We start from the raw sequence: 72,089 nt of genomic DNA, 5'->3' as shown, positions 1-72,089 counted from the left end.
AAGTTGTTCCCTTGAATCAAAAATGGTAGTGTCAACCTTAATGGACACCTCTAATTCCAATATTTCTTTAGGGAGTTCCTCACTCAGCCTTTTGGCCTTGTTAATAATGAGGATGAGCCAGTCCCGGGTCCACTTATTGGCAATATAACTCCAATCGACCCGGAACCTTTTATCCTCAAGAAAGATTTTCGGCTCAAGACGTACTGGTGCTGCCCCTGCCCGTAAATATTCAGTCATAAGCGCGGCATGAAGTGCAACCCTAATCGGGCATTTCTTAAGGTTACTCAACTTATCCCACTCCTCTCGGACTGTTGTAGTGCCAATCAAGGGAGCATCGGGCTTCCCATCGTCTCGGGGATTAGTTCCCTCCTTGAACCCCATCCCCGGTATTGCGATTTCTTTTTAAATCTACTGGTACAGAAGGCATCTACCTATATCAGAGACACCAAACACCTCCTCAACCTCATAAAAGATCAGGGCTTTGACCCCACTTCACAACTCCTAGTTGGGCTAGATATTGAGAGCCGCAACACTAGTCTACCACAAGACGTCACCCTACAAGTCGTCCACAACATACTGATGGAGACCCAGTGGGAGTACACAACTCCCAGAGATTTCATCCTAAAATGTGCCGCCCTGGCACTAAAGGAGAATTGCTTCCAGTTTGAAGGTGAATTCTACCTCAGACTAATGGTACATCGATGTTCAGCGTCTTTGCCCCCAGTGTGGCTCTACGTCTATCATTTTGAACAAATACACATACAGCTGCCAATCCCCACACCCATAACATCAAGTTATGGCATCGGTATATCGACGACATTCTTATGATTTGGTCTGGCTCGCAAGAAACCCTGTCTGCTTTCCTCATCTGGCTCAATGACCGGGACTCCTACTTACGGTTAACCAGCACAGCCAGTTCAACCAGCATTGCATTCCTGGACCTCACCATTGAAGCAGAGGCAGGCATGCTTAAAACCACGACATACTATAAACCGACTGCCAGGAACTCACTGTTACAATTCAACAGTTTCCACCCTCGGGCACTTAGGGAGAATCTCCCCTTTGGCCAATTCCTCCGAATACGAAGAAATTGTAGCAAGACATCAGACGCCCAGAACAATCGATACACTTGGCTATGAAACTACGGGAGCGGGGATACTCCGACAAAATTGTCCAGACTACCAAAAATCGGGCCTGCAACCAGAACAGAGAGGCTCTCCTAGAGGACAACATATGGGAGGATGCCACTGCCCCCTTAACATGTGTTACTACCTACAATGGGGCCTCCAACAAGGAGTCCAAAATAATACGGAAAAATTGGCGGATCCTGAACTCTGGAACAAGGAACTGGGTCCTTTCCTGGGATTTTGTTTTCACACCGTAGACAAGGTCAAACAGCAATGTCCCTTGTTATTTTTTCTGGTCAGGCCTTAGCACCTAGACAAAACACACAAATGCAGCTGTTGTTTAGGAATGTGTACCATGTCATATAGCTATGCACAAAATAGGTAACAAGACACTTCAAGAGGGATCTTTCCAGGGAAGAGATCGTGACATCACCTGAGTTGTAGAACTTTCACCTGTGCATGCTAAGGTACAGGGTCTGCGGCCAACATCCAGAGATCTGATTTATTATCACTTTGCTTCTGTAGGAGGGGGGTGGGGTAGGCTACCCTGTCTTAAATAATGACAGTTCCGTTCATGACTTATGGACTACTATGCTGACCGTATTTGTGTTGGGCGTCTTCGTACTTAGTGTATCACGTATGCTGCATTCTAGAGCACAATATTTAAAATGAACATTTTAAACTTTTCGTGTCTCTGTCAGATCTTATTGTGGACTAGTATGAGTGTGAGACCGAAAGGGTGTGTCCTGCAACTGCGATTCCTGAGAGGGTTGGGAGTGTTGTGTTCTGGGGAGTCTAATCACTTGTACCTCTGTAAGTGAGTAGGAGGGCAAGTGAGACACTATAGCTAGTCGGTCCGAGGCTCATGGGTGCTCAGGTGGTAGGATGACTCAGTCCCTGCCTACTAAGGTTCTACAATTCTAAGCATAGTTCTTTGACTCCGCAGAAACCCTACAACAATCTGTGACTGAACATTTCATCTGCAAAAGTCCCTTTCAGTATCCTATTTTTGTTCATCATTGATCTATCATCTGGACATAACAAAGGAAATTTGATAAACATTTTTGGGTATGTGTATACATTCCTGTCTTTTTCCCCCAAAAATGTATGTCTAACAATTTTGTTTTAAAAGAATAAAACAGACTAAAATAAATTAAAAAGTATTTTTGATTTAAATCATATTTATGATATGTTCGTTAGCTAAAATGTAGCCATTTATTCTGATGTTTCTAGTCATATTGGGTCACATGCTCACTATTGTTTGTCTATAACGCCAACTCACCAATGTGACGGTTAGAAAATCCACTGTATCATAAGTGCGTTTTATGCTCTGTCACCTGTAACTGGGCTGCTGTTACATCATTCATAATAGCGAAGGAGCATGACACCTGCCACAAATATAAATTGTGGTCTGTTTGGTACATCTGTCCCTTATAACATCACAAAAAACCCATGTATATTTATTGTGTAGGCAGGCATATGTCTGCTGAAAACAGTCCTTTACGAGTGATCAAATTCTGGTGGGATCTTGTTTTTTTACAAATCAACATACATAATACATCATACACCTTGCCCAAATCTTACGCCTTCATGAACTCGTCTTGTGTGTTTGCATCTTAATGTTGATGCCATATTTTGTTGCTGTAACAAAAATGGTTATTTAACATATTAAACTCAAACAAGTACTTACCCCCTTGATGCTGCTGTTGGGCTCTCAATTGCCTATCAAGCTGGGGACAGGCCACTACAAGTATGAAGGCCATTGACTGAGTTAGGGTGCAGCACACGCGCTTCCTATGTTGGGAGAATTAGCTGAGCTGGACTTCAGCTGACTTTTCGGTCTAGTGGTTCGTAGGTTCTCCCACCTCTTTCTGCAATGGAGGCTGCGCCACTTGTAGACCCCCAGGTTCCGCACCTTCTTGGCGATGGCCTTTAAATAATAAAAAAGTAAAATTGGGGAGGGGGGACTTTGTTTGTCTGTATTGATGTAACACAATTTGGAGAAACCAATCACAAGCATTTGTAAAATGTAACACCACCATATTTTCAGTGTAATTTTTTTAAATTTATTAATATCAAACTTCACTTAAATCACTACACTTACCTCAGAAACTAAAACATTGTAGCCTGTGATTCTTATAAAGAAACAAGTTAGCTAGAATTGAGTGTTCTGTATAATTATGTAATAATAAAAATTTATGTATTTAGAAAACTAGATGAAATGTATATTTAAATTTAAAAATATGTTTGCAAACATTAACAATATTTTATTTTGGTTAGATGCAGACATATGAACCCAAGAGTTATTTATATGATTTGGGCCACCTACAACAGGTGGTTGGAGCAAATGATGGCACACCTATTGCCTTAGTGCCACCACACACCACAGAACAAGTCTACCACAATCGAAAGCTTCCATTCAATCAATGTGCAAGTTGTCTACTTACCAGATTTATACATCACATTTGTCTGTGCGCATTTTACAGGATCAACCCATGATACCTTTGTACTATGGAACAGCAGCATACCCCTACAAATGTCACAACTTGGACCTGAGAGGGCCGAGCTTGTTGGTAAGTACAATGTGTCAATATATTGTTTGATTAATCTCAAGTTGCATGATCTGAAATACTGTTTAATTTTTTGGCTAAGAGTATTTTTTTCATATAGGAGATTCTGGTTATCCTAACCATCCATGGTTGTTAGCACCGCTGAGGAATCCAACAATGCCAAGGGAAGATGCTTCAAAAAGGCCCATGGAGGAACACAGAGGCCAGTGGAGCGGGTTTTTGGTTTCCTAAAGGCCAGATTTTGATGTCTAGATAAGACTCGTGGAGCCCTCCTCTACTCACCTGATACGGTATGCCAAATCACCATGGCCTGCTGTATGTTGCAAAATGTAGCCATGTGACGGAACATCCCCATACATCATAGAGAATGAAGACCATGACAAGCCACCAGGTGGGGATGTTGAAATTTCAAGTGAAGATGATACTGGTGAAGAGGAAGGAATTGACTTAAGTCAAGATGTAATTGACAACTTCTTCACATGAGTGTGAGTATATATTTACAGTTTTGGAAAATAAATGTTACACCAACTTTTAATCTTATGAGAATGAAATTTTATGCTGGACATTTTTTAGAAAGGGCTAGTTAAGGAAATTCCTGGCAAAGATGTTTGTTGATCAAAGTTTTGACACTTTGACTACTGTGCTCATTTACATTTTTTATCTTCGATTGCTCTTAGAAAATGTGTCCTCAAAATGGTACATTTGTTATGTGCAAATTTTGGAATGTAATCAACGTATTTCTTTTTTAAAAATGTTGTTTTAGGTTCTTTCACGATGTCATCTTCATTTTGACATTTCAACGTTCTGACATTTGCAGGCTTTTGCTGCTGTTGCAAAGCACAACAGGACATGAGTTCACCCTTTGAAAGAGACACGCACACTTTGGATGTACATATTTGGTACGAAGACAACTTGCAAGGTAATTGAATGGAGGTTATTAAGATTGCATTGGACCTGTTTTCTGTTGAGTGTTGCCACCAAGGCATTATGTGCTTCTTAACCTCATGTTGTAAGACACCCAAAGCTTACAAATCTGTCTTCACAAAGGCTAAATTCACATTTTGTGTTAACTGTATATAGCTGTTGATGTGCCTCATCATTGAAGGGAGAACTTCGTGTAGCACATCACTTAAAGTGGTTTGTGAAATTCCACCAGATGCTCCAACAGTGTATTGGAATGATCCTGTGGCCACTAGAGGAAGTACTGCCATTATTTTCACTAATTATGTTATTGATGTGTATTTCCTATTGTGAGGCTGAAGAGTAGGCTCCGGCTGATGACATCCATCAATCAGAGTATGCCTATTTGATCTAAAAAAACATTCTTATCTCCTGTTCTTCCATGGTGGCAAGGTCTGAAACTGTCAAATAAAACATGGCATGAATATTTGGGCTTATTCATAGGTTTTAAAGTGTTAATAAATAATTATGAAACATTTCTTTATTACAATTAAGTCATAACTGTTTTTGATTTGTGTATTTTGTTATTTCATATCTACTTGCTAAGGAAGTAAAACAATTACCTACATGGTATTTATTTATGAATAAACAATCTTTTTATATTTAAGCTTTTCAAAATGTATAATGGGAGTAAACACAGTTAATAAATAGAGAAAAAGACACAACGCTAGTCTTTGACTTTATTATTTTTTATTTTATTCTACAAAACCAAATAAACTAAAACAGGATGAAAAAAAAGCAAACACAAATTTGCATTATCAATCATGGCGAATGAAAATATTTTTGAAAAGGCATATTTTTTTAATGCCAATGTCCAAAATACAACTGGCAACAGAAAGGTAAATGTGTCCAGAAAATAGTCCACAGAGGGAATGGTCCAGGTAGATCAGATGGACCAGGCAACACCTCATTAACAAGACCTGCAGGAGTGTAGTCCTCACTGAAGGCTTGTTCTCCGTCTGGCAAGGCGGTATCCTCAGTGTCCACGTACTCTGGATGTTGGACCTATTATTAAATAATGACAAATACACAAAATACACATTTTTCTAGTTTGGATTATACATCAAAATATGTTGAAGCTATAATATGAAACAACCTAAAAGTAAAAAGCTTAAGATTATGATGATTGTACCTTGCAGTGGTATGATAATAGGCTACCGAAACAGTTTAAATGACACACAAAACTACTTCAAAACAACAGGTGAAAAGATGTCCGGAAATGCAAAAAGATGATTAGAAAGTATACATAAAATATACCATCCATTTCACGCAACACAGTAGAGAGGCAAAATGTTTAATAAACCATTCCAAGGCCTAGCAGCTAATATTCTGACATTTACATAACTTAGAAGGATATATAGCATTAGTCATCCTATGAACTTTGCAGAGTACATTTTCACAGAAATAACCACATATATTCAGCATGCCAAATTACATACGTTAACATTTTGAGTAAATAGACTTTGATTTGTGAAACAAATTAAATCAAGTTCATCAAACCAAAACCATTATGAAACATAGCATGAAATAGAAATTGATAGATACCTGACACTGACATATGTGGAAATGTGTTAGGAAAGAGAGTATGAACCAGACCTCATTGCAATATTATTTTGAGAAGACAAAAACAAGGCACCATAGTAGTTGTAGTCATTTCAATTAAACATTAACACTTGCAAATTTGTAAGTTAAACATACCTAGTGAAATTATGCTGTAAAAAAGAACAAAGATTTACAATTTTTAAAACATATATGCAATCCGTTATTTGGTGTAAAAACACTTATTGCAACATTACATCATGTGAAATGTTATGGAGATTGAGACTTGTGATCTTGTTAACTACAAAATACAAACCACGACCACAAGAGAATTGATAAAAATACATATATGTTTGCATGTTTCCAAAAGGTGAACAACACATTAGCAAAGCTAAATATAAATTCAAAATGAGATTTAAGTTTAGTGACGCATTCAAAAGAGTAACTTCCCAGTCTCCACTCAACTAGGGGTTCCTGTCAGGCCTGCAAGATGTAGGCTGTACAAGACATTCTCCTACCAGGGAAAAGGTTGTAGGGGGGCTGGGAGAACCACCACCAGTCCTCTGGTCCCGCAGGTGACACTTGGAGGCCAGGAAATGCACAATCTCCACAGGTCTTTGCACCCCTTCTTAATTTCCTCCCGTGTGCACAGGTTGTTTGCTACAATATTCACTCTGTCAACTATTCTGGTCCACATTTGCCTTTTCTGATGGTTGTATTTTGTACTTGGGCTCCAAACAATTGTGGCTCTACTCTAAAAATTTCAACCACCATGACTGACAATTCTCCCTCTGTAAAATAGGGATTTCTCCTCCCTGCCATTAACAATAAACATAAATTAAACAAATGCTATAACCCACAAAAATATGAATAAAGGAATAAATAAGGGACAAGAAACATAGAAAGCTACGAATTAGACCTTGAAAATGTTGTGGTGAAGTGGAATGGCAAAGGATCATGGTCTGAAATGGAGTGTGTCTTATAGTGTGGTATGCAGGTGAAGACATTTAGCCAAAATGCATAAGGTGTGTGATGCTAGCATCAATCCAAAGCCACAGGAATAGTCCAATGTTGGATGTTTCCCGCAACTGTATCACTCCATCTGCAACACACGCTAGAATAACACCAGCACAACTGTGAAATCTAAATAGGCTCTGCACAATCCCGCCACCCTGACGGCGATAAAGTAATGTTAGCCAGCAAAAGGGTCCGCAGCGTTGACAGTGATGAACAGTTTACGTGACAGATAACACTTTTCCCACAAATGGCGGTTCACCCAGCACACATTAAATACAGCAGACGCGAGTCCGTCAGCTTGATGGAGTACTTGTAAATTCTGCCATGCGGGATAGACAGAAGCTTAGACGAGGACAATTTGACCACTGACTTCACAAAGAAAGAAAAAAACTCAGTTCAGACTTTGTAAAAGATGGCATAGTAGCACTTGGTGACACAAACATTGTAGTGGGGTGTTTTTTAGTGTGTTTACAAGCAGGAGAAGATTTTGAAGAAGTCATTGCCACCAACTCTGTGGGTGTAAGTGTTTGTGCCCTAGTGGCAGGCTAGGCAGATCCACAGGCCAACATTAAAGAGGTTTCAGAGGACTGAATGAATACACATACTAGAGATTTATAAAGAATGTGATTATCCAGAAGGGTGCTATGATGCTATAGGTATGGGTGATATAGAAAATTAACCAAGGCAGAAGTGGGGAAACATAATTAAGGGAAAAGGTACACTGAGGGTGCATTCTTTGGGAAATGACAGGTTTTTAAAGACTTGTAAAAGGAAAGGCAGTCTTCACAGTGTCTTAGATCAGGGAGAAGAGCGTTTCAATGGTTAACGGCTGTATGAGAAAAGGGCACCTCTCTTATCTGAGCAATGAAAAATGAAGGAATTTTCAGCTGTTTAACTGAGGCAGTTCAACATGCATGTGTCAGGGTGTGGTCAGTGCTTAATTTAAGGCCTGGACCCTTCTCAGGAGGACACTGCAGCTTGCAACACTCATTGCCCCTGCCAGCGCTGCCAGTACCAACACAACTACTAACAATCACACTCCTACAGGTGTGACAACTTCGACTATTACAGGCCACCCAAAGCAATAAGTAAGATCTGGGGGGCAGGTATCATTGAGATCATGTAGTAGACTGTCAAAAGTGACAGTGATGAGAATTAAGTGCTGATACCTAACACCGATGAAAAACAATAGCTCCAATTAAGCACTGGGTGTGGTGCACACACTTGGGCTGAAAATAAACAGGACCAGATTCATGAAAGGCCTGGTAGTCAAAACAGTGAGTTCAAAATTACTCGCTTACAGATGGGAAGACAAGTAAAGAATCACACGTAAGGAGAGATATGGAGGTGAGGAGAAAGACTAAAAGCATGTCATACTGATGCATGCTAAATGCGAGTGAGCTGGGAGACCAAGTAGGAAGACCTCATTAGAGAGCTGCATTAATCTAGCTGGCTGTGAATGATGACCTGCACCACTATACAGTGAGCAGCAGAAGGAATACATATAATACCTTTTCCCATCAGTCTGGTTTGCAGAAAACTACAGGAAGTTTTCTTTATCCGTGATTTGAGAGAAAGGTTTTAGTAATAATAGATGCCCAGTGTGTGTATCATAATAATACCGGAGTAGGTACTGGACCAAGATGAGGAGGATACCATTAGTTTGAGATAAAAGCTTGTTATTCCAGCTGACCCCCAAGATTTCAGTTTTGTTGGCATTACGTTTCAAAGAGCAACCACAAGGCATGTTGGTGCTCATTTAGCGAGATTTCTGTTTTTTTGGCAGCAGAATCAGAACGATACGCTGATGATTTTCTTCAGGCGAAAGCCAGTTATCTGACATAATCTTTTAATTTCTTTGCCAAAACAATTATGAAAGATGTTCCTTTCCTTCAGATCATGCTCCAGTTGCAGGCAATCAATGCAATGAGTGTGAGGGTAATCAATATAGATCTTAAATCCATAAAAATGGATTTTTGGGGGAAATAGAGCAGGGGTATACAAAATTCATGTTTTTTTAAGCGTAATTATATGACATTGCAGAAAAGTATGCAAAATCACATGTCATTTTATGAAAAGCAAAATTTCTATAAAAAAAAATTGTGCAAAAACACAAATGCTGCAAACAGCAGTGCTTGTGTTTTGGCACTTTGCATTGTTCTTGTAAGCTTACAATATATGTTTCTAATAGCAGTTCGTAATTACGCGATGTGGCTAATAGAGCAATATCAGGAATTTTGCATGACAAGGTGATGCAAAATCCCTGAAATTAGATGAGATTACTCATAGAATAGAGTGCGTCAACCTTGAAGTTATCTTCCTGGGTTCAATCTACTCACGAACAAAGGGTTTACAGCATAATCCCCTCTTTAAAAAAGAGGGTAAGATGTCTCTAAAGAAAATAACATGCTGAAAAATGGCTGAAAGCTAAAGTTTTAGAGTTAGAGCTCCATAGGATTCTCTTACACTTGGAATGCATTAGAAAATAGGAACTGTGGAGGTTGTGAGTGGAACTTTGCTCTCCGTCATTCTGCTTGTCTGGCAGGATCCATGGTCACATAATCTAATGGATGAAATGAAATCAGAATTTGTAGAGCATTTAATTGCCTGGAGACGTCTCGGCGCTGCACCAACTTAAGGAAATATCTAAAAGCAGTGAAAGGGTTTGAAATAATGAATAAATATATTGACTGAAAAGCCATGTTTTCAGACCTCTTCTGAAGGAAAGCAGTCCTGTCATATTCTTGAGGTTGGGGGTAAGAGTGTTCCAGAGGTTGGAGGCACAGGTAACAAAGCTGCCTCCCCATTTTGATCTTCTACCTTGAGGGAAAACTACATGGCATGCAGAGGATGCACGTAAAACCTGGGGGGGAGTTTACCAGCGGAAGCTTTATTTCAAGTAGCCGGGTCAGACTCATGTAAGGCTTTGAAAGCAATACAGAGTGCATTAAAGTCAATGTGTTTCTTCATGGGAAGTCAGTGTAGTTTGATCATGGCTTGTGAAGCAGATTGATGTTTGGCAATCCCCAATAATAAATGGGCCGCCATGTTCTGCACAACCTGCAGCTTGTTTAAAAGTTTTTTCTGCACATAAATGGAAAAGCATGGTAGTAGTTGAGTTTGGACAGCAGGAGGACCATGGTTTTCTGCATCACTTGTCGGATGAATGGAAAGACTTTCCTCAGTAGTTTCAAGGTAAAATGGGAGGAGGATGTGGTGGCATTGATCTGACTTTCAAATGATAGGTTGCTGTCAAATAAGAACCCTACGTTTTTGACTTTTTAGACCGGAGTGGGTACATTGCCAAGCTCCTGTAGCCACCAAGTCGGAGACCAGAATGACGTATTATTTCTAAACAGCAGTATAGGATAGATTGGGTACATTTATATGACACTACTGTTTAAACCATTAATTACCAAGCATCTAACCTTGAAGACTAGGCTTAATTCAAGCATGAAGAAGCTAGTGCTAGAGAAGGTAGAGTTACAGAATGCTCAGTCCTGTGAGAGGTTAGGTAGAGTTACTTTAGCCTCTTTGCACTGTGAGATGGGACCAAATACACAGTATTCCCTACCTTGTGACTGTTATCACCCAAGTTAGCTTTCAAAAACGAATACAATGTTCACAGGAAATAAAGGATAAGGAACAGCTAAATGAGTTTTCTATAATCATAATGAATGCACTTTCACCAGAAACAATTGCCAATTATTTTAAAATTCCACATAGGAGATAAGTGTAAAAGGAGAAATAAGACGTAATTTTCTAGTTACAGTTTTTTGGGGTGTGGGGGAGAACAAGTAATGTTAGGTATTGCAACTTATTTTCAAACAATATTTCAGAAGACTTATTCACAAGTGTTAGAATGGACCAGGAAATGTTTTCAATTCTATAGCCTAGTGGGGAAGTCAGATAGGTACCTTCACCGGATGTGATGTATATAGGTGCAGCCTTACACCTGTGACATCAGAACACTTTATTCTTCTTGATCACCAGGTGCTAAGACAAACAAAAATAACAGAACAAATAAAACACAGGACTCTCAGAGAGAGAGAGAGAAAAATGAGGGTGTTGGTCTACACATAGTAGTATACATCAGAAACACCTTTACAAGAACTGATTAATTTAGGGCCTGATTTAGAGCTGGTGGACAGGTTACTCTGCCACAAAAATGACGGGTATACTATCTGCCATATTATAAGTGCCATTGGCTATAATGCACATGTAATACAGCAGGATAGCCATAAATTTTATAACCATCAGACCCTTTATCTTCTAATGCATACTTCTTGCCACCCATCCTTCCTCTACTCAGTAGCACAGCTATCAATATCCACAATAAGTAAAAGGTCTGAGGAAAAAGGGCCAACATGATACAGTGTATTGTACTTGACACATGTTGGATTTAGCAGAGTGGAAGTAGTCATTCTACTGCTTGACAAATGAGATCCAATTCCTTCCAGAAGGTCTATCTTCCTAAAACACACAGAAGAGTTGAATGAAAAGTTGTTTTCTTTAGTAGTGGACTTATGTATGCCTCTTTTGTGTCTTCTGGAAAAACTCCTGATAGGGAGTTGTTAAGGTTTCTGACTGAGATTGCTGCTAATGTTGCTAGAACAATGTTCTTGGAGACCTGTGAGTGACAAGGGTCTGAGGGGCAGCCAAATGGTCTAGCAGCTCTCACAAGTTCCACAAATTCGACCATTGACAATTCTTTGGAAGATAGCAGAAGTGCCATTACCCTTCCAATGGACCTGTTTATTGGAAAAGGGTTGATGCAGGTAGTATGCTTGTGTAAGTAAGTATGCATCCAGAATATCTGCTTTGGCTATGACGTGGGTTAGCTGTTTATTACAAAAGCCCTAAGATTTTCTTGGATGCCTTCTGGTGTGCAGAATTCTTATAGTATTTTAAAAAGTTCTTTATTGGGGAATTTTGCTTTGGAGATTGTTCTGGGCAGTAGTAGTTTTTAGCTTTTTGGTTAGTGACATACATTCTATTATGTCTTTGTAAATATAATTGTCTTGTGGGTTGTGACATTTGTCACAGGTATGTTGAAGCATTACTATTTGTTGTTTTAGCTTATTTATTTCTGCATTCACTAAAGGAACACTTTTTCTTTTGCCCTGTTTTGATGTTTTTGTGTGGAACCAGAGTATCAAAAGCTGTATGGAGCTATCCATCCAGTGTCTCTATTGAGTTTATTGAGTCCATATCATTGTTAGAGGTAAGCACTGTAGCAACATCCTTAATGTTCAGCTTCTTCCAAGGTCCGTTTGTGATTGCAGGTAAGTTTAGTATGCCTGACGTTTTCAGGAGAATCTTGTGTTGGAAGACAATCATGTGATAATATGACCATTAGATTGGAATAATCCTTTGAGACTAATGCTGGGTTTCTGAAGATCACATTTAAGATATGTCCTGCAATGTGGATGGAGTTGGGGATGAGTTGTTGTAGATTGTGGGTGCCTAAGACTGCGAGGATGGCTCTTGAAGGAGGCATATTTGGTTTATCAAATAAGATAGGCAGATCACTGAGGTCACATAGCTTAAAGCATTTAGTAATTTGCTCTCATACTGTATCTATTAAGGTATCTGATGTTCCAGTGCTGGGTAGTGGCCTGTGGAGGATGAGAAAGTTGCCTCAGAAGGTGGGGCTAGGGTTGAATCTGAGAAGAAACGATTCACACCCTTATATGGAGACATTCAACTTTGATGAAATTTGCTTCCTTAAATACAGTGGCTAAGGGGCATATGTATGGAACTCCCGTTTTGCGAATCCCAATTTGCGATATTTAGCGATTAGCAAATTGAGATTCGCAAAGCAGGATGTAAAAAAAAAATAACTAATGTTTAGCGATTTCCTAAAAATCGCAAAATATTCTCAGAAACCTCATTTGCGATTTCTTAATTGCGAAATTCGCAAATTAAGAAATCGCAAAAACGGGAATCTGCAATACAGGTGCAGCCTGATGACATCACAAACAGGAAACTGGAGTGATTTCCTGCACCTGCTCACCTGAGCCACACCCAAAGGCTGCTTGGAGAGTGTGAGGAGGCATCCCAGGAGAGAGCAAACAGCAATGGAGGCCAACAAACAACAGGAGGGCAAGGATGCAGAGAAGAGGAAGAGGAAACACAAGTTTTCAGAAAAGGAGCAGGAGGTCCTCATTGAGGAGATGGTGTGCAGCCATGAGCTCCTGTTTGGCAAGAAGGCACTGCGTGTCCCAGAGGCAAGGAAATGCAAAATCTGGCTGGACATCCAAAGTAAGGTTAATGCAGTGGGAGTGACCAATCGCACCATTGAAGAATTGCGCAAGCGATGGTATGATATGCGCCAGAGGTCGAAGGAGAGGGTGGCAGCCAGACTAAAGGACGCAAACCAGACTGGGGGAGGACCATCCACAGCAGCACAGCCAACACCCCACGAGGAGCTTGTTGAGTCCACTCTCCTGCCTGAGAGCTTCGGTGGTGTGGTTGACATTGACAGCTCCGACCCTGCATCCAGCAGCCAAGGTGAGATACATGCAAAATCAATCTGCACTGATCCCCATCCCATGCACATGTTAGAAAAGGTAGACGGACCGGGAGGGTCGGCCGGGGTCAGGAGGAGAGGTCTCCGGGGAGAGCCGTCTCCAGTGATCGTACAGACAAGTAACTTCCCCCCCACAGACAGATATCACACACGGATAAGGTTCAGTGTTCTTTATAAGCACTTATTTAAGGTACGGTTGAATGGTACAAGGAGGTCTGGACTCAGGGGTCCCCTCGATTATAGTCTCGCAAGGTAGGGAAGGGGGTAGCGGGACAGTCTATTTACCAATCAGGTAGTTCGGATGAGATGATGAGCTCCCAATCCTCGAGCTTGGTGGTTAGGTGGTACGGCCGCGGTAGCGCCAGCAGATCCCGGTGATGATGGTCGTTACAACGGGCCGCGGCAGCGCCAGCAGGTCCCAGGAAGATGGTCGATGTACGGTCCGCGGCAACGCCAGCAGGTCCCGGTGAAGATGGTTGGTACAACGGGCCGCGGCAGCGCCAGCAGGTCCCAGGAAGATGGTCGATGTACGGTCCGCGGCAGCGCCAGCAGGTCCCGGTGAAGATGGAGATTGCAGAAGGCCGCGGCAGCGCCAGCAGGCAGAACGATGGGTCACAAGAGCGGGCTACGGCAGCGCCAGTAGACCGTCAAGGCTGAGTTCACTCGGTGTCTCTCGACTCCAGGATACAACTGCCTTCCTGCTCCGGAGCTGCCTCAGTTATAGGGCTGGTGCCCTTTGATGTCCGGACCCTCGCACTTGGAGGTCGGAGGGTCCGGGATGAAGGTGTCCAGACACCCAGCAGGGGGTGGAGCCAGTGCCTGGGGGAGCTGGGGGCGATCGGCACCTGGCGGGGGAGAGCCCTTGACACTTCGTTCTCCCATTGACCTGCCAAGTGGTCCGCTCACCTCCTGGGTGGATGGTGGTGCCGGGATGTCGGGGCCGGCCAGGCCCGGGGTTAGGGTCGAGGGGAGGCCAGGCGGCCGCGTGGTGCAGGGCCCAAGATGGCGGCTTGACCCGGCCGGGGAAGCCGGTGGGGCTGGACCCCGTGATGAGTAAGGGTCCGAGGGCAAAGGGTCCGTCGGGAGACGGAGTACAGGTGCTTGTCGCGGGGTTATGCCAGGTGGGCCGGAGTCCGGGCCCTGTCGAGCGGGGAGGGAGCAAGCCGTCTGTGAGGCCTGTCCAACAGCACACTTCCCCAAATGTGCTAAATAACCTCACAAAATGTCATTCCAGTCCAAGTCTTACAGCACACCCAGCAATGCATCATGGGACTTGTAGTACTATGTCTGACAGTGTGTCCATGAGACAAAGGAAATCTAATGCAACATGTGGGTTGGGGATAAGTGAATGATTCAGTGTCAGAGGTTAGCCGATACAAACTGTATGAACTTTATTGGTTGCTAATTGCAGACAAAGACACAAACTCATGTAGTCCCCTTTACATCCACAGCACAATCCAGGGCACGTGAAGACAGTGCAGAGGGAGAGGAGCCTGCACATCCTGGGGACTCCAGTGACGAGACAGAGCTCATACCAATCCAGCGCAGGAAATGCACACATGTGCCCCCACTGCCTCCATTTGAGGATGAAATACCGGCCACAGGGGAGGACAGTGACAGGAGAGAGGGGAGTCAGGGTGTGTCACACATGCCCATTCAGGACACACCAAGGCCAAGGATGATTCGACCACAGGACACACGCAGGTCAAGGCCCAGGAGCAGCACTGCCACTGAAGCCAAATAAACCGTTTTTTCTGGCCTGGAACACAGCATGCTGCAGGAACAGCGCCTACAAAGTAAATCACTCAGGTCAATAAATAGGCAGCTATGCCGTATCCACAAGGATCAGAAAAACATGGGGGAGGGCATCATGGCCATGGCAGGTGCCATCCGTGACCTATGTGACACTCTGAGGCACAACCAAGCCGCCAGTGAGAGGGCTGGCCGACGTGCCAATGCACGCCTTCACAACTATACCAAGGCCGTGAACCGCCTCTGCACCACCACCAGCACTCTCACATGCAGAAGCGTCACCATGCAGGTGGAAATGGCGCACTGCTGCCAGGACATAGCCAGAGGACTAGCACAGGTCACCAGTGCTGTGGAGCAGCTGCAGACGGCCAACGCAGGTGGCAGCGCTCTCATGGCCTCTGGCAAGAGTGAAGACACCTCCAGTAGGAGCAGCATCACTCCTACATTGCCAGGAGAAAGACGGCGTAGTTCCAGACGGGGTGCAGGACAAGGGAACACCATGGGGGGCACTCAGCCTGGACGCCAAACACCACCAATGCGTCACCGAAGGAGGTGAACTGTGCGGTGACACTTAATGCCAGAAGGGTGAAGTAACCCTACTATGCTGTTTGCACAGTTACTTGTGCCTTACTTGCACTGTGTGCATAACATGTGCTGGGGACAGCTACAATTTTCATTATTGTGAAGTGTGAATAAACACTACACACATTATCAAGCTTTTTTGTCTCATGTCATCATTGCTCACCTAGAAGTAGTTTTGTGTGATCTCAGTCCATCTCTGGCGTCCAGCAGCAGCCCCGACTCCTGATGCAGGTCTGCCAGGGGGAGCAGGGCGATCGTCATCCGATGTGTCTGTATCGGTCACATCAATTGTGGTGCCTTTCCTCATTGCCATGTTATGTAGCATTGCACAGCTTGCTACGATTTTACAGCAGGTCTCAGGGCTGTATTGCAGTGCGCCTCCACTTTTATGCAGGCACCGGAAGCGGCTCTTCAGGATTCCAAACGTACGCTCAATGACGCAGCGTGAAGATCTGTGTGCCCTGTTGTAGCTCCTCTCACTTGCATTTGCTGGATTCAGATATGGGGTCAGGATGAAGTCCCGCACTGCATAGGCACTGTCACTGTTTAGCGCCGGGACGCCCCTTTGCTGGGGCAGCTGTGCGCTTTATAAATTTAGCTAACATAACATAACATAACCTGCAGGGATAGACACAATAGGTAAGTCAATGTCCCCACCCTCCAGTGATGTAGTGGATGTATTGATGTGTGCCATGTATTTACCTAGCAGGTATCCCTCCCCAAACTCTCCAGCACTCAGACGTCTGTGGATTCCACTGTGTCTAAAGATGAAAGAGTCATGTGTACTGCCGGGGTATTTAGGTACAATGTCAGTGATGATATACTTTGCGTTGCACACAATCTGTATATTGAGGGAATGGTAGCATTTACGGTTTCTGTAGACATATTCAGTTGCTGATGGGGGAGTGATGGCCACATGGGTCCCATCGATGCAGCCAATGACGTGGGGTAAACGTGCAATGTGGTAGAAGTCCAGTTTTGTTTGCTGTAATGCCTGTTGGGTGTTTGGGAAGTATATGTGATGTGGGAGCCTCTGTAGCATTGCATCTAGAAAGGCATGTAAGAAGCGCGAAAGTGCACTCTGTGACACCCCACCAACCTCCGCTATTACCCGTTGAAAACACCCGGACGCTAGGAGGTGCAGGGAGCACAGGACCTGCACATGTGTGGGAATTGTTTGTGTCCTACGTGTAGGGTGTTCCAAGTAGGATTTCAGCTCCTCAATCAGGTCCATTATGGTCTGTGGGTGCAGCCTGTACTTGTCATAGATGTCCTCTTCAGTGTGCTGGAACAGAGTGATGCGCAGCCTGAATATACGTTCCTGTCTCATTCTCCTCTGTGCAAGAGCCCGAATACGCAGCCTCCTGCTTATCACGAACATTGCTGCCATTGTGGTTGGGTCTGTTGCATTGTGGGATGGTTTAAGTACCTTGCACCAGTTTACCACCTGCATGCAATTGGTGTTAATTGCGATTTCTTATTTTGCGAATTTCGTGAAATCGCAATTAGCGACTTTTTCATACATTTGTTAGCGATTTCTTAATTTGCGATATCCTTATTGCGAATTTCGCTAATTAAGAATATCGCAATTTAAGGAATCGCACAAATATTCGCTATTTTTGAGTGTCGCAGCCTAAGAAATCGCTAATTTATCGATTTTTTTATTTTCACTAGGAATGTGTGTTATACATATGAAATTGCGAAAATTTAGTAGCAAACGCTGTTTTTTGCAATTCGCAGCGTTTGCGACTAAATTTTGGTTTCATACATATGCCCCTAAGTCAGCTCCGCTTTTACCTATGCCATTAAGCATCATTTTGTGATTATCTGGTGGGACAGCTTCATATAGTATTGGCAGGATGTCTTCTCGCAGGTATGGTTCAGTTATGAAGAGCATTTTAAGTTCAGACTTTGTCAGAAGGTCTAAGATGTTGTATTTGTTTTTGCTCCTTGGATGAACGTTTATTAGTAGACAGTTTAAGAGAGATGGTTTGTTGTTGGTGATAGAGTGAGTTAAAGCTGCTTAAGTTGGGGGGAGGGGGGTGGCATGGGCGGCGGCCAAGATAGCAGTCGAGTTCTAGTGGAGTTCCTACCACCTGAAGAAGATCCGTAAACAACCTACCTGACAAATATGTCCTGAAGGGCTTGGTGCCCCCCTGCGGGGCCCTAGATGCCAGCTGTGCCCTCTTTGGCCTGGTGCTTTGCCGCTGCCCTCCCAGCAATTCAGGAATCCTCAGGCTGTCCCCAAGAGGAGATCTTAGTGATTGCAAAGAACTTTGTGGAATTCTATCAGGGGTTATTTTCAAGATGCCCTCCGCTGCCTGAGGAAGTCGCCAACAACCTTCTGGATAGCATACCAGTGCCAACTGTGATGGGTGCTTTGGCCCAGGAGTTGGACCTGGCCTTAACTCTTGAAGAGGTGTGTGCCCCGTTGTCGGAATTACAAGCTGGCAAGACTGCTGGGGCCGACGGGTATCCTATTGAATATTATAAACGCTTTTGTGAGGCCCTCTGTTCTCATCTCATGAATTTCTATGTAGGGGCTTTGCAGCAGGGGATCTTCCGCCGGAACTAGATAGTGCTTCAATCATGGTCCTACCCAAGAAGGGGCTACATAGAGATCTGTGTTCCTTTTACCGGCTGATCTCGCTGATCAACACCAACATCAAGGTTTATACCAAAGTACTGGCCGCACGGCTCGGCAAAGTCCTGCCTTATCTAGTCCATCCGGATCAGTGTGGATTTATGTTGGGCCATAGCATTCGCCATCATATTAGAAGGGTTTATGTTACGCTATGCCGCATGGCAGGCCTCTATAGCACTTTGCCCCTCCTGCTGATAGACTTCACTAAAACGTTCAACACAGTATTGTGGGATTTCCTGAATGGGGTTCTTAGGTGGGCTGGCATGGAGGGGGGACTTGCCGTATGGTTTGGCTCCTCTACCACTCCCCGACCGCCCAGGTCAGGATGAATGTGGTTTTGTCTCCAGCATTCCGCTTCAAACGTGGCACGCGCCAGGGGAGCCCTTTGTCCCCAATGCTATTTGTCCTGGCGATGGAGCCTTTGGCGTGGATCTTAAGGTGCTAAGCTCAGGTGTGGGACTGGCGGTGGGGAGCCGGTCTTGAAGACCGCTTATCGATGTACGATATGCCCTTGTTCTTGAGTAAACCACAGCGCCTTGGGTCATGATGCCTTAAAATTCTCCAGCGCTATGGTAAAGCTCCAGGGCTCCAGGTTAACAAAGGCAAATATTGCCTAGTAGAGATTAGGGGTGATGATCTCGGGTGAGTTTGGTGCCCTAACATTCCCTCTTGGCATAATTCTTTTAAATATCTAGGGGTCCATGTTTCTCCCATGCTGGACCTGACCTGGGCCCTTAACATCCGAGGGCTGGCCACACTCCCCCTGAACCCAATGGGATACATGGCCCTTTTTAAAATGGTGTGCCTGCCACGCTACTTGTATGTGCTGAGAAATTATCTACACTTCATCCCCTGCAAATGGTTCATTCCTTAACTAGGAAAATTACCAGATTTGTGTGGGCGGGGGGCCGACACAGAGTAGCATTCCATTCACTGCATAAGTCCCATTCTGACAGAGGCCTGGGCCTAAAAGATATCTACCTATATTTTTGGGCGGCACATCTGGTCCCGGTTAATGAGTAGCTCACAGATCACATCGGGATTTCATATCTTGGGGATGACTATAAGGGAGGGAACATTGTATCCTTTCAAGAGTTGAAAAACAAGTACTGTTTACATAACTCGCAGAGAATAGTTCATGGCAACTATCGAACATGACAACCCTGATCCCTCAGAATCGTGGAAACAGTACAATACTTTTCGCTTAGTCACTCGTGCTCACTTAGGGGCTCATTACAATGGCGGGCGGACTTGGTACGCCCGCCACAGTAGCGGTGATTGAGTCCGACCGCCATGCGTGTGGCAGTCCCGCATATACAATTATGATGGGACCACTGGGGTTGGATTCTGCACCTTTAACATTGCGGCAGTGGCTGCTGACAGCAGCACCGCTGCGATGTTAAAAAGAGCATGTTGTGCATTTCACTGCACTTCGTGGCAGGCACTCTGTGCCTGCCACTGGGTGCAGTGAAATGTAGGAAGGTACCATGGGTACCCCCCCAGTGCACCCACACCTCCCCCCAATATGAGGGGGGCCCGCAAAGGGCCCCGGAGGAGATTCTCTGCCAGCCTTTCAATGGCGGTACAACTGCCACAGAAAGGCTGGCTTCCACAGGCATCATAATTGTGCCAGCGGAGCCTGCTAGGCTCCGCCACCATTGTGAGCATGCTGACCGCTCCCCCAGGCAATTGTGACGATTGCTACCGGCTGAAAAGCGGCGGACGGACTTTCCGTCTGCCGCGATACCCACCGCCATCATAATATGGCAGGGGGTAAATCTCATGACGATGGCAGAGCGATCGCCACCGGCGGTGGGTATTTATCCGCCATCGTAATGAGCCCCTTAGTTCTCAGAGATGTACACACAATAAACGATATGGACATTTTCAATAAGCATTTATTGAACATTTGTCATTCCTGTGTAAAATAGGTGTGCTGAGACAATCATCAGACAGTAACAGATACAAATGACTGAAAGCACTAGAAAAGTGAAAGGATGGTAAATCTCTACCATTTTGTTATAACCATGAATACAGGCAGGTATATGAAATACATGACGATAAAATGCGTACTCCTACGATGTAATCCTAACTAGATGCACCAAAGTGTACCTAGCATGTGTGTAGGTGTTAAAAGCCAAGAATCCCTGTAGGATAAAGACAACCCCATTACCTATAATTAGAGACTATGGGAACCCATTTTGGTCTCGAGTTGGACACCCCGCAAGGGATGTTCAGACCTCTGCGAGCTGGAGTGTCTGCATGCAGGAATCTCAGTGTCTCGCGTCAGTGTGTCGGCATGGAAGTCGTGATCTCCTCTGACTATCTCAGCAAGATGTGATGTTTATATACCCAAAGGTATCCCCAGGGATTCTACCTTGCTGTGCCACTGTCGGACTAAGGATGACATTGGTAATGAACCTTGTACATAGTTATTATGCAGGACATGATAGTCCTGCTGATTTTGTGAGAATCCTGAATCCTCATGCATAATGTATGGGCCTATTGTTCAGGGAAAACCCCACGTTCTTTATGGAGTACTGTAACTAGGTGAAGGGTCAGTCCTAGCAGCCATTGTGTATGTAATATAGGGACAAATATAGGTGAAAGGTTGTGATGTTACCTGGGCCTATATTGGGGTACCTATATTGAATATAACACCCGCTCCTCATTCGACCGGATGACATAATCATAGGTACCGGTACGCAAACATACGTAAAAACAATAGTTCCCTTAAAAATGTTTTAATAAAATTAAACTAAAAAAAAGGTGCTAAAACAGAAATTGTCACTCAAGCAACAGATCTAATGTGTCTGTATATTTAGTTTGAACTACTACAAGCATTAGAAAAGCCATGCAGGTCATAAAAAAGTGTCAATTTGTTTTGGAATTCCAATATGAGTATGTTTTAAAAAAGGCCGGGGGAGGAGCCTAGCGCTTGACCAAGATGGCCGCGTGAGCTTAGAGCTCCCGAGACCCTCGCGCCCTCCGTCGACTATCCTGTCTCTAATCCTGATGGTATGCATGGCACCGTGTTGCTGAGTTGTCAGGGAGGCGATTGAAGCTACCCGCGGTCGGATCGCCCATCGGGAACCGGACTTACGACTGGCGGAAGATTGCGGCCTACCTCCCGGGGATGCCAGGGGCTAGAGTTGGCAGGATGCCCGACTCCTAGTTGATCAACAACGGCCTGGCGAGGTGTCAACTGTCGGACGGAGGTCCTCGCTCTTTCACTTTCGATTTCGTTCCCTTTGTCTGCCCGGACACTGCAGAGCTCTGGGTGGCTTTATTACCCCAAGGACGCTCGGCGGGCTACTCTGGCAGCACAAGGCAGACCTGCTCACTCCTTATTCCTCTCTCTGAGAGGGAACAGTCTTAACTGCATTGGACTGCCTGGAGTCCATTATGTCGGGCAAGGCAGAAGGGGATCGGCTGAAGACTAAGTCCACCAGGCGGGGAACGTATTCCCAAGTCAACAGTATGGACCGCTACGCCCTCCTGAAAGCATCGCCGAGTGGATCGAGCCAGGCGCCGGATGCCCAGAAGGAGGACTCGCCTGGGACACCGGAGCTCTCCCTACAGGATGTCATGGGCGCGCTTGACGGGATGCAGACCTCGATGGGGAGACAGTTCGAGGCCCTGGCGCATAAGGTGGATGCCATCCTGGTAGATGTCAATCTGATCCGCTCGGACCTGGGCAAGACGAACGAGCGCGTTAAGAACCTGGACCACAAGACCACGGGCCTCACTGATGATGTCGCGGATCTGCAGACCGAGGTTAGGAAGCTGAGGGCCGAGAGTGACCTAGCCGCCCGCCGGCTGGAGGACTTCGAGAGCCGGGCCAGGCGCAACAACGTGCGCGTCATCGGGGTCCCGGAGTCCTCGGATGAGGCTTCGGCGGACCTGCTGGTGGAGGATTTGGTCCTCAATCATCTGAAGCCTAAGGGCCTTGGAAAGTTTTTTGCGGTGGAAAGGGCCCATAGGGTGCCGGGCGGGCGGCCCAAGGCGGGTGCCCCGCCGCGGCCGATTGTCGCCCGGCTCTTTCATTTTCGAGATCGGGACGCTATCCTGCAAGCTTCGAGGGTGATGGGCCCAGTCCCCTTCCAGAATGCGTCGGTGAATTTTTATCCGGACTTCACCCAGCAGGTGCAGAGACAGAGACAGAGCTTCCTGGTGGTGAAGCGGAGACTTCGGGAACTGGATCTGAAGTATGCCATGCTTTTCCCTGCCAGACTACGGGTGGTGCATGAAGATCGGACATTCTTTTTTGACTCTCCGGTTATGGCCGACGAATGGCTGGACGCTTTGCCCTGGCGACGGACGGGGGATGACACAGCCGAGCATGGAGACAGTGGCCGGGATGGACAGGGCTGATATCTCAGAGCCGGCCTGACTTGAATTGACCATACTTGAAGACTTGAACAGAGTGCAGTAACTGTGGAGGGTTGCGGGAGGACGAGGGTTGCTCTTTTTTCCTCCCTTAGGGTACTTTTTGTAGATTTTTTGTTTTTGTAGGGCGACAGGCACACTGCAAGTTGGGGGGGCTTTGTAAGCTGCAGCAGGGGTGCAGGGTGGGGGGAGTTTTGGGGATTTTGAGTTTGTTGTTGGGGGGTTTATTTCTGCAAGGCATGATGATTATCCTCAGGGCTGTTCCATGGTGGCTCCTCGGGTGTGGGGTGGGCCTCTTTCCGTTTGAGGATGGGGGGTAGAGGCTTAAGTGTTATAAGCTGGAATGTTAATGGTTTGGGGGATCGCATCAAGAGGGGGATTGTTTTGCAATTTTTGAAACGCTCAATGCCAGATGTGGTCTTGTTGCAGGAAACGCATCTCATAGGTAATACGTGCTATGCCCTGAATAGGAAGGGGTATAAATTCATTGCACACTCGGGATTCTCTTCTGGGTCCAGGGGTGTGGGCATCCTCGTTAGAGCATCGTTGCCTTTTGAGGTGGACTCCACCATTGTTGACGATAGGGGGAGGTTTGTGGCGGTGGCGGGGCGGTGGGAAGGAAGGACTTTGGTTTTGGTTTCGGTTTATGTCCCGCCGGCCCTGCAGGCCTCCACATTTGCTGAACTGGGCAGGGCTTTGCTAACTCTCCCGGGGGGAATGCTGGTAGTGGGAGGGGATTTCAACGCTGTGGGCTCCGGACTGTTGGATAGATACCCGCCCAGGGACACAGGGGGGGCTCAGAAATGGCTTCCAGACTTCCTGGATACGTTTGGTCTGATAGACTGCTGGAGGCTCCGGCACCCCACACAGAGTCAATACACGTTTCACTCCGGGGCGCATGGTAGCCTCTCCAGGATTGATTACCTGCTCACTCTGGCCGCACATGCCTCGTTGATATCCGAGGCGAGGCACATGGCACGCGGTATCTCTGACCATTCGCCAGTGTGGATCCGGCTGGATCTAGGTCGGGAGGGAGGAGGGAGGGTGGCCCCCATTAACCCATGGTATTTCCGAGACCCCAAGATGCGCAGCGCCCTGGTAAAGAAGGTGGATAATTACTTTAAGGACAATCTGGGAACCGTGGACTCGGCGGTGTCGCTGTGGGAAGCTTTTAAGACCGTGCTTCGGGGGGAAGCCCTCTCCCTGGTGGTGGCTGCCAAGAATCGGAGGGATGGCGAGGTGCGGCAAGTGGAGGAGGAGATCGCGGCCCTTGAGGGGGCTATGGAGGAGGAGGTTACAGAGTCCTCACTGCATGAGCTTTGCTTGAAGCAGGCGGAGTATAGGGACCTGGTGACGAACGCCGCTAAGACCCTCAGTAGGGAACAACAGGGCCGCCTGTATGACGTTGGTGATAAGGCAGGGAAACTCCGGGCGTGGTTGGACAGGAAAGAACGGGTCAATAGAGTGGTGCCGGCGTTGACGGGAGAGTGGGGAGAGGCGATTGTGGAACCTGAGGGGATTGTGAAGTGTTTCGCGGAGTATTTTCGTAGGGTTTATTCCTCGGTGTCGGACAGGCCGCCCGAGGACTCGTCTGATCTCCTCCGGGATATCGAGTTGCCCTGCCTCTCTGACATAGATAGGGACGATTTGGATGGTGACATAACGGTTGACGAGGTGGCGGGGGCGATTCGCGCCTTAAACTCGGGTAAGGCCTCTGGACCGAATGGACTGCCGATCGACCTGTACAAACTGTTCCCGGATAGGGTCGCCCCTCACCTGCGCGCCATGTTTTTGGAGGCGCGGGGGGATGGGATCCTTCCGTTGGATCAGCGGCTGGCGTCGATCGTTGTCATACATAAAGAGGGTAAACCCCGAGATAGGTGCGCCTCCTATCGGCCCATTTCTCTCCTCAACGCTGAGCCGAAAATTCTGGCCAAACTCCTGGCTACCCGTTTGATTAGGGTACTTGGCGATTTGGTCCACCCGGATCAATCTGGCTTCATCCCGCACCGAAACACAGCATTAAACCTTCGGCGTCTTCATGGCGTCATCGCCAGGGCGGGCACGCTGCGTGAACCGGCTATTGTGGCATCTCTTGTGGCCACGATGGCCTTTGACACGGTGGAGTGGGCATACTTATGGGCCGTGCTGGCCAAGTTTGGTTTCGGTCGCGGTTTTGTGAGTTGGGTTCGGTTGCTGTACGAGGGGCCACTAGCGAATGTTGTGGTGAATGGTCGGGCATCTACTCCGTTTCAGCTTGGTAGGGGTACTCGGCAGGGTTGTCCCCTGTCGCCTCTGTTGTTCGCCCTCGCCCTTGAACCGTTGGCTGCGTGGATACGTTGGCATCCGGATATACGGGCCTTCGGTGGTCGCCTGATCACGAGGACCGTATTTCGCTTTATGCCGATGATATCCTGCTGTATCTTGCCTCACCTAAAAAGTCACTTATAGTGGTCTGTGACGTACTCGCATCGTTCGGTAGGAACTCGGGGCTTGTGATTAATTGGGGCAAATCGTACTTGTACGTTCTTAGTGGCGAGGTCCCACCGATCCCTAGAACATGTTCGATACAGGTTGCCCAGCAGGGTTTCGTGTATTTGGGGATTTTTATATCCATGGATCCTGCTGTGCGCTATGAGAGGAATCTGCTCCCCCCCTTGGCACGCTTGAGGCGAGATGTTGAAGGTTGGCGGAGGCTGCCGCTCTCCCTTGTTGGGCGTGCGGCCCTGTTCAAAATGATGTCTCTTCCCCGCTTCCTCTACGCCCTCCAGAACACCTTGGACTGGGTACCGGCCAGATACTTTCGGGAGGTCGAAGGCCTCCAACGGACGTTGCTGTGGGATGGGCGGCCGCGAATAGCTTTTCCAAAGTTGACGCTCCCATGGTACGATGGGGGCATTGCGCTCCCCGACATCCGACGGTACTATTGGGCCACGCAGCTGAGCACGATCAATCATGGGCTTTATGGCCCTGCCCTCAGCCCTGGGTATGCCATGGATAGGTGGCTGCTGCGTGGCGGCAACTACTACAGGGCGTTGTATTCTCGGTCCTTAGACTCGTCCCTCACGGGGCCCACAGGTGTGGCGGTGCGTGTATGGAAGATAGCGACTGACTCGTTGGGCTGGAAGGATAGGCTCACCCTTGCTACCCCATTGTTTGAATCGGAAAGATTGGGAAGACTCTGGCATACGAAGGGCTTTGATAAGTGGGACCTGATAGGTATATCCAAGGTGGGAGATGTGCTGCATAAGGGGAGGGTGAAGTCCTTCGAGGAGTTGCAGACTGAGTATGAGCTAGGGCCCTCAGAGTATTTCAGGTATATCCAGCTGCGTCACGCCCTCCGATCAGTCCTCGTGGAGGGTGAGAAGGTGCCGGAGTCCTCTCCCCTTGAGGACCGAGTCCTTGATGGTCATATGCCCGAGAGCACGATCTCGCTCATATATAAGAAGTTGATTAACGTCCGGGCAGACATGCTTCTGGGGCTGAGAGAACAGTGGACTAGGGATGGCCTTGAGTTGGATAATGAGGACTGGCAGTCAGCGGTTTCTTCTCCTAAGGAGGTTGCGATCCCGTCGCGTCTGAGGCTGGTGCAGCTTAAAATACTGCACCGGGTGTATGTGACGGGGCCAAGACTGGTCCACATGGGATTCTCGGAGGACGGCCTGTGCAGAAGGGGATGTGGTATGGTGGGTACTTTCCTGCACATCATTTGGGAATGTGGTGTCATTGTGGAGTTCTGGAGGAGAGTCCATGCAGTTATGGGGGAGGTGACGGGCACTGCGGTACAGCCGGAGGCGCGGTGTTGCCTCCTGAACGTCTGGGGGCCCACTGACCTCGATGAGGCGCAGACCCAATGGGTGACTCTGGGTAACATGGTTGCTAAAAGGGATATCGCGCGATTGTGGGGCTCCTCGGGACCCCCTACACTGACCGCGTGGAAGGAGAACATGGACTGGAGCATGTTTAGGGAAAAGACGGTCTACTGCTCTAGAGGTCGCCCCCGGAAGTGGCATGCCATCTGGGGGCGGTGGAACCAATACAGGGGGGGAATATGTCTTGCCCCGGATCTGGAACCTCCCGAGGAACAGCTTTCCCCCTGACCTACTTTCCAGCACAGTTTGGTTTTAGGAACCGTTTTGGGCCTCTGCTGTCCCCCTTCTTCCTCCGTACACAGTCTTGTAACTAGTAGATGAGTGGGGTCCGGCCTCCCCTGGGGGCTTTCGCCATGGGCTTTTAATGTCCTTGCCTTGCTGGGGTTTGTTGTGAGTTTTTTCTGTGTTTACTTAAAATTGGACCTTTGCATTACTCTTTGAACTGTATTGGGGACACATCACTGTATCTAACTCTCAATGCTGCCGAACCTCCGGGCTGTCGGCTGAATAGCTGTGTCCTGAATTTTGAAATAAAGGTTTTCAAAAAAAAAACAAAAAAAAAAAAAAAAAAGGCCGAATTTTCCCCAGCACACAACAGGCCAAATGTTTACATGTCCTGGCTGGTAGACGCAACATCGCTGTTGCCTGCCTTCGCAGATGACGATCCCTGTAACACCTCGCAGATTACGTCAATTGAGCACAGATGATCTTCCGCGCTGCCTGCAGCCTATGCTGGGGCAGCCTGTGCACTATCAAAAGCCTGTGTGTTCGTGGTGGAGCCGGTGTCCATACCAACAAAAGCAGAAATATCCTGTGGTGGCTCCAAGAAGGCCGCCATCAACATAGGAATACGCTGGGGACACTGCAGAACATGGGTCGGTTGCGCAACTGATGGAAGTCTCAGACACAGATCTAACATGCATTCCTCTCTGCAGAACAGGCATCAGAGAACAGGTAAGATGCAGTCCGTCCAGACTGGTCTAAATGAAAGGAACCAAGAAGCACTTAGTTCCCGTAGGCGAGGTGTGCCCAGGAGTGCATTTTCCATCTCCTTGGTGACTGGGATGTCCATTGCGTAAAAGAAAACTTACAATCAGGATACCTGCTATTAGAAACAGGATCAGCCGAAGTCATCCAAAAATGCTCACTAATACGGAGTGTATAAAGTTTGGTATAACACAGAGGACCGTCTGAAAGATGCTTAATAGTCCCAAACCTATGGTCTTAAATAGGTGGACTATACCCGTCATATCAGACTTGTTAAAGATACAATTTCCATTTCTGTGAAATTGAAAGGTCAGTTTGTTCATATAAGTGTCTGTATCTTGGCCAAGGACCTTGCGATCTGGAGATCAAAAGTCTACCGGGCGGAGGTTATGGGCACAGTTTTCTGTAAAAGCATGACTTTCATTCTGCTCAGAGTATCAAACCGTATAAGAGAAACATTCAATGAAGGCCATAACAGTGCCTCCCTGATTGTATATGTCGGTAGAAACTATACTTGCATACAAGTAACCCTGGAGCTCATGGTTACCAGATATGTGATGCCCTTTAGCATCCCACAACAACCTTGATCGTTCAGCATCAAGTAACTCCCAGTCGAGAGAAGCCTGAATACCAGAGTGATCACAGCTGCCGGGGCACCTTTCAAATGACAGGATAGGTTTGCCACTGAACCATTACAAGCTCCGTGTAGCATAATATCCTTACATATGAGAGATCCACTCAAAGAAGTCTCACAGTTAGTACCGCTTGGAAGCACTTCAAGATCCCCACTCCTCATTGAAATTTGTACGGTAATTCCCAAGATTTCCTGATGTATTCCTTACCCATCTTTTCATACATGCCCACCTGTTGTTGTTCTAGGCAATATTGAAACTGTAAAGTTGTGACCGGTAGAGTTATGTGGCCATGGATTAACCATTCCGTGGACGGTGACTCAGCCACAGTAAAAGGTAATCTGTCTAGTTTTTCAATACGCAGCATTGTATATTTTGCTCCCCTCTGTCCCATTTTCATCTGCTTTTCTGTTAGATTGTATGCAGAAACCAGGGACATACTGTTTATAAACCGCCAAGGCACATAACCAGTGCGCAATGATTGTAGCGCCCAACTCAATAACATAATAGAACGTAATTGTGATTGCCCGTGCTGTAATATGGACAAGTCCTGTCCTAGTACGTCAATAGCAGAAGATACAATGTTGCCCAGTAAATATATCTATGATGTTAACATAGTCATGCCATTGTCAACTATGGCTAATGCCTTTTCTAGGTTAATCCATTTTATTTCTCGCAGTCTCTTAGCAGCTTCTTGTTGGGAGATTTTCTAAATTTCATTATAGATAGCATATATGAAACGTTTCTGACGTTGTTTCCTGGGGCCTAATAAAAAATCCCTTAGGTCCACATCCTCTGATAGTAAGGATAAGTGTTGCTTCACCTGTGTTAGTGTTGAGGTTTTAAGCCAATCAAGGCATAGCTTCCCAACACTGTATGATGTCATCACCCTTGGATGTTCTCTTTGTACATATCGTGGGTCTGGCCTATGGTTACTGTACCCCTGGGTGGTACCCCTGAATCCTTTTTGACATCTATTAGTGTCTGCGGGCCAAACCAACCATCCCTTCCAATTGGGGTCTGATCTATTGTATTGTAGGATATCATCTATTTTAGCCCCTTCATCCTATGTAAGATTTCCCCAGGTATTTGTTAGTATAGGAATCCGAGGTGTGTTCAAGTCCTTGTTCTTGGCCATGCCAAGACAGGAAGTCTGCTGCACAGTTTCATTTAGAAAAATCATCTGCTGTGGAATGAGGCATGCTCTAAATAGCGCTTCAGTTCCCTGGACCTGCCAATCCCTAGAACCCCAGACTGATATTAAGTCTATAGTGTCTTTCCATAAGTCGAAACCCTGTTCAGACAGCTGGGTAATAAAGGATGCAGAGTAAATCTGGTTGGTGTTTGTCAACATATTTTTCTGTGCTGATGTAGGTGCAACCTTATAGTAATATGTGGTCGGATCTGAAATGTTAAACCCTGAAAAATATAAAAATTTCTGTGCAAACATTTTTGAACTGCTTTTTGGAGGTGTAGGGCAATGTTCCCATTGGTGATAAGTGAAAACATTCCTAGGGCTGCTGGATTTGTGTAGAAAGTGATTACCATAATGTTGATAACAATACATTGTGTTAAAATCGGATGTGTCTTCCAACATTTGATTGCTAGAGAATGCGGCAGATTGTTCTAAATCAGACAACATATTATTCACAGTTTCAAAATCCCAGTCATCGGAAAAAGAACTGGAGGTAATCATATCATTTAAGGAAATTTTAAATAAATGTGGTACTTTTAAAAGTTCAGTCGTACCAAATATATCATAATCAACCTTGTCCCAAACCATACCATCAGGTATAGGAACTGCTGTAATGTTCACTGATGACAAGTCTCTGTGTTCACAATGTTATGTAACATGAGGTTTTAGGACCAAGTTCACTTTTGACGCTGTAGAGTTTGGCGAAGATAAGTTCCATTAATAATTAAGTGGAAAGTAGTCACTTAGACTACCCAGAGAAGAAAGAAAAGTATCCCAGTGATTATCCAAAGTTTTATCCAAGGTGAGACCAGGTACGTTTTCCTAAGAAAGATGAAAAAATCTTTCATTTGCTGTTTATGAACTTTCGGGGCTGGCGTCGTTTCAGGCTCACTTGGATCCAATGAAAAGGTATCAAAGTCGATGAAATAGCCAGATGCAGTTTAATCTATTTTTGGTATCTCAGCAGGTTTTGTTGAACATGTCGATTGCTCTTGTTGAGGCATATTTATGTAAAAATCAGTGTTAGGTCGAATTGAAATTAGTCTTTCATTTTGATTTTGATTTTCTGATGCAAAAGGAACGAGTTCCATCGCATTGTTGTTTATTCCAGTGCTTTGCAAGGACGACTCTTCAAACGTGATGAGCCTTTCTGTCTGAAGTTCCTGTATGGTAGCGAGAGGAGGACGTCAGCTACCCAGGAGCCCATGAGGCCTACTATTCAGTATCCGCCACATGATGTGGTTTTATCATATCTATGGAGACAAACCTATTCTCCTTTTTTCCGGCAAGAGGCGGCAGCAGTACAGTTCTTGTTCCTTCAACTGCCAGGACAGGTGCAGGCTCCCTGTAAGATGGTCCAAATTCTCTTTTGTTCGTTATCTTTTCTCTGACCGGATCCCCAACTTTAGGAATCCAGACAGGTCTTGCTGTGATTGACTTGACTTCCCCAGTGGCAAACCTTTTCACCTGGACATTGCTCTGTAGAGCTCTTGCTTCATTTAGTTCCTGTAAAACAGCCAAACGTTTATTGATGTCAAAAGGTTTTTCATCTGCCACTGTGCCTTCACAATCTAGGTCAGGTACCCACATTCTCATGCCGAAAAGGACCTCATAAGGAGTGACCCCTAGAGAGCTTCTTGGCATATTATTTAAGGTCCTCTGGACCCTATATAGGTGATTGACCCAATTACCACCCGCGCCTATTACTCTAGCTGTTAATGATTGCTTTAAGTCCCGGTTTTTCCTTTCCACAACCAGATTTCCCTCCGGATGGTACAGAGAGGAGTACCACAATGTTACACCCAAACTTCCCATGGCCTCCCTGTAAGCCCTAGAGCTAAACGTGGGGCTGTGGTCAGAATGTAATGTGCAAATGTTTGATAACAGAACGAGCGTCAGCCGAGCGCTGAGGCCATACCCATAGGAATCTTGAGCAGGAATCCACTGCAACCATTATGTACTTGTAAGCCCCATCAGATTGTAAGGGGCAGCAGTGGTACAAATGGACACACACAAGAGGTCTGTCTGATATCAATAATGGTGTCTGCGCCAGACATGTTATGGTGGAGCCTTTCATTTGTTGACAGATGTCAAACTTTAAGACATAGTCTTTAGTCTGCTTCATTAACCTTGGCCACCAATAGGGTTGTTTTAAAAATACAGAAACCGTTGCTGTAACTCCTGCGTGTGCAGAACCCAGACCCTTGTGTGCAGTTCATATTAAGCCTAATCTGTGATCCATGTTTGGTATAACTCTATCCCCCAATCCTGGAATCTGAGCAAATGGAACGTTGTTTGCATCTAACTTGTAGGAGTACTTGAGTGGAAAACCTTTTGGAAGTGCTTTGTTGTCTTTATGTGAAGCAATGACAGCTACCATTATCTGGCCGTCTATTCTTGTTTTTGAACAAGTGATTGCAGCTACGGACGCAGTTCGTACTGCCCCCTTCACGGCTTCATCAGCCAAGTGAATTCCCTCGAACGTGAACACCATCACGTTGATAACTCACTGTGTGTATCACGTGAGCTCTTGGTAGCTCGTTTTTCAACTCTGCTACCTGTTCCCGTAGCATTTTGTGCTTTATTGTGCCACCTTTTGAGTCTTTAAACCCATATTGTCCCCAATAATGTAGGTATTCATTATATAACTGGACACAGTAAAACGAATCGCACACAATTAGTGTGGGGAATTCTCGGTCTGTGTTAACCAGTGCCAGTAAAAGAGCTTTTAGTTCTGCTAACTGGGCCATACTGTCTCCTAAGGACTGGGTCTTTGTACAACTCAGATGGCCCTTAACAATTTCACACGCGGCGCGGTATTGTTGTATACCTCCTATGGCCGGTTGAGCTGATCCATCAGTGTAAATTACAAATTCATGCTGATCTAGAGGCATAATTTCATTCGGGAGTGGATATTCCTGTTCGTATTGCAGGAATGTCTGTGTTTTTTTTAGACATGGGTCGTACCTGTATTCTACATCTGATGCAGTGAGAGAATCAGCCCATTGTGGATGTAAAGCTTTAGCATTTGGAACGCTCGCCTTTGTAGCAGCCTCTAACGCCGGTACTGGGGTTAGGACAATAATTTGTTTTCCCTGAGCCAGTGATCTTTCTCTCACTACAGCAGTCTGTACTGCTGTCAGACTTTTCTCTGTGGATGCAAAACGCATCTCAGCATTTGTGTATTTGCCCAACCCTGGACATCAAACCGTATGCTGCCAGTTTTAGGGTGGTGGCATTTCTGGCATTTACTGAAATGTCTATTGCATTTGCATCTTCTTCTTTGGCTGAGAAGTTTAGTTCAACTACCGGGTCTTCCTATACCATCATTGTTTTTAGTAAGAAGAGCTTTTCAAGGGAACTGAGATAAGGTGTTATGCACAATAGGAACAATGTATCCTTCAAGCTTGATTAAACCAACAGCTAATCCATAGGAATTTGCTTACTCAGCTGTGGCGGATTTTGTTCCCTACCACTCCAGATGTCTCTGGGGAAATGTGAGTAGGGGTCTCTGAGAATAGCACGACTGAACTACTCAGATTTGACCGTTAAATAAATGCCTAACCAACATTGGGCACCATGTCGTGTAGTTCTTATAAATCTACATAAGATCCGCACGTTTAGACAACATACACTGCAGGCTTGGTGTCTGAACTAATTCCAGGCACCCCCACCGGGTATTTTGGCCTGCATGCCAGCTAGCTCACAGTGCCACTAGAAACTCCTCTTATCAAGGAGAGAATAGTTCTTGGCAACTATCGAACTTCACAACCCTGATCCCTCAGAATCTTGGAAACAGTGCAATAGTTTTCGCTCAGTCACTCGTGCTCACTTAGTCTCAGAGATGTACTCAGAATAAAATGGTCTGGACGTTTTCAATAAGCATTTATCAGACAGTAACATATATAAATGATTAAAAGCATTAGAAAAGTGAAAGGATGGTAAATCTCTTCCAATTTGTTATATAGGTGAAAGGTTGTGATGTTACCTGGGCCTATATTGGGGTAACTATATGGAATATAACAGGAATACTAGACGAAGAGGACACGAGGGAGGCTTGCATGGGACCTAGTGATGTAGGGATCTCAATGTGGCTGCATATGATCCAATCCAACTATTTGCATGCAACATATCTCAAGCCAAAGCTCTTACAACGTGTGCCTTTAGGTACACAAGTGGCATATGTGAGATGCGCACTTTCGATGGCGGACTTCTATCATGTTGCTTGGGAAGAAGTGGGTCACACACTCCCTGATGCCCTAGACCGCTTACTGGAGTTAACCCTTCGTATGGCTTTATTTGGGATGCTGGAGGAAGTGGGGGGCCCCAAAGCTGAATGTGTATTCCAGGGGGTGGCCTGTTTGGTTGACCAACGAGATGTGGCCAGCACATGGAAATGACAGAAACCACCAACAATTGGGTGCTGGCGGGCAGGGGTGGACTGGTGCGCCCACCAAGAAAAGCCAGTCTTTGAGGCGCATAGCTACCCCCAGAATCATGCGCGGATATGGGGAAAATGGTGTGATTATTATTGCCTGTCGATTTGAAATGGTAATGTTATAATGTCATGTACCCAACCTGCCGCAATGTCACTCATGTATATCGATCATATTTTGCACTGTGTAATAAGCTGCCTTGCTGTAACACCTAAATAAAGTGGTTATATAAAAAAAAAAGTTGCTGAACTGTAGTCGTGTGAGGTCATGGGTGATGAACTATTGCTACTATTTGAGAAAGACGCCCCCTACAGACAAAACTTTGTAGGTCTGGGAGTAAGGGGGAAATAAACCAAAAATAATAAAAAACCTCCCACGTGACAATAATTACTTCAATACTAGCTAACATGTAGCATAGAAACAGGTCATTAACTCATAATGTCTCCACCCATAGATCAAAATGTCATATATATTTTATTTTATTATTGTCATCATTAAAAACAATTGAATAAAGGTCATGATTTTCATTGTACCATTTCTTTTACATTATTTTTCATTTACATTATTTTTCATTTACAATATCTCAACAGATTTTTGTAATAATCATAATCCTTGTGTATAATCCGTTTGGACCAGGGCCGGACTGGTCATTCCGGGCCCCGGGCCCCGGGCAATTCCCCGGTAGGCTGGTTGGGGTGCTGGCCGGTTTTGTGACAGGGGGGCCGGTTCTGTTGTTGGGGCCGATTTGGACCGGTCGGTCCAAATCAGCCCCAACAACAGAACACAGTGCTTACAGTTACAGGCAGCAGTTGTACATTAAACACAATCAGATCTGAGAGGCCTGGTGTGAGCTGCGGTGCCGCGCAGAGGGCCGGGCGGCGCTGCGGCGGCCTGATCAAAATGAAATAATTTTATTTGAAATTGGCGCGGGCCATGCCAATTTCAAATAAATTATTATTTCATTTTGATCACACTGCCGCGGCGCTGCCCTACTCATTAATGTATATTACACACACACTACGTTACCACTGACCTCACCTCCTGTCACCTGACCATGATGATGTTTTGTTGTTGTTGAAGAAGCGCGCAGCACGCATATGTCACTACCGCCGCGGCGCCGCTGTTTTATTTAGGGTGGGGTCTGTGCAGTGGTGCTCATGCGCATTGGGAAGTGCGCGTGACTGAGGCGAGGTCGAGGCAGGCATTTCAGAGCAGGACAGGTCAGCCAGGAAAGAGAAAGAGATCTGCACCCCTGCGCACCCCGTAATTTAATCTCCCCTTTCTGCTGCCCGCAGTGCAGGTGAGTGCTATTTGTTGTTTGTTTGCAATCCTGTGTACTTATTTTTTCTGAGGATGTGTAAATAAAAAGGAATCTTATCAGCATGACTATGTGGGAGCAGTCCTAATCTGTTTGTGTGTAAGGGCTAGACATTTACAGATTTTACACGAGTTCAGCTTCCCATAACTGCAGGGGTCTGATGAACAGAGAGCCCAGTTCATAAACGTGTTAATAAATCTTGCATAGGTACAAATTTAGGAACTTCAGGGAATGGCAAACTTTTCTAAGAGCACCGTCACGGGTGGTTGGTGCAGGGCAGGCAATAAATCAAAATTTGTAATTATGATGATGAATCAATCATCATCATGATTACAATTTTTGGTTTGGTGCGCATGGTGCGGGGCTGGATCAGCACCCAGTGCACCACCTCCAGGGGCAGGCCTCGGTGCACTGCCCAGGACCCTCAGGGCCGGCTCTGTCCTGAAGCAGTGCAAACTAGCGGGAGTCGGAGCGCCGCGCTGGAGAGTTGGCCAGCATGTGATGTGTCCCGCAGGTGCGTGTAGGTCCTTTGGTGAGAGTTGCCGGTCGGTGGTGCTTGTGCCCGAGTAGCGCTGCATGAACTCCTCGAAGGCTAGCGCTTGTTCTTGAATTTCTCCTGTTCTGAGGGTGGGATGTGCGGGGACCAGCAGGAGACGCGCACAGGCCTACGGGTTTCCCTTCGGCCCCTAGGAATGATGGACAACCAACAATAGGAGATGTAGAGGCCACAAGGTAGTTGAGGTTTGGGTGGCATCTGCCCTTGCTCTAGTTCAGAATTTTAACCCCGTTTTGCTGGATGAAACTTGCTTTACATTCAGCTGTTTATTTGAAGTCCCTGTGAATAAGAAGCAGCTGGGGACTGTGTGGGCTCAGACATAACACCTGCAAGTATTCAGTCATATACCTGCATGAAATTGAACCAACCCACATGAAAATGCGAGAAGTGCACTGGCATAGCAGGTTTGTAGGCCCCCTCATCAGTCAGCTCCTTACTGGCTGGCACTGCATTTCAAGCCAACATCAGAGGCCAACTGGCCGAGATGTGCAGTTATTCTAAGTATCCTTAAGGCCCTGCTGGCCACTCAGTTATTTGACTGATCCAGTTTGTTTATCTTAGAAGTGGCTTCCTGAGATGGGACATGTCATGCAAGAGCTAAGATGCTTACATGCGAGTTTGCCTCAGTAAATGGTCACTGATATCTGGAATACTTGCTGGTCCGTCTCAATTTCGTCATCTTTGAGGGATTTGAAATCCTGGCCAAACATATCACAACATCTATTCACTATAATCTATTCATTTTAATGACCTTTGCAATGCATTACATAGAAATACAGTAAATTGTCAGCTTTCACATCAGCATCTTTGTTTCCCAATTGCCTAAGACTGCTTTAATAAGCGCAACTGGTCCTAGCCGTGCTCAAGGCAAGTGATAAAGAGGGTATCTGGCGCGCTATTGTTCTATTGGACTAGAAATACTACAAAAATTCACAGTTCATCTCTTTCCCTTAATGCAAGTCCTTCTCTCCTTTCTTTAAGTTGCTACCTCAGGAGGGATAAGGTACCATCTGCTTTCATCCCTGCTGACCTCTCACATATCCAGGTCACTGGAGACCAAAGGCCCACAGCCCACGGGAAGCATTAAGGTATAGTGAGGTTTGCCCCGCGATGGATGGGTCTTGGGTGGGCTTAGGTGTACCCACCAGAGCGCTGCTGTCTGTGTATGATAATGGCAAAATACCTCGTGTCACACGCAATTCAGTTCAGAATATGTATACAAACAAAAAAAATGCATATATTCCACCAATTGCAATATGGAGGGCTTTTCACTGTTCTGAGCGCAATGCACTTTGTTAACTAGTCTGTCCAGGAATCTTAAAGTTGTGTTTTTATAGCCATTTCGAAGTGAGATCATTGTGGAGACTAAAGATTATATTTTCTTCACGATACCAACTGATTAACTATTAATACTTCCTTTTAGGGTTTTCAGGACACCTAGCCTTAACATTACACTTTATATTAGACTGGCTTGAGTTTAGAATAGTATACCGTTCAAATGTATGTGTTTTGTATTTTTTAATTCGCTTAAGGTATACTATGATCACGTGTCACTATTTAGCACATGGCACTTTTTGATTTTTTAACATATTTCCCCTTTAAGAAAGTGAAAGCACGTTATTCACCTATTTCACTGCAAGATGTGTTTAGCTGTGACTGAGCACTATAATGTTCACTTATTAAATTGCTCTTATGGTTAATATGTCATCTGAATTGTAGGTGCTGCTTAGTGATGATGCATTTAAATGAATTCTACTGATCTATTGACCACAAGATGTCATTAGGGGATGAAATGTGTGTATTGAAGAGATTCTATTTGTATACCACACACTGCTCAATAAAATAAATAAACCAAGATTGAGAAACTACAATAGTCCCCTCAAGCTGTTGCCAAGTGCACTGCTGAATAAGAAACATGTTTGAGCTACAGAAGGGCAGAGCACTATTAATCAAAATACCAAAGATCACACAGTGAAAAAAGGGAAGAGGGTCATATTCTCTCTCTCATTCGCTCTCTCGCTCTCTCTCTTTCTCTCTCTCTCTGTCTCTCTCTCTCTCTCTCTCTCTCTCTCTCTCGCTCTCTCTCTTTTTTCTTTCTTTCTCTCTCTCTCTCTCTCTCTCCCTCTCTCTCTCTCTCCTTCCATCTCTCCCCCTCTCGCTCTGTATACCTCTCTCCCTTTCCCTCTCTCTCCCTTTCTCTCTCTCTCTCCTTCCATCTCTCCCCCCTTTCTCTCTGTATCTTTCTCTCTTGTGTCCCCTCTCTTTCGCCCTCCTTCTCCTTTTCCCTCTCCCCCTCTCCCCCTCTCTCCCTCCCTCCCTCTCTTTCTTTCTCTCGCCCCTGTCTCTCCCTCTCCCTTCCTCTCTCTCTCTGAGAGGGAGAGAGAGAGAGAGCGAGAGAGAGAGAGAGAGAGTCTCTCTCTCTCTCTCACTATCCCTCTCTCTCGCTCCCTCACGCGCTCTCTATTTATCCCTCTCTCCCTCTCAATCTTTCTCTCTATACCTATCCCTCTCTCGCTCTCTCCCCCTCTCTCTCCCTCCCTCTATCCCCCTTCTCTCCTTCTCTATCCCCATATCTCTCTCGCTCTCTATCCCTTACTCTCTAGCCTCTTCTCTCTCTCGCTCTATCCCTCCCTCTCTCTTTTCTATTCCTGTATTTCTATCACTCCCTCTCTCTCTCTCTCTCTCTCTCTCTCTCCCCCTCTCTCTCCCCCTCTCTCTCTCCCTCCCTCTCTCTCGTCCCTCTCTCTATCGCTCCCTCTCGCTCTAGTCTTTCCATCCCTCTCCCCGACTTTCTCTCATTCCTCTACTTCCTCTATCTCTCATTCTCTTCCTCTTTTTCTCCCTCTTCTTCTCCATTTCTCTTCTTCTGCCTTCCGCTCTCTCTCCCCCTTCCTTCCCCCCCTCTCTCCTCCCCACGTAAAAACATAGCCAGACCTATTGCCGCAGTCATTGCTTGTTCTTGCTCCTCCCATCGTTTCTATACAATATTTTTGTCAATGAATGTGTTATGCAGACATCTTCATTTGTTTTTTACGAGTGTTCAGACCTCTTGGCGGACCCGCCTGGGGGTTGGGGTAGAGGGGGCAGGGAGCCTCATCACTATTCAGAACACGTGTACCCGGAACAACTGGTCTTGCACAAACTGCTTAAATTCAGAGGAATAATTGTAATCATTATTAAGAGTTACATTGCATGGGTGTGTTGTTTCTGGCCTCTGTGCCCTTGGTGCTAGTTATCAGAGCTTATGAGTGACATTTCCACAGTTTCTGGCCTCGGTGGCCTGTGTGACATCATATCTCAGTGCTTAATGTGTGACAACGTGAGTGATAATTTATTGAAAATACAAAAAAGAATATCAGAATATAGTTTTTACGCTGTAAAGTTATGACGTTGAAACAGTCTTAAAAAAAAACCATGCATAGCACTTTTTGTTGAAAAGACAAGAGTGGCCCGAAGGGTGTTGTGATCATCACTGTACAGCGACTTAAAGAGTCCTGGGCAGCATTGTATGCAATTTCATTTACTATGCTTTCAAAGTTAATACAATCTAATATGTAATGAAATATGTGTTGAAAAATGCTTTGTTTTGGCCTTTCTGTCTCCCAAATTTTCTTGGGTGGGGGAGAAGTTCAACCCCCCAAACTCCCCCTAGTAGTGGTTGCTCACTGCGCTTGCTCGCTACACACCATGTGGGGGCTGGTCTCACTTTTACTTTGTTTTCTCTCATTCACTACTTGTGTCTATTTTTGATGCTCTCTGAAAGAATGTCTATGGGTGCATATGGCTGGGTGGGTAACCTGATGTTCTTTAAGGTCATCATCTACTATTTACTGTGCTTTGAAAGTTGATACAATTTGAATACGTAATGAAAAATGTGCTGTAAAATTCACCATTTTGGTCTGTCGTTTTCCAAAATTTTCCCCAAACCCTCCTAGTAGCGGTCGGGCTCGCTCGCTGCGCTCGCTAGCTACGCGCCGCACGAGGGCTGGTCTGGCAAATTTTCCAAGGCTGCTTTCAGTTCCCAGTCCGGCCCTGGTTTGGACGGAGGGGCAGGGAGCGCCATGCCACACGTTCTGCATTTCAGAATAAGGATGGGATACATGGACATCATCAGTGTAATGTTGCAGGACGTGCCGGGCACTATGACCGGCACAGTAAGTGTGAAGGTGAGAGGAGAGCAGGCAGGCGGAACAGGAGGAGCCAGGAAGGCAGTTAGAGGCAGGACAATAAATAAGGCAGAGGTAATAAGAATAAAGCTCCCACTTAAGACAGACTTAAGACAGACTTAAGTTTGTCTTAAGTCTGTCTTGAGTCTGTCTTAAGTTTGTCTTAAGTTTGTCTTAAGACAAACTTAAGACAAAATCCTAAATTCTGTGAATACCAAAAGTAGTAAGTTTAGGATTTTGTCTTAAGTTAGTTCTGTGAATCGGGCCCCACAGCTGGCAACAAAGGTGGTCGTAGACCCTGATTGCTTTCGCTTGTTACAGGAGGACTCGATCCGCTGCTTTGGCGCTGCTGTGCTCTTCTGCGACCCGGGAGCTCACCCCGGTCGCGTGTTCCTGCTGTGTCTGCCATCCCTGCAGAGCCGTCCTGTCGAGCGCTCCGCTGCATCAGAGCTGCTGTGCCGCGACCCGAGAGCTCACCCAAGTCGCGTGTGTTTCCTGCTCTGCTTGCTGTGTGTCCATATCGACGCGACCCGGGAGCCCACCCCGGTCGCGCAGGATCCGAGCTGTGCTGTGCCCGCGTTGCTGTTATGCCTGTTGTGGTTCCGTGAATTCTGAACCCATTCAATGAAGGTTGCCATATCGTGATGATTTTGATATCAGCGAACCGCAACTGACAAGTGCGGTACGCGTAAGCATTTTCGTCATGCTACACCGATGGATTCACTGTGTATTTAACGATCTAGTCTGCACCCGTGGGTTCCATTTTGTGCATAACCGCCATTTTGTGGTTGCCCTCACATAGGCTAACGACTACAGGATGACTGTGGCCAAGCGAGCCTCTAGGGACGCATACACCTTAGTTTCAGCTCGTGTTGACTTCAGTTTGTCAACTGACCCTGTTTCCCGAGGCTAAACTTGTTGAGCCAGTACCTTGTTAAGCAGCTGGTCAGATAGAGATCAAAGAGCAGGACATTATTGATTCTATGGCACGCGCACACACCCCTCTATCTTTCTCCTCATCTGTTTCTGCTCCTTACTTTTATGGCCTTATGGCCTAATTATTGATTTGGGTTGAGGTCTTTTATGATGGGCCCGTCCGGCCTGTTCGAGCAAGAATGCTGGATTTATGCCTTGTCATTGGCGGTGGGTTGGATAACTGAAAGTGGGTTTGTCGTTATGTGATGCCTCTGTAAATATCATCCTCTGATTGGTCAAGTTTGTGAGTAATTGATGCTAGCCAGGAATGTGTTTTTTGGCATAAAAGACGACGCTCCGCTCTATTATGTTGAGCAGTCTCCTGAGAACATACACCGTGTTGTACTTCTAGGATCTCTGTTACTGGCTGCAGCTAATAAATATGATCTTTGATGTCACCAGAAGAATCCCGTGTCTCTGTACTCTAAGACAGGTGAACCCGAAGACTGAGGGCGTGTCCCCTGCGCCGCTGGGATTAAAAATCCTGTTTCTTCAGTTGGCGCCCAACTCGGGGCGACTTCAGCGGTACCGGTCCAAGCCTGAAGATCGTGAGGAGCTTCGTGTGAAAATTCTGGAGGGAGGCCTACCACTTCATCGACCCCTGTATGTCGTTGTGGTCCGAAAGTCTTTGCTGCGAAGTTCCCTGCATTCCGACGGCTACGAGGGACTGCTGCCCTGACTGTCGCCCTGTCTTGGAGCCATTTGAGGATTTGTAAAGCGAGACGATAGACGGGTCTTCTGGCGACGTCATCGATATTTCAGTTAAGTATGAGTGGTGCGTCTCCCAGTTTGTTTTGGTATCCTTCGGGATCGCTTTGATTTGGTATCCTTCGGGATCGCTTTGATTTGGTATCCTTCGGGATCGCTTTGATTTGGTATCCTTTGGGATCGCTTTGATTTGGTACCTGCAGGCCCCAAAGCCGAGGGACTCGTGTATTCACGAGGCTATCGTTTCTGATATTCCCTTGAAGTTTGAAGCTAGACTAGTGAGCGAAGATGCCTGGTCTTAGCAGACTTGGAAAGATATTTTGTTATGGTTGTAAAAAGGATTCCCGATTGGAGGACTCGTGTCCGGTGCCTCCGATCGGAACTCCGACCTATGAGCTCTATTTGAAACACGGCGTGGGCCCCATCACGTATAATGAGGTATGGATTAGGTATACTAGGAAAGATGGTGTCCTAAAGTGGCCCCAATATGGTAGCTACGACACGGAAATTTTAGATAATTTAGAAGTCAGACTCTTCAAAAAGAAAGCCCGGCCGGCAATGTTCGCCTCCTTCCGCATTTGGCGAAAGGAATCTAAACAAAAGGAAATTAAGTTAGCGAAACGAAATAAACGTGCACAAGGTATGTCGATGGTGCAGGCTGCGATACAATTTAGGGATAATGAGGAAGAGCAGGAAAGCGAACAGATGCTTAGGCAACGTAAATTAGCGGTAGACAAATGTTATCCAGTTTTGCCACCTCAACAGCAAGAAGAAAAGGAAGATCTTGTGAAAGATCCTTTAATGTCGCATCTATTAAGTTCGCCACCCCCTTATGCTCAGAGTGCTACCGCACCTCCGCAACTTGTAGTTGCGCAACCTCCGGTTGTTTTACCTCCAGCGGTTCCTCAACAGCCAGCTCTCCCTTTGCTGGCTACTACTATTGCTTTGGCGCAGCCTTCTCAAGGGCCGCCGTCTTTGCTACCTCCTTCGTCTACTACCTCTATACCTGTGTTGTCTGTCCCTTCTGTCACTATTCCGACTTCGGTTCCTTCTCATTCCGCTTTGTCCTCTGTTCTTTTGTCAACTTCTCCTTCTGCCCGACGGAGAATGACTGATGCGGTTGCTAGTTTTTTCTCTCTTCTAATATCACGGATCATCAGGCCCTGTTAACTATTTTTGGAAATCCCCAAGCCAAAATGCCACCCAGAATAGAGAGTTAGGGCATCCGTCTTCAAGAGCATACTTATACTATTGTTTACAAGCCTGGAAAAGCTGCAAATCCAGATGACTATATGTCGAGACATCCTAAGTCAACATCCAAATCAAATCCGTCATTAGCGGAAGAATACATCCATTTTGAAGTGGCTCAAGCTAAACCACCAGCAGTCCCTTTGGAGGCCATCCTTGAAGCCACCAATGAGGATGTCACCTTACAAAATGTGAAACATTGCATCCAGACAAACAGCTGGGGACATCTGGAAGAGTCCGGACAGAGCAAACAAATTGACAGTTATGAACTGTCCTCGTTTAGACACGTGAAGGATGAATTGTCCATTACCTCAGATGGTCTTTTGCTAAGAGACAAACGAATCATCATTCCAAAACAGTTGCGTCAAGGCGTTATCAACCTAGCGCATGAAGGGCACAGAGGTATTGTAGCCACGAAGAGAGCGTTGCCTGAGCGGGTCTGGTTCCCTACACTTGATCAGATGGTTGAACTCACACTGAAAGACTGCCTGCAGCGTCAGCTAGTAAGTCGAGAGGAGCCACCTGCGCCCCTACAAATGTCAGAGTTGCTGGACAGCGTCTGGCAACATGTCGCAGTAGACTTCTTTGGCCCGTTGCAATCTGGCAAGTACATCTTGGTCGTAATGGATGAGTACGTTTCCCGATTGCGCACCTCATATCATCAACCAAAGCTGCCACCACCATACCTGTGTTGGATGAAGTTTTCGCAGCATGGGGCATACTGAAGGTAGTGAAAACAGACAATGGCCCACCATTCAATGGGCAAGACTTTGCCGCATTTGCCAATCACTTAAATTTCAGACACCGGAAGATCACCCCCCTGTGGCCACAGGCCAATGGGATGGTAGAAAGATTTATGGCCACTCTGAAAAGCAGAACTTTCAAAGTGTGATGCTCAAGTGGGTCTAAATGAGGTGTTACGAGCATATCGAACCACACCACATACTACTACAGACAGATGTCCTGCCACCTTCCTGTTGGGTCGCACAGTGCGCACAAGAATATCGGCCTGGGAAGACATAGCCAGTGGTCATCATCAAGACTCTGATTGCGCACCTCGTATCATCAACCAAAGCTGCCACCACCATACCTGTGTTGGATGAAGTTTTCGCAGCATGGGGCATACTGAAGGTAGTGAAAACAGATAATGGCCCACCATTCAATGGGCAAGACTTTGCCGCATTTGCCAATCACTTAAATTTCAGACACCGGAAGATCACCCCCCTGTGGCCACAGGCCAATGGGATGGTAGAAAGATTTATGGCCACTCTGAAAAGCAGAACTTTCAAAGTGTGATGCTCAAGTGGGTCTAAATGAGGTGTTACGAGCATATCGAACCACACCACATACTACTACAGACAGATGTCCTGCCACCTTCCTGTTGGGTCGCACAGTGCGCACAAGAATATCGGCCTGGGAAGACATAGCCAGTGGTCATCATCAAGACTCTGATCAAAAAGAATTAGCAGCAAGAGACAGACTGAAAAAGGAAAAGATGAAAGAATACGCGGCCAGTCGGAGGAAAGCTGCACAGTCATCCATTCAGGAAGGGGATTGGGTGCTGGTACGGCAAGAACAACAAATAAACGCAGACTGTCGATATCATGCTTGCCCACTGTTAGTGATAAAACAACAAGCATTTGCAATGCAATAGGTCTCGCATTTACGCGAGTTTAAGCTATAGGCTTTTATTTAGGTTTCAAAAACGAAAACATAAATAAAAGACATTGTCATTTACAATGCCAATAGCTTAAACTCGCGTAAATTGCGAGACCTATTGCATTGCTAATGCTTGTTCTTTGTGGGAGCTAAAAGATTTTAAGGCCGAACCGTCGAATGTGTGGAGGCCAAGTAGTGAGAAGAAAATCTGTCTTCCGCCTCATTAGATTACACATTACCTTAATCAGGGTGGTTACAGGGCCGGGGTACTGTATGGCATGGAAGAGCCAGAGAACAACATATTTAATTTAATATGCATGTGAAGAATTAGAGGTGTGATGTTCTCTTTTTAACACGGGTTAAATTGGGTATGCACCTAGCTGAAACTGAAGAGACATAATACAGATGGTTTTGACTTTGAGCATCTGCTGATAGTACAGCTCTTGACTACACAATATCACGGCCAGAAGAACAAATCCAAATCTTAGTTGGTACAGACTATTTACGATTGGAGTTCAACACTTATTAGAAAACTGCCTTGCAAAAAATATGCTAAAATTGAATCTTTCTTTTTGAACGTGCCTTGTTAATCAGTTATTATTAGCCGCAGCTTAGGTAGCTGAGCTTACCAGCCGTTTGACCTTCATTAAAGAAAGACGCGCTCTGTGCACAAGGGCTCGTTTAATCATTCATGCCTAAAATCACCAAAGGTTAGTTAAAATGGCGAGGGAGTACATTTTTGCACTAGACCATCTATTCATGCGCGACCAGATGCACATTATAGGGTTAAGTGTGAATATGATTTGCTGGAAATTGATTGAGGTTGTTAGTACAGCTGTGAGATTTTCCAGAGGAATTCAATTACAGTGAAAGATATGACTTGAGCTTTACGAGAAAGAGTCTAATTAGACAAAAAGCAGAGTATGGCAAAGTTGTTTTAAGTGTGGAACATCCTGTGCAGCTTATTAAGTAAATGACGCGGAGCCACGGAAAGCTCGAGACCAAGCTTTCCAGTTGCTTTTGACAGCAAACCTACGCTCCAACCCTTTAACATTGATTTTCAAGACAATCCAGCACACACAAGGATACAGGCCCCATAACCTAACAATTAATAATATTATTCCTGCAGCACGCCTTGCGGACACAGGAAGCAGCTAGTTCCCTCAGCGTGACCGAAATTATTCCTGAAAGATGTGAATGTAGAGAAATTTACAACATCCGCCACGAGGTTCCCGACGCCAGTCAGGCAGCCACCCAACTAATACCACAGCAACAGTAAATAGCGGCAGACGCAGAGAAGGACGGCATTGGAGCTGTGATCGGATGGACGACAGGAAAGCTGCTCTGTGATTGGGCATGAGAGGCAAGGTTGATGTTTCCCTCTGTAATTGGCCAGCCGCTCACACCTTCGGAATGGATTGGTGTGCTGTGGATATGTTGGAGAAAGTTTTGTGAAAAACAGTTTTAGGCGAAGTTGTCAAAATGATGCAGAAAATAAACATCAAAGGAGAGAAACAACAATAAAATGAGCGCTAGTTCGTAAATAATAATAAAAACACCACTTTTGTCAAGGGAGTGGGGAAGAAACAGATACAAAGGGGAGAGAATATGGGTAATGGCCAGAGCTGCCCGCTCAGGAGCTAGGGAACCAAGTTCAAGTCTACGCGTTAACATCCTGTGATTCTGGGCAGGGCAATCACTTAATTTCCCCGAGCCTCTACCAAACAAGCGGCCGTGCGGCCGCGAAAGTGATCGCGATCAAACATCAAAGCGGCCGTGCGGCCGCCAAAGTGAAAGTAATCGCGGAAAAGCACGGTGCGCGCGCCCGCGCACATGCACTGTAGCTCTAGGCTGGCCTGGTAGCACTTTGTGGAGCCCCTACAAAAAGTCTCGCCAGACCAGCGCATGCGCTGGGTCAGGCGAGACCTAAAAAGGGACTATGGTCACAGCTACATCAGAGGACAAGAGGATCACAAGAAATGTGGGGCACTTCCAGAAATGCACGCCCGCTGTTAGAGAAGCGTTGGCTGTGCCTGACAGTGCATCGAAAGGGGACGCACCTGAGAAAGGAAGTGAGCATCGGCCCTCCACCTCTCCTGGTGAAGGGGAGCAGGCGACTCAGGAGGTGGCTCACCGGCCACACTAACTCCATTGACGACAAGTCTACCTCATTGAAGGACTGTAACTATGTTGTTTTCTTTTGTTGTCTCTCTTGATATGAACTGACACATCTGAAGTGTTTCAAGTTGTTTAAGAAGGGGGAGATGTAATGTTGCAGGACGTGCCGGGCACTAGGACCGGCACAGTAATTGTGAAGGTGGGAGGAGAGCAGGGAGACGGAACAGGAAGGCAGTTAGAGGCAAGACAAAAAAGAAGGCAGAAAAAATAATAAGAATAAAGCTCCCATCTCATCACACCTAGTGTCAGTGTCGTCTGTTCCCGTTCTACGACACTACAGTCAGGAACTACTAAAAAAAGTTTACATTTTCAATCCATCTAATCTCGGGTTTCAAGATACTTGAACAGACGTGCCAAGAGTTTGTCTAAGGATGAAGGAATAATTTGAAAAAATAGAGTATGGGATATCAAAAGCCTCCATATCAGAATGATTAGAGGTTGATTAGAGGTTCGTTAATGATTTTTTGTATAGATTACACAAGGATTATGATTATTACAAGAAAATGTACAATCAAAATCTGTTGTTATATTGGAAATGAAAAATAATGTAAATGAAAAATAATGTAAAAGAAATGGTACAATGAAAATCATGACCTTTATTCAATTGTTTTTAATGATGAAAATAATAAAATAAAATATATATGACATTTTGATCTATGGGTGGAGACATTATGAGTTAATGACCCGTTTCTGTGCTACATGTTAGCTAGTATTGAAGTAATTAGGGTCACGTGGGAGGTTGTTTATTATTTTTGATGAACTATTGTAAATGGAGATTGTTTTGATTGAGGTAAAGATTTTAAGGCCCGACTCCATTTTAATTTGACAGAGGCTCCATTTATTGTATTTTTGCAGAATCATCGACATGTCTGCCATTGATGCAGATGGCTGTCCTTATCTTTCCAAGAACCAGTGAAAGCGTCAAGTCACTTTGATATAGACACCAACAAGTCACCAAATGCGACATCAGTCTAAAACAAATGCCTTGTCATCTCAATTTTAAGGTCAAATAAGAACAGCCAACCAGTCACGTCTGAATTGTTGTATTTTTACCTTATTTGTTTAAAATGCATCTTAGACTATTATCTTAATGCTCATTGGCTATCCCAGACATTCCTATGGTGATGCTGTAAATGTGATCGCAAATAAGATATTGTATAAAGGGAAATGCCACTTCACCACTTGTTAAGAGAGGTCCTTCACACTAGATTATCATGCAAGATATTGCTCGAGAAGATCCTACCTACCAGTGATGCTGCTCTTTCGCACTTTCCAATGAAAGCTAATTTCAAGTCCAGAAAAAGTTGATGCTGATGTGACTCATGTTTGCCCTTTGCCAACCTGATGTTTTGCTGTAAATAGGTCTGAGGTGCACTCATTGTTTAAAATCTTTTTGCAAGGTAGTCTACTCCATGCTCTCCTAGTGTAGTGCATAGTTGTAGGTTTTAATGTGCTAGATTATTAGATGACATTTTAACCATGATAGAAATGTTTCTTTTACTCTCATTTGCAACATGCATTTCTGCTGTTTTAATTGTATTATATGTTGTTAATTAGATGTGCTGGGCAACAGGGTGCACCTGTTGAAATAAACACGCTTTTAAGTTAAAGTGTTTTTTTCTTGGCATAGTTTGTGTGTGTGGTATTGAAGAGAATGAAACAGGTTGTTTCTAATTACCACTGTGCCCTTGGATCCCTGTTTAGGGATTGTTAATAACCCACTTCAATTATGTATTTGGTGGGGTTCTGCTTGGCTACAAAAACTTGTCTTTCATATTCAAGCATTGCTGCATTGAACTCATGTCACCCGTGGCTGTGAAAACAAATCTTGTAGAGGTGAACCAGAGACTCTGTTTACACAACGCTGTCACCCAGCACTAGACCTAGATGTTTTGGGAACTCATGAGTAATTACTTTTTGATATTAACACACATGGGAACCATTATGGAGATGTGCTTAGCCATCATGGTTCCCTCCAACATGGAATAAGGAAGCACCTATTGCCATTGGATGGTCAAGTTTCACTTTTAGAAGGTTATTCTGTGTGTTTTCAAATTATTTGAATCCATTTGAATCTGTCTTTCTTCATGCTGGTACCTACTTTGTTAGAAGCCAATTACAATGAAACAATTACTCAACATCTAAAACTTCAACAGGGCGGGACTGGCCGTAGAGGGCATCAGGCGTTTTCCTGGTGGGCCCGAAGGGTGAGGGCAGGATTTGGACCTGTGGGACCGGTTTTGTAGCAGTACTGCCATATCGCCCCCCTGTAACAAAAGTACAGCGGAATTTCCCACTAGTTTTTGTTACTGGGTGCCAATTTTGCAGCAGTGCTGCAATATCGGCCCCTCATAACAAAAGTGCAGCACAACAGCAGTGTTTGCCACCAGCCCCCACCTCTACCCTACCAGGGCCGGTCCAAGGTAATTGCTAGGGCTATTTTGCCTTCCCAGTCCGACCCTGATCTACGAGGTGTCCTTGCGGAGGACAGTTACTTTTATAATAGCTGCTCATGCGGCTTATGCCTTTTAGGTGTTTTACTCATCTGTGGTGTTGGATCTGGCCCTCTCTGCAGGATCACCCCCACACTTTTTGCCTTAGTTCTCCTATTTTTTTGCTATATTCCTTTTTGTTGGCCTTAGGACTCTGTGCAGTTTACCACTACTAACCATTGTTAAAGAGCTTGTTCTCTCTCTTCTGAACATGGTAACATTGGCTTATACCCAATTGGCATATTTAACTTACTTAAAGGTGCCTAGTAAACTGGTACTACATGTACCCTTGCCTGTAAATTAAATGCTACTAGTGGGCCTGCAACACTGATTGTGCCACCCACTTAAGAAGCCCTTTAAAAATGCCCCATGGCCTGCCATCACAGAGCCTGTGTGCGCAGTTTTAAACTGCCATTTCGACCTGGCAAAGCAACCCCTTTGCCTGGCTTAAACCTTCCTTTTTAATACATATAAGTTACCCTTAGGGTAAGCTCTGGCCAGCGCAGAGGGCAGGGTACAATGTATCTAAAAAGTGGGACATGTACTTTTAAGTTTTACACGTGGTAGTGAAAAACTCTTAATTTTATTTTTTACTACTGCAAGGCATATGTCTCCCAAAGAATAACATTGGAGTTGCCTTATTACATTTTATTAGTATAATTTCTAAATTGAAAGAGATAACCAGATTCTGTATGGTGTCTCTGGAACCACAATTTAAAACTCTAGCTTATGGTGGAGTTAGATTTTAAGTTGCAATTCGGAAAATGCCACTTTAAAAAAGTTTCTGTAGCCTGTCTTGGGTCACATGACTTGGTGACAGTCACACAATAATGGGATTAGGTGTGCCTGAATGGGCCATCTGCTGGCAGGATGGGGTGGTGGATGTTAGCACAGCCCCTCTTGCAACTGAATAGCATGTGTTCGGCCTTCACACAAAGGGCCTAACGATCCCACAGTGTTAGTGCAACCAGCTTGGAACCAGCGCACGGGAGTCAGGAAATTCCGTGCACTTCAAAGAAACCTCCCAGAAGCATCTCCCACCTTCCACGAGAAGTGCGCCAGAGTGTAAAAATAGGGGGCCTTATCCCCACCTCTTAAGTACGCTTCTGGACCTCTGGATAATCTGCCAGGAAGAAGGACTGTTGTACTGCTACTCTGAATGAGCTGCTGCCTTGCTGTGCTAACCTGCTGCCTGCTGCCCCCTTGCCTAGGGAAAAGAACTGGACCTGCAACTTCGTCTTGAACCCAAAACCCCAAAGTGACTCAAAGGGCTAGTCTGTTGGCCTCCTGATCTCAGCCTCAGGGACATAAAATGTTCCCCAGCAGCTCATGGACCCATCTTCAGTGAGCTCCTGACCCCAAAGTGGTGCCTTGCATGTCTTGGACCCTTGGTGTGGGACTTGGAATCAAGCTTTGGGGCTCTTCGCGACTTCAAACGGGCCCGTTTGCACTGGATGTGTGCCGTTTGCACTGAAAATCAGTGTGAGCCACCACCAGCCCATCTCTTCTCACAGCAGCATTGACAGCCCATGGGGGACCGTCAACGCGAAGCTCCAGCCTGCCTGTCTGAAACGCCCGACTTGCTCTTTGCACCATACTGACTGGCATCCGCTATGCTCTCCCTGCTCCACACAACTCTCGCCAGTGCCACTCCTGACACAAAACATAAGGTAAAATTTCAGCTGAACTAATCTGGGACTGTTTCCAGACTGATTTGCATAATTTGTGTCTGAACTGGGATGGCGAAGTGAGCTAATGAACGATGAGGGATTCAACCTAGATCTATGACTGGGGGTGAGTGTCTGATAAGTTTCAGTACTACATCCATCATCTCTTTGTGTTTTGCTTTGGTCGCCCTAAGTTGGCAGGGTATGCCCAGACGTGGGTCCCTTGCTCACTTTGCCACTTGATTCAAGCTAGCCTGGCTGATGAGGGACGTTACCCCAAAACCGGTCCCAGGATACTTGTTTCCGTCAAGGGAAGACATGGCTTGGCAGTTTGGGCTTGACTGTTTCCATGAGGCACAGGGTCAAGACTGATTTGCATGCAGCTGGGTCTGAACTGAGGTGGCGAAGTGAGCTAGAGAATGATGATGGATTCAACCCAGATCTGTGACGGGGGTGACTGTCTGAAAGGTTTCAGCACTCCCTCCATCATCTCTTTGTGTTTGCTTTCTTTGCCCTAAGCTGGCCGTGTATGCCCAGACATGGGTCCCTTGCTCACTTTGCCACTGGACTCAAGCTAGCCTGGTTAATGAGGGGTGTTATCCCAAAACCAATCCCAGGATGCTTGTTTCCTTTAAGGGAAGACCTGGCTTGGCAGTTTGGGCTTGACTGTTACCATGGGGCACAGGGTCAAGACTGATTTGCATATAGCTGGGTCTGAACTGAGGTGGCGGAGTGAGCTAGAGAACGATGATGGATTCAACCCAGATTTGTGACTGGGGGTGACTGTCTGAACATTTTCAGCACTCCATCCATCATGTCTTTGTGTTTGCTTTGTTCACCCTCAGTTGGCAGGATATGCCCAGACGTGGGTCCCTTGCTCACTTTGCCACTGTATTCAAGATAGCCTGGCTGATGAGGGGTGTTACCCCAAAACCAGTCCCAGGATGCTTGTTTCCATCAAGGGAAGACCTGGCTTGGCAGTTTGGGCTTGACTGTTCCCATGAGGCACAGGGTCAAGACTGATTTGCATGCAGGTGGGTCTGAACTGAGGTGGCGAAGTGAGCTAGAGAACGATGATGGATTCAACACAGATCTGTGACAGGGGTGACTGTCTGAAAAGTTTCAGCAGTCCGTCCATCATCTCTTTGTGTTTGCTTTCTTCGCCCTAAGCTGGCCGTGTATGCCCAGACAAGGGTCCCTTGCTCACTTTGCCACTGGACTCAAGCTAGCCTGGTTAATGAGGGGTGTTATCCCAAAACCAATCCCAGGATGCTTATTTACGTCAAGGGAAGACCTGGCTTGGCAGTTTGGGCTTGACTGTTACCATGGGGCACAGGGTCAAGACTGATTTGCATATTGCTGGGTCTGAACTGAGGTGGCGGAGTGAGCTAGAGAACGATGATGGATTCAACCCAGATCTGTGACTGGGGTGACTGACTGAAAAGTTTCAGCACTCCGCCCATCATGTCTTTGTGTTTGCTTTGTTCACCCTCAGTTGGATGGATATGCCCAGACGTGGGTCCCTTGCTCACTTTGCCACTGTATTCAAGATAGCCTGGCTGATGAGGGGTGTTACCCCAAGACCGGTCCCAGGATGCTTGTTTCCAGTCCAGGGAAGACATGGCTTAGCAGTTCGGGCTGGACTGTTCCCATGAGGCACAGGGTCAAGACTGATTTGCATATAGCTGAGTCTGAACTGGAGTGGCAAAGTGAGCTAAAGAACGATGATGGATTCAACACCGATCTGTGACTGGGGGTGAGTGTCTGAAAGTTTTCAGCGCTCCGTCCATCATCTCCCTGTATTTGCTTTGTTTGCCCTAAGTTGGCAGGGTATGCCCAGAAGTAGGTCTCTTGCTCACATTGCCACTGGACTCAATCTAGCCTGGCTGATGAGGGGTGTTACCCCGAAACCAGTCCCACGATGCTTGTTTCCACTCCAGGGAAGACATGGCTTAACAGTTCGGGCTGGACTGTTCCCATGAGGCACAGGGTCAAGACTGATTTGCATATAGCTGTGTCTGAACTGGAGTGGCGATGTGAGTTAAAGAATGATGATGGATTCAACCCAGACCTGCGACTGGGGGTGAGTGTCTGAAAGGTTTCAGCGCTCTGTCCATCATCTCCTTGTGTTTGCATGCGGCCAGCCTGACATGCGCAATTTAGGCTTTTCAGTCATTGCTATGGGGGGGCTGGGAAGCAGAGACAGCTCCTCACGTCTCCAATGGAGCGCCACGATCACCTGCCCCTGCCTGTGTTCGTGCTGCTCTTATGCTGTTTACTGTGATAAACAGCATGAGAGCAGTGATTTCATTGGCCGAGATGGGTGAATGCGCTTGCTCCACACTTCAGTGTGAGTGGTGCTGGTGGATTCGGAGGTTCCCTATGACCTCCAGATGCTGATCGGTGCTCCCAGCACAACCACCAACCTTGCATGAACACAGGGAGGGACTGTTTAAGCCACCTGATGCCTGACAGAGCCCTCAGAGCAAGAGTCGCTCTCAAACCTAACGGATCCATACGGGGGGGCAGTGACCCTTGCCGCCTGCAATGGAGACCCTGGGTCCCGCAGTAGGGCTGCCTCCACATCACCGCTTTCCACCTCTGGGGAACCCCTTGAGAGCCCTGCCGGATTTTGAGAATATCACCATTGGTGGTGGGTTTGAGAGCCCAACTGTGAGCAAGCCAGCTTCAGGTAAGTTTTAAAACTTTTTTTTATTATCAACCCCTCCATGCCCCTCCCCATGCTACCCCTTCCCAACACAAGCCCCCTCCCCTGCATCCCCTCCACCTGCCTCACCACTTTTTGTTTGTTTCGGCTGCCACTGGAAACAGGTTGAGAGGCTGAAGTAGGCATGCAAATAGAAGATAAAGGAATGGACTCTAAGACTGTAGTTAAGAAGAAGGAATTAGAAGAAGAAAGAAGCAGGACGCTATAAGAAACATGCTGATACAACTAAGGATTCTACTGAAAAACAAGACTTGGGCAAGTGCGCTCCTAGACAGCGCAGCAGATGTCACAATAGTTCATCAGATGCTCTAGAGGTTTCTGGGGGAGAGTCGAACTCAAGTTGAGATAAATATTTCAATCTTCCTGATAGGATTTATGATTTTGACTTGCAAATTGAAGAAATATTAATAATAATAATAAAACCATTTCTAGAGCGCCTGGTTACACTAGCATAGTGTGTCCCCGCGCTGACAAGTGCCGCTGCTCCCGAAAGGCCAAAGTCCGGGGCACGCCTGAATCCCAGAAAAAAGAGTATTATTTACATGGGAATAGGTGAGTTTTCAATTTTAATCGGAATCTTGCTTCAGAGGGCTCCATGCGTAGATCAAGAGGAAGCCTGTTCCAGTGTTTGCTGGCAAGAAACCTAAAGGAAGCGCCTCCAATCTTGGTCTTGCGAACGCGGGGAAGTTGGAACAGCATAGCTCCTGCAGATCTGAGATTGCGGATGGGACGATGGAGAGTAAGAAGGTTACGCAGGTAGCCAGGGCCTTTACCCTGGGCAATGCGATGGGCAAAACAGAGAGCCTTGAACCTGATTCGCTCCCCGATAGGGAGCCAATGGAGTACATATAGTGCCTTTTTACCTGATGCTCTACGTGGGAGGTTTAACACCATACGTGCAGCAGCATTTTGTACGCACTGTAGTTGGTGGATACCTTTTTTGCTAAGGCCCAAAAGGAGAGCATTGCCATAGTCCAAATGAGGCGTGACTAAGGCATAAATGAGTGTTTTTCTAGCACTGATGGGGAGTAGTTCGAGAACTTTACGGAGTGTTTTGAGTATTCCAAAGCATTTGCCCGTGATTTTGCTAATCTGATGCTTAAAGGAAAACTCCGTATCCAGCATGATCCCCAGGTTTCTGACGGACTCCACCGGATGAGGAGTAACCCCTAATTCCGTAGGCCACCAGGCCTGTGAACAATCGGAGGGGGATTTACCAACCACTAGAAGTTCAGTTTTGTCGCCATTAAGGCGCAAACAGTTGTTGTTCATCCACCCTGCCACGGAGAGCATGCAGTTAGAAAAATTGGAGGCCGCATCTGCCAGATTGTGTGTGAGTTTAATTATTAATTGGGTATCGTCAGCATATGTGACGATATCCACTCCAAAGGCTTCCACAATATGAGCCAAAGACTCCATGTAAAGATTGAACAACGTAGGGCTCAGACTGGAGCCCTGAGGAACTCCATGTCTGAGCTTTCTGAGGGAGGATTTGTAGGGGGGACAATGCACCTGGAAACTCCTATTTTCTAAAAAGGATTTAATCCAATTCCAGTGCAAATCCTGTCACTCCCATGTCTGAGAGGCGAGACAGCAGCGTTGAGTGCAGCACAGTGTCAAAGGCTGCACTTAGATCTAATAAAACCAACGCTGCCGTCTGCCCCTCATCCGCTAGTTGTCTCAAACACTCAGTGGAGAAAAGGACCGCTGAGTCCGTAGAGTGGCCCGCTCTAAATCCTGACTGTGTTGAATGGAGAAGAGAATTCTCCTCAACAAATTTCATAATTTGTATGTTTTACTACCTTCTCAACCACTTTCGCACAAAAAGGGAGAAGGGAAATAGGGCGAAGATTTTGTAGCTGGGAAATATGCATTGAAGCTTTTTTCTTCAAGGGAATTACTTGAGCCATTTTCCATACATCTGGCACATAACACTCCTGAAAAGATAGGGAGATGAGGTGTTCGATCTGATCAATCATGCCTTCTGAGACACCCTTACAATGCTTAGGAGAGATCACATCACGTGGGGAGCCAGACCGGATGCTGTTTATAATAGTAAGCAGATCCTGCCTCTCCGGGACAATAAAACATGTCAGGAGGGGTTTAGAGGCAAGGCCATTTCTCACAGTAATATGTTTAGTTGGCATATTATCAGCAAATGTGGCATGAATTGCATCTACCTTCTTCACAAAAAAGTCCGCAATGTCATCACATAACTCATTGGAGTAGGTATCTTGGGCCACCAATCTAATAGGAACAGTAAGTTATTTGTAGATAGAAAAAAGTTCTTTAGTGGGATTCTTAGCAGCTTCAATACGTTCCTTAAAATAAGCACCTTTAACTACTCTTATGAGTTTGTGATAAATTTTTAATTCTCTTTTATAGTTCATAGGAGATACCATGTGCTAATAAAGCTGTCTTTTGATCACATTTTTCTGAAGATTATGACATTACACTAGCTGAGGAAGACTGACCTCCAGTCTTTATCAGTGAAGCGTCCTGTGGGGAGGAAGCAACAAGAGTAGCTTTTTATTTGGTAGTACCTGAAGACATCAGGGAAATCTACAACAGTGAATAGGCTGTAAGACAGGCCCTGGCCTTATACAGAAACCAAGCAGGGATGGATAAACATTTCATTCCATATGCCATTCCCTTAAGCAGTGAACCTCAAGTGCAAGCTCAAAACCCTTTAAAGCCAGAAGCAAAGCATAGTATCAGCAATATTAGAGCAATTGCAATATCCAGGCCTTGTCTTTCACCAATAAACATGCCCCTTTTTCTCATCTCCAAACTTGATGGACACTAGAGGAAAGTTTTTTACTATAGGAATTTAAATACACATACAAGAACATACGTGGTGCACATAGCACAGGCATAATGATGACCAGGTGCGGAAAAAATGCAGAACCCTAGATATTTCCAACAGGTTTTTCAGTCAAAACATAACACATGAAAGTGAGCACCTAACCGCCTTTAGCTTCAATGGGGTGCACTTTTAATTCCGAAGCTTGCCAATGGGCTAAAAGCAGTCCTGGCTTATTCTCAGTGCACATCATGGATCTCTTACAACCAGATCCTGAGTTATTGTCATATATTAATGATATCTTACATATCGATGACAATTTGAATTTATACCTAACCAGGGTGGACAAAGTTGTTACACAATTAACATCACATGGTTACAAGGTTAACTTTAAAAAAAAAAAATCAAGGATTACCTACTTAAAGTGACCTTCCTTGGATACAAGTTATCCTCTGAGAGCTAGGGTCTGGCTTCTGATTTCTTTCTTTTAGAACAGGGGTCTTCAAAGTGTGGGGCGCGACCCCCAGGGGGGCCATGAAGTGATGGAAAGGGGGTCGTGCATTCCCGGTCACACTTCTGCCCTTTAATTATCAGTCATGGATCATTGAGGCCGCCCTAGAACACAATTAAAAGTGCTTTCTATTTATATTTGCTGATCAAAGTACGCACAGATGAGTGCTGAAATATACAGCTTTAGGTGACTGCTTATTTTTGTACCGTCTGGGACGTCAAAATAATGAGTAGGCAACCCTAACCATAGGACTGGAAGTGTGTTGCAGGATCAGCACATTATTTATTTCCTCCACCCTCGATCCCTGATTAATGTCATAATAGCAATAGTTTAACTTGTATCTTTAAACCCTACGCTGCCGTCAATCATATGCTGAGTTACTTCAAGTGTCTGGGAATGCACCCTGCATTCAGAGAACTCACTTCTCATTCTCGCACTTCACTTTCACGCTCACCCTGCACTCACAGCGATCACAATGCACTCACACTGATCACCATGCACTCACATCATTCACCCTCTCACCCTGCACTCACAGTGATCACTCTGCAATCACAACTCACTTGCGTTGTTCACCCTGTACCTCAGCCTGCAGTCACACTACTCATCTGCACTCAAGTGACACCTCATTCACCTGCCCCCTCACTGCTCAATTTGCGACTCGCTCAAACAAGCCCATAATTAACCGTGCATTCATTTGTCCCACTCTGCACTGACATCCGCACCCAAATTCATATGGTCACCTCACTCACCCTGCAGTCACTCCTCTTTCCCTACTCTCACACTGTTGCATCGCTCACCATGCACTCACATGGGCACTCTTCTCATCCACAGAGTGTGAGTAAACTATGAGTAGCACTATAAAAAAAATGTTTGTCAGAAAGGTGCTACAGAGAGATGAGGTGTTTTGTTGGTGAGTGGTAGTGAGGGAATTTATGGAGAAGGAGGAAACGGGGGATGGGGCACCAAAAAAGACTGTTGCGCCGTGTGTGACCAGTGCTATGGCCAGCCCTGCCTGGGAGTGTAGGCCCCCCGCGAAGGTTGGGTCTAGTGGCTCCCCTGCTTCTGCCTATTACTATTATTATTTACATTTGCAGTGCGCTACTGTTACCAAAGGGTGTGCTGGGGCTAATAGCCATCTGCTGCCTGAAGGCAAATGAGAAACACACAGAAGGAGAACCAGCCAAATGGGGTGCCCTACAGAGCATAGAGCCAGGTTTTTAGGTATCGCTGAGCCAAAGGCTCGAAGAGACATTTTGTATGTGGGATTTTCAAAGTGCTACCCACAGTCTTTTGGCTGGCCTAAACCTTGAGTGCACAATCACATGCACGTGCACAGCTGCTCCCACTCCCCCCTCCCTTCTCTATAGCTTTCTTTCACTTTAGCCGCTTTGAACCTTGCATTCCCCCCTCCCTTCTCACCCAGCCCTTTGATGCTCTGCTCGATTACTTTCACTTTCGCCGCTTTGATGTTTGATTTTTATTGCCTTTGTTTATGTGACGGAGATCCATTGCATTTGGCAGAACATTTCTGGGGCCGTATTGCATGAAATACACCAGGTGGCGCTAACGTGTTTTACAGAGCACCATACAGCATTTTGTACTGCGTTAAAAAAAAAGACGCTTTAGGAGCGGAAAGGAGCTATCCCTTTTACTTGTATTAAAATGTATTTTTAAAGGTGTCTCAAAGGATCCTGAACATAGTTTATACTAGCATGCTCCAATACTGTCCGTATTTCACTCCTGATTGCACTGGCCTTCCAGGTCCTAAGACTCAGACTCATGATTTTACTGTTATTTCAAAACCAATCTAACATTTGTTTTGTTTAAGGTATTACCTTAGTAAAGCATACCTATGTGATCTTACTCTCCTTGGTCAGTGTTTTATTATGGATGACAAGATGTTTTCTCATTAGGACTCGCACCATAAGCCTCTTTCATTCCAAACATCTGGAAACGCATTCGTCTCTGTAACTATATACTAATGGCTTTCAGTTACAGCTGGCAGAAATTATGCTACACACCTATTTATATTGCCTTCACCAAACGATTCTGCTTTCACTGGTGTGACCATAACTTGCCAAAATATTTTACTGATGCTTTCTGCAGTGTCTCCACTTCTGTCTGATCACTCCTCAAATGACACCTTCCTTAATCCCACCCACAAGCAAGGTAAGCCACTCAATTTTATGCTAATTTCAAACACTTTATCCAAATCTAAACCCATCATCGCTCCATCTGACATCACACATTTCACATGCAAATCAGTTCGCCTCCTTGTAGATCGCTCTCTCATGTACCCATCTGCTGTAGAAAACAGGACCCCACTGCTCTCACTGCTTTCCACGTGATCTTCATAAAGACCTCACTTCAGTCTTGCACTACAGCTCATACAACTGCTTCATTATCCACCTTGTACCAAAGATAGGCCTCAGCCATGAATTACACTTGAAATAAGAGCGCATAACAGTAAATGAGGGCAGCAGTACATAAATGGCGAAAGCACATATTCACTGCTAACTTCTTGGTTAATAAGCAAGACCTTCATACACTGCATAATGATCTAGGAGGTGTCAAATCTATCTATTTCCAGGACCTCATTACCTCACCATCCACAAGCGCTCTGTGCAAACCTTCAGCTCTTTACTCTCTCCATCATCTTCAATTATCAGTATTCTATTGTTCATCCTTACCTGCTCATGACTTCACCCTGCTACATCTGCTCCAAGATTAACACTATAATTAGTCCACAGTGCTCAAGTCCTCACTCGCCTCAACCCTGCGCAGTTACATTATTACGATTTAACACAACATCCTCCTAACAAACGTTTCCTCTTATGAAAGTAGCTAATCCACCCTGTGCCCCCCTGTAACCATTTCGTCCTCCCTTCATCAAATCATCCAACAGTTTCCCCTGCGTTTCCCTTCGCACTGACTGCCTGTCCTGTAACCGACTACTCAACCCTCTCCTGTGTTCGGGACCCTTCATTCCACTATCCTATCCTCTCCTCTGTTCTTGTCTATGCTCATACTCTTAGATCGTTCTGCCTCTCCTTTGATATTGCTGGTCACCCTACACTTTTCTCAATGAGCGCACGGGGCATTAGCTGGGTACCAGCCCTTATGCTCCTCAATAAGCAGCAGCAATCGTTGCAGTTTCACCAAGGTGAGTTTAGTAAAAGTTTATTTTACTACTTTCAATAACTGGTGCCTTTCGCAAACAGAAAAGGTAATGACAATGTATGGCACATTACAAGATGGCATGTTTTAATACTAGGGCTTCTGATTATATGCATAACGTTTGATCTAGCAGACATGATTGAACATATGGTGGGATCCTTAAATGAAGGCTTAGGGCTCAAATCACAAAGGCACTAATATGCAATAAAGTTACGTGTCTCTTCACTCATGGCAGAATCTCCGCACTGCACTCACTGCAGTGCGCTGGACAGAGAGGCTGCCCAGAGTGCAGAGACTCCACACTTGTACCTTTACTACACGTAAGTCCCTTTGCAAATCAGACCCTTAACCTCTACTTCTTTGTGATTTTTAAAATAAAGAGAGGGAAGCATTTATAGTAAAAATGGAAAACTCATGTCTCTATTTACAATGCAGTTATTGGTTGTTTTTAACTTTCAAGAAAATAACACATTTGTTCTTAAACGACATCCATATCTTAAATCACACATTTTATGATTTTGACATTTGGAATTTCATGTCATACCCTTCACTTGTGCCCATTCCCGACTTCTTATACCCTTGTTATCTAGCAGTGCTTTCAACACCACAGGCCATCAAATTCTGGACGGAACGGCCCTAAACGGTTTCGCCCATACCTCTATAATCACACTCAAATGCTAACAAGCATTGGCATAGCCAATAGGTCTCGCCTTTGGTACCGTTTAAGTGTTTAGTTATCCAGCTCAATATCCTTGGTGCAGTAACATTAACTGTTGCATGGCTAAACACTTATAAGGTCCCAAAGGCGAGACCTATTGGCTATGCCAATGCTTGTTATATCTTCCTAAAGGATAATAGATTCTTGGTGGAGCAAAGCAAAGGAGGATGCACGTTCCATAACTGTGTGGCCTGCACCAAAACAGCAAGACAGACAATTTATGCCTTCTTGAATTAGGGAACAATAAGCAGAGTGGCACAGGCCAAGAGGAGCATATGGGTCCAACCCGTGTGCTCGGTGAGGAGAGATGAGAGGATGAGAAAGGACAGCAAGGGAGTGAGAGAATTTGATTGAGAGATCAGGGATGAGGAGAAATTTGAAGTGACGAAGGAAAGTGCGGACACGCAAGAAGTGAGTGTGAGGGAAAGTTGAGGGCACAGAGGAGGGCTGCTGTCAGACTGTGAGAGAAGATAGCTGATAGATGATCTGTGACCTAAAAGGTAATTTGATGCGACAGGGGTGAGGAACAGCAGCGATAGGGGAAGAGAGGGAGTACTGGGGTTGGTGCTGAGCAGTGATTAATTTGTAATAAAACATGTGCCAGGGCCCTCACCAGTAGGCCACTGCAACTTTAACCACCCACCAATTGCCTTGCCTGTGCAGCCAATGACAATACTTATGCAACTACCAACCATAACACTGTACAAGTGTGACTATTTCAAGCCCCCAAAGCTATAAGAATGGCATGGATGTCAGGAGTTTTTAATGTATATTGAATTAATAAACAGCTGTTCTGCTCATCTCTAAATTACACAGACAGAGCCGCCATGTGGCAGACGGTCATAGTGCCAGTGTGCACAATTAGGTGCCAGTGCAGAGCACCGGAAACCACCTGCTCAAATTAAGCACTGGTGCTGAGGTAACAGGGGAGAGGGACATTGGTTCAAGAAGGTGTGAAAAAACAAAGGAGAGATGTGAAAGATGAATGGGGGACTGGAGAGGTGTAAGATACAAATAGACAACAATTTGAATAGAGAGACTTGAGGTGAATGAGAAGGTGATTAAGGGTGAAGTGAGAAGTTGAATGGGGAGAGTTCAGAAGTTGTAAAAAGGGGTGAAAGAAAATGGCCTGCAAAGTGAGAGAGGGATCCGGGATTGGGAGATGAGAAGAGAGAGGGATGGAAGGGAGGGGTGAGAGGAAAGCGGCATGGGTACATTTCTTAACTCTGCACAAGACCGCCGGGGTTTTAAGGGACCCCTGCTGCTCCCTGCCAGGGCCAGGTGAGCTTCTAATGTGGCAGCAGGTATGCCTACGGAGTGGAAGGCCCATCACAAAGGTTGACTAGACATCTTTCTGATGTTAATTGCTGTATTTTGGTTATAAACTGGTAATGAGGGGGTGAAATCTTTCCACGGTGTTACTGTGTGCAAAAAATTTCAAAATAATGAAGCAATTCTATCCCAAAATAACGCGGCAACACATAACATTATTTAAATTTTCTTCCCACACAATTTTTTCAAGCCTGTCGTGTAATTTGGTCCTCACCTGCCTTGTAATTCCAGAAGCCAGGCCTACAGGTTTCGAAATGTTTGTCAGGAGGGGGTCCTTACGACTGAAAATGTTGACAAGGGGGTCTTGGCACCCAAAAGTTTGAAGACCTCTGTTTTAGAAGTATGCTACCTTGCAGCCTCCTAACACATTTGCGGGGATTTCTTAACTTCAGAAAACTTACTTGCTGGCTGCTTTACGCTGGAACGAGTGAAACTCTTGCATGACTTGGTTCTGCAGGGCTACAAAAACCTGGCTTTAACATTCAAACGTTGGTGCATTGAACTTGGTGGAGCGGAGGACTCATTTCATTTGTAGAGGTGCATCAGAATCACAAGTAGAGTGCACCTGCATATAACCTTGTATTGTGTAAACATGAGGTGTTAGAATTGTGAAATGTATTAACGTAACTACGTGACATTTTTGGTTACTGATAAGTAGTATGGAGAATTAACGTAGGTATTAAATAAATCTTGCAGAAAACATTAACATGGAGAACTTGTGTTGTAAAATCTGATGCTACTCATGTATTAAATGTGTTCATTAATGATAATGCTTTTCATAATTGGGTAAATGTATTAGTTAAAATGTTGTAGTTATGCAAAATTCACAATGGTTAAGTGATGTTCTTATGTTACCCAAAACCGAAGGCCTGAAATGTAAGCCCTAAAAACTCTTGCTTCATGTTCTAAAATGTATGTGAACTGTGGAATTTGCTCTTTCTCATGTTTTGCATTGTAGGTGGAGAAGTATTCTTGTAGAAAAGTAATGTCATTGTTTTACCAGCTAGGCAAAAGGAGAGAAGAAGTTACAGTTACATGGCCTGGTGGTGATAAAGAACTAAACTGGTTTCACACGGAAGAAGGCATGAAAATCAAGAACGAATTGTTGCGAAGGATGTAGATGGAGAACACAGTGGAAAAGTATGCTCATAACTGTACCCATTGTGGAACAAGTGAATGCAGTGCATCATGGAAAAGCTACCTGTGGACAAATGATTGTTGGAGTAAGGGAAAGTGTCCATTTTTTTCTTGCCTTCAGAGAGAGCATCTCAGAACGAGATCTTTCTCTTGCGATAGTGGCTTTATGTTGCTTGACCCATCTGAAGGTGGGGAGACCTCTTAGGAAGACTTCATGTACTGACACCTTTCCTCCTTATTTGAAACGCTTATGTAAGGATACCACCGTAGAGTACGGATGGATTGAATGCTCTTCAGTCAACAACCCACGATGCAGGGGAATTTTTGGACTAATGCTTCTTGATCATCTGTAGTCTACTTCTTGAATTAATAGTTTTGTTCAAGCTGCACCGTTTTAATTGAATGCGTAGATTTGGCTTTATGCTGATTCCCCTGTCTTTTTATACCCTTGTGTTGAGGGGTCTCCATGATCAGTTATTCTTGACTTTTTAATAAAGTAACTAGCTTTATGCAGTTGTCCTCTGGTTATTAAATATCAAGAAGTGATGCTGTTAAATTGACTGTGCATTGCTGATGTTCTCCGCCTTACACTCCCATGCTACTAAAAAGATTCATCTAGAAAAGTCCAGAATAAATTTATGTTGCTGTTTTCAAACTATGGGGCATATTTACAAGCCCCTATCGCCACAGGAACGTCACTTTTATGTGTTTTGTCTTATTTAAAAGGCAGCGTTCAGCCACTTAACGTGACTTAACACTGACTTGTATAAAAGGCCTCCTTTCACGCTGTACTCAGCTTGAAAGGGGACGGCAATGGGTGTTGAGGTAGGCATTCCACTGCAACACCCATTGATTTTGATGCTGCCCCCTATTTACAAGGGCAGCATAACTAGGAGGCAGCGCCAAAATTAAGGCCAAGGAAAACTTGCTCTTAAACAGGCGATACGAGGAGAAATGCTTTATTATTTTATTTATTTCTACTAGTTTTTGCTGTTTCCATGTGTGTTGTGTTGTGCATCACACTTAGAAACAGCAACAGGCCATTGATTGTTTATGTGCAGGAAGGTGACCGTTCCTGCATATAAACAATCTTTTTTAAAAAATGCCATTTTGTAACTTTTATGTGTGCTGCATTAAGTAGCACACAGAGAAAAGACAAAACGCTATTTAAAGATTGTTTATGAGCAGGAAGGGTCACCTTCCTGCATACAAACAATCTTCCCTCAACACAGACAACCTTGCAGTATGGTGCTACATTTAGCACCAGTGCAGGGGAAATCACAGGGCTGCACCATAATGTTGTAAATATGGTGCAGGCCTGCGTTTCAGAAGTGGCGGAGCATGGCGGTAAGCCAAAGAGGCTAATGCCACGTTTTAAATATGCCCCTGTGTTCACTCGTTTCACCTGTGGGGTGGGTGTGAAACCAAACCTTCTAGACCTGAGACAGAATTTCAGTTTAAGCAACATGTATTGATTATGTGGAAGGATTTCTGGAGGTGTGATAGAGCCGCTTAGACCGAGGGCACTGTCCTTCTCTATGGGTCTTACAAGGGATTTTGTGGCCTCAATTGTACCGGGGAGGCGAGGAAACTGATAGTGATTGTGGGGATGGGGTTTGTAGCCGTTTTTAAATGAGGGGTGGGAATAATAGGGTTTATGCATCTTTCTATGGTAGCAGAGGAAATACAAAGTTTGGAGGTGTTGGTGAAGTGTTTTTTTTTTTTGGGACAGACTATACGTGGGCGGGAAACAAGGCTGTCTACTTTTAAGGCTCTGAATTCTGTAATGAAAGAACGACGGGTGTGTGGGAGTTGTTGCTGTGTCTTAGAAACGAAGAAGAATGTTCCCCCTCTTCGAAATAACAACACATTTGGTCATATGGCCGCAGTTGTTTTTTAGTAAACATAAAAGTGAAGAGTCCAACTCGATAATTTTCGGATGGTTCCAGAACATGACATTCAGTGCCCTGTTGAGTTTTCTGAACAATATTGGTAAAAAGGCAAAAAAAGCGAAGCCTGTTGTCACTGCCAATGTTTGTTTTTATGTGGTGCATGCTACTGTTGATTTACCATTCATTAGTCCTGTAAACATGAGGTAGTACAATACCGCAACATAGCTGTACTTTCTTTAGTGAATTCAGAAGGCTAAAGTTGCTTTATCGGCATTCAAACCTGAGAGTGCAAGCTGAGTCAGTCTTGGTAGGAGTTGAACCCAAGATCTCCAGAACACCACATGTCTCAGCGGCGAGAGTTCATATCTGATATTCAGTATTCCTTGCGATTCTAAGCAGTCTGGAGCTTGTAGGAACACCCTATCACATGATTTACAGTTGTACACAACAAACAAATGATGGACGGAATGCTGACAATGCAGACATTCTCCCCCAGTCAAGAGATCCGGGTTAAATCCAAGAGCCAAGAGAATGTCTGCATTGTCAGCATTCCGTCCATCATTTGTTTGTTGTAACGCTTTTCGCCCTCAGTGGGATGGGTATTCCCAGACGTGGGACCCGTGCTCACTACGCCACTGGAGTCAAGCTATCCTGGCTGATGACGGCTGATAGCCAGAAGCCGGTCCTAGGATGCTTGAGTCCGGTCCAGGGAAGACATGGCCTGGCAGTTCGGGCTGGACTGTTCCCATGAGGCACAGGGTCAAGACTGATTTGCATATGGCCATGTCTAAACTGGGGTGGCGTAGTGGGCAAAAGAACGATGGATTTAACCCAGATCTCTTGACTGGGGGAGAATGTCTGAATTGTCAGCATTCCGTCCATCATTTGTTTGTTGTTACAGTTGTACACAGGCACAACTTGTGTTAGAGTAAGAGAAATTTGCATGTCACATGGTTTGAGAGTACACGTTTTAGGAGGTGATTTGATGATTTATAATTTCAGGAAATTCCCATGGTCACTCGCATAAAAAGTGTATGAGAGGGTGGGATGAGGGATGATATCAGACTGTGTGGCCTTGGGGAAGGCCACGTGAAGCTGTGAGGGTGGTGAATGCGATAGCAGATGGCATAGACTTGCTGTGGATGAGAGCGAGATGCTCAGATCTAAACCAGGGGCATAACACAGGCCGCTGCACCCTCTGCGCCACAGGGGTTCCCCGACTCTCCAGGCGGCCCAATCATCCAAGGCCACCATATATCTGTGATATATGAGAGACTCACTTCATCAAATTCAGAAAGGGGGATATCATTTTGCATTACGCCACAGTTCTAAACACGACAGAGATGGCAGAAGGTGGCACATAGAGGCTGAGAACAAGCATTAGATATGGGTCAGAGAGAAAGAAGGCACCAAACTGCGGAAGCCGCCAGGTATGGGAACACATGGAGACAAATACTGCCAATCAGCAGGAAATGGTATTGTCCAAAGCTCTGTTTTTAATAGAAAATCAGGGCCTTCGGTGGTCATATCACTGAAAATACATTTGAAAAAAATATTATTGTCTACGGGTGCTGATGGAAGACAAATTTCTATGGCCTAGAATTTTGGGAATGCTATAGTGATTCTGGTATTTTACTGACCTCTGCTGGTCGTTACCTATCAAGAAAGTTAAATAGAGGCAGTTGCCAGATAAAAAAAAAAAGAAACCTCTAACCAGAAAGCAATTCTGGTATTTGACGGTCCTCTACTGATCGTTTTCCATCAAAACAGTTAAATAGAGGCAGTTGCTAAAAAAAATGTCCCTAACGAAAAGCAGAAGCAGACACGTCTGAGGCAATCTCCACAGCCCACATACTACATACAACAGATCTTCCAGACAGCACAAGCCCTGTCTAGTCTCAACCTAAAACATTATATCCTACAGCTTTTCTTTCACACTTCATGTACCCAGAAGGCTTGTCACATAATTCACTTTATTTTTCTTTCTCTGCAAATGGCGAGGAGTTCCTAAACACCAGCCCCCAGTTAAAAAAAGCAGCAGAAGACATAGCCTGACATTTGACACTTTCTTTCAAGCGCAGCAAATGTAACAGATAAATACAAATTTAAAGGCATCTTTCTATTTTTCCTGGACTTTGGAGAGCCACCAATAATCGACTCCGACAACCCAGAGTTAAGGAAACACAGCTGGAGGAAAGGCATAGTCCAGGAGGCCACGAGTAAATGCTCTATTGGGCTTCCTTGGGTCATGTGGACCACTGGGCATATAAAAATGTTCACTGTTCCAGAGTGCCACTGATATATATGTCTGACACAGCCCCTTGATCTACAGGTTATAATTAAGCGCTAGAAATCTTTCCAAGGTCGTATCACGGCTACATAAGGGGAAAGACCCAATTTACTTTGGTGAATCTAATAAATTACCTTACCTCTCCTTTTTGCAAATAAATAAAGTTTCTTAAAAAACACATAGCCCAGACTACACACTGAGTTTATATTATATAACTGCAGACATAGTGTACATGACTTCCAAACCTACTAGTATCTCCTGAAATAAGCACTGACTACTCAGAATACCCACCCTTGTAGAGTCTAGAATACAAGCGGAGTACTTACTTATCTAGCTGGAGTGCAATAGTCCCTGAGGCCTCGGTATACCAGCCGTAAAGGACAGTACCCACAGTGTACACTGACCAGTATCCACTGACCACCCAAGCAGCAAAAGAAAAAGTTAAACACAGTCCCACAGAGATAAACAGGGTAGAAGAGACCGAACCAACTACAAAGAAAGAATGAGACAAAGAGGCACAATAAATAGGTAAACACAGGAAAAAAGAAAGGTTAGCACACATGAACACACACACACTTTAAGACACATCTAATATGGATTGAGAAATTCATAAACAGGCAAAAAATTAATATTGACTGTGTCAACGGAACGGAAGAGAAAAACTAAATAAAGACATGCTGAAATACGTAATACAATGATACACTGAGCCATCTGATAGCCAGCATATTCAGGTCATAGTTTCAGCAAACAGAAACTATGACCTGAATATGCTGGCTATCAGACCGTCACAAAATATTGGGTGATTTAGAGAAATGCTCATCGCTGAATCTACACCGTAGGAACGTCTAAACAAGAAAGAATCGTACATATCGTACTTATGAGCCCTGAAGAAGTCTCTTGGTGAGACGAAACGCGTTGGCTATGGCTATGTGAACATGAAATGTGAAATACAAGAAATCTTCATTCAAAAGCAATAAAGAAGAAAATCTCCATATCCTGTGTCACATGCTTTATCAAATGGCTGATGTTACTTGGTGATTACGCAAAAGTGTATAGTGCTGAACCACTTGTGTACTTATATGTTGATGTAGGATTTGATCCTACATTCTTGAGAGTAAAGAGGGAAGTACTCTCTGGTTTCGCGCACTATCTTTGATCTATTACGGCAACCACTGATATTTGTTGGGTGCGGATTCAATCAGCCTCTACCCTCCTCTTTGTGCTTATACCCTAGGTTTCCTACCAGAATATTTTAGTACACCGCCTATATTAAAATCGCTTGACAGATTAATATTTAAATCACCAGAAAAACAAATAGGGTGCAGCCATAATGCTAGTTCTACATTAAAAAAATGTAAGACCTCCGGATCGTCCAGGTTTGATCCATAAACAGTGCAGATGGTTAATGGTCGGTTATTTATTACCAATTCAGCTATTGCCCATCTGCCCACACTAGATTGGCTAGACTTCCTACATATTCCAACACCTCGTTTCAGCAGAATAGCAACACCCCTTATCATAGATGACTGACGGGAGCATCCAACTAAATCAAAGCCAGGAATCTTCAAATACTCCCGTTTGTCCCAAGGTACGTGCGTCTCTTGTAAACATAGTATATCTATCTGCATGGTCAAAACAATTTTAGAAAACAAAGCCCTTTTCTTAGGATTATTGAGGCCACATATGTTCCAAGAGCATAATCTTAGTTTACCCAGCCCCATTTAAATTCATGAGGAAACCTACTCTACAGCGCCACAAGATGACCATTTTAATCCAACCAACTGAAAAGATACAATAACTAATAATGACAAGATAACCATACATGCCATACATGCCACGGCTGAAATTCTCAATCAAGCATTTAAAAAACCCCCATCCCTCCCCAACCCCCTCCCCGCCACCCTCACCCCCACCCCTCCCTACAACAGCCCCACCCTGACCCTGAAACCCCCCCCCCCCCAAACCCCTCACCCCCCTTACTGGGCAACAGGACTAGGTCCTTGTGAAGGGAGAAGCTGGCTATGACCCCCGCTCTCCCCTGGCCTTAGGCTGAAGACTCCCCCAATCCTAGAGTGCCAATTAAATATTTGAGGACGTGCCGGAGAGGAAAAAAAAAAAACAGGAAAGAGAAATACAATAAACAATAAGCAAGCAGCAAGGAACAGACCCCACAATGAATGAAAATTGTATCCTTATATCCTTATATCCTTACAAAATGGAACAGGCTCTTTAACTTTATCTTTAAGATCCTTGGCTCCTAGAACCGAAGATCTATTCTCAAAAAACAAAAAACAAAAAAGCGGACAGCGTAGTCAAAAAGAGACTAGATTGTGTTTAATGATTCCTTAGCCTGAATTTCAGAGACAAAAAATTTTGTCTGGCCCTGATATAAGATTTTCAGTTTAGAAGGAAAGAGTAGGAATGCTTCTGCTCCTTTCACCTGAAAAGGCGTTATTAGCTGTCGAAGCTGCCACGGTCGCTCTACAGTTGCTGGGCAGAAATCTGGCCTAACAAAAAATTCACAGCCTTTGCCAACCCTCTTTCTATCTGGCCTGGCCAGATCATAGATCCTCTCCCTAGCCAGAAAATTATTCAAGCAAACCAATATAGCACGTGGCTTTCCCAAGGTCTGCGCGGATCCCTGTTTTTGCTTAAACGGAGAGCGGTGAGCACGCTGAACTTCAGATCGCCAATCCCACTGTGTCACTGTTAGAAAAGGTAGACGGACCGGGAGGGTCGGCCGGGGTCAGGAGGAGAGGTCTCCGGGGAGAGCCGTCTCCAGCGATCGTACAGACAAGTAACTTCCCCCCCACAGACAGATATCACACACGGATAAGGTTCAGTGATCTTTATCGACACTTATTTAAGGTACGGTAAAATGGTACAAGGAGGTCTGGACTCAGGGGTCCCCTCGATTAGAGTCTCGTAAGGTAGGGAAGGGGGTAGCGGGACAGTCTATTTACCAATCAGGTAATTCGGATGAGATGGTGATGAGCTCACAATCCTCGAGCTTGGTGGTTAGGTGGTATGGGCCGCGGCAGCGCCAGCAGGTCCCGGTGCGGATGGTCGATACAACGGGCCGCGGCAGCGCCAGCAGGTCCCAGGAAGATGAAGGTTGCAGAGGGCCGCGGCAGCGCCAGCAGGTCCCGGTGAGGATGGTCGGTACAACGGGCCGCGGCAGCGCCAGCAGGTCCCAGGAAGATGAAGGTTGCAGAGGGCCGCGGCAGCGCCAGCAGGTCCCGGTGAGGATGGTCGGTACAACGGGCCGCGGCAGCGCCAGCAGGTCCCAGGAAGATGAAGGTTGCAGAGGGCCGCGGCAGCGCCAGCAGGTCCCGGTGAGGATGGTCGGTACAACGGGCCGCGGCAGCGCCAGCAGGTCCCAGGAAGATGAAGGTTGCAGAAGGCCGCGGCAGCGCCAGCAGGCAGGACGATGGTTCACAAGAGCGGGCTACGGCAGCGCCAGTAGACCGTCAGGGTTGAGTTCACTCGGTGTCTCTCGACTCCAGGATACAACTGCCTTCCTGCTCCGGAGCTGTCTTAGTTATAGGGCTGGTGCCCTTTGATGTCCGGACCCTCGCACTTGGAGGTCGGAGGGTCCGGGATGAAGGTGTCCAGACACCCAGCAGGGGGTGGAGCCAGCGCCTGGGGGCTGCTGGAGGCGATCGGCACCTGGCGGGGGAAGAGCTCTTGACGCTTCGTTCTCCCATTGACCTGCCAAGTGGTCCGCTCACCTCCTGGGTGGATGGTGGTGCCGGGATGTCGGGGCCGGCCAGGCCCGGGGTTAGGGTCGAGGTGAGGCCACGCGGCCGCGTGGTGCAGGGCCCAAGATGGCGGCTTGACCTGGCCGGGGAAGCCGGTGGGGCTGGACCCCGTGATGAGTAGGGGTCCGAGGGCAGAGGGTCCGTCGGGAGACGGAGTACAGGGGCTTGTCACGGGGGTATGCTGGGTGGGCCGGAGCTCGGGCCCTGTCGTGCGGGGGGGGAGCCAGCCCTCTGTGTGGCCTGTCCAACATGCGTCCCCCCCAGCTGAAGGCGGGGAGAGTCACCCATCTCCTTGGGGACTCTCTTCGTCGAGGCGGAAAAAGCGGGACAGGCCGTCCGCGTTGGCGTGGTCTTGGCCTGGCCGGTGCTCCACAGTGAAGTCCATTCCCTGCAGGGAAATGGACCAGCGCAAGAGTTTTGGGTTCTCCCCCCGCATCTGCATCAGCCATTGCAGGGGTCGATGGTCGGTTTGTACCCGGAAGTGGGTACCGAAGAGATAGGGCCGGAGCTTTTTGAGGGCCCACACTACTGCAAATGCC

This window comes from Triturus cristatus, chromosome 7, assembly GCF_964204655.1.
Source record: "Triturus cristatus chromosome 7, aTriCri1.1, whole genome shotgun sequence".
Taxonomy (NCBI): Eukaryota; Metazoa; Chordata; class Amphibia; order Caudata; family Salamandridae; genus Triturus; species Triturus cristatus.
This window is presented reverse-complemented; position numbering follows the sequence as displayed.